At 37.0% G+C, this 62,736-nt stretch overlaps 3 protein-coding genes and 2 pseudogenes across 3 annotated transcripts; 4 read left to right on the top strand and 1 right to left on the bottom strand.

The window, feature by feature from the left end:
• The first annotated feature begins 23,856 nt into the window (after positions 1–23,856).
• LOC121242462 lies at positions 23,857–28,567 on the top strand (annotated as a pseudogene).
• Positions 28,568–28,578: 11 nt separating this feature from the next.
• On the top strand, positions 28,579–31,161 carry LOC121242488 (class V chitinase-like). The gene is made up of 2 exons (XM_041140331.1): positions 28,579–30,866; positions 31,004–31,161. Exon 1 carries the CDS (start codon positions 29,249–29,251, stop codon positions 30,347–30,349), a length of 1,101 nt encoding a protein of 366 aa, XP_040996265.1. The 5' UTR covers positions 28,579–29,248; the 3' UTR covers positions 30,350–30,866; positions 31,004–31,161.
• Positions 31,162–33,789: 2,628 nt separating this feature from the next.
• LOC121242489 (receptor-like serine/threonine-protein kinase SD1-6) lies at positions 33,790–35,352 on the top strand. Its single transcript, XM_041140333.1, has 4 exons — positions 33,790–34,045; positions 34,180–34,417; positions 34,497–34,647; positions 34,770–35,352. The coding sequence occupies exons 1-4, from the start codon at positions 33,826–33,828 to the stop codon at positions 35,079–35,081; spliced, it is 921 nt and encodes a 306-aa protein (XP_040996267.1). The 5' UTR covers positions 33,790–33,825; the 3' UTR covers positions 35,082–35,352.
• Positions 35,353–36,651: 1,299 nt separating this feature from the next.
• LOC121242464 (putative cysteine-rich receptor-like protein kinase 35) lies at positions 36,652–39,282 on the bottom strand. The gene is made up of 8 exons (XM_041140313.1): positions 38,769–39,282; positions 38,353–38,482; positions 38,072–38,153; positions 37,710–37,920; positions 37,303–37,540; positions 37,055–37,211; positions 36,889–36,961; positions 36,652–36,791 (listed from the first exon to the last, which is right to left on the bottom strand). Exons 1-8 carry the CDS (start codon positions 39,280–39,282, stop codon positions 36,652–36,654), a joined length of 1,545 nt encoding a protein of 514 aa, XP_040996247.1.
• Positions 39,283–49,860: 10,578 nt separating this feature from the next.
• On the top strand, positions 49,861–58,920 carry LOC121242465 (annotated as a pseudogene).
• Positions 58,921–62,736: the final 3,816 nt, after the last annotated feature.

A 62,736-nucleotide genomic window follows, 5' to 3' on the forward strand; every position in this document is an offset into this window, starting at 1 on the left:
GAGCGCACCCGTGATCCTCGGAAAATTATTATATAGCATTGTAAGTATTTCTCCAAAGAACTTTCGTAATTTAAATGTATTTTTGCACTAACCCATTTCACTGTATTTTTTGGCATGCCGGACTGAGTCCGAGGAGTTCGGGGGTCGGATGGATTTGTGATTGGAGTTGTTTGGTTGGTTTGGTTTATTTGGTTTGGTTGTTGATGAGTTGTTTTGATTGGATTTGTTGGGTTTGGTTCTGGATGGATGTTGGATCAGTTGGTGCATGTTCATATCATTATTCATGCATGATCATGTTTGTAAAGAAAACTGGGTTTTCGTGTATTGCATTCATGTTCATGTGTTTATGAAAACTGGGTTTTCATGTGAGAATGGATTTTGGGTGCGTGTGTAACACGACCCCAAGCCGAGATGGGGTATTATCTCAGTGGAGCTCCTCTGGTTACTCGGGAGCGGAATATACTGAGTAACGTCCCCTGGATTGTCGCCGGGCGACAATGGGATCGGACGAGATGGTCTCGTGCCGACTCCGTGGTCCTTCTGCTGGCGGGGACTAGAGGATGTCTGGCCACGTACGCGCTGGGCGCGGAACTGGGCATCGCTCGTTGCGTAGTGTGGGTGCTTGGCCATGTACGTGCTGGGCACGGAACTGAGCACCGCTACGAAGCCAGGACGTGCGGATGGTCCATAGAGGAGGCCATGGTGCATATGGAATTAATGCATGGTGCATATGGAATTAATGCACTATTTTCTGGGAAAATAGTGCGAGTTGGATTTCTGGGTAAATCATTTTCTGGGAAAATATTTTACGCATATTTTGGGCCAAAATGGGATTTTGGCATGTGTTGAAATAATTATTTTCGGGGAAAATAATGTGTTGAGTAAAATGCATATTTTTCATGTGCATGCATGTTAGTTGCATTTAATGCATTTTATATTACGTTGTTATTTGGGGTCATACTTACTTGCGATACCATTTTGTGGTAATGCAGATTTTGATGCAGATGAGGAGGAGGAGGGCGAGCCTGAGGAGACGGCTCCGCCTGAGGAGTGATCTGGGATCACTCGTTTGTTTATTTGAAAACTATTGTAATATATTTTTATGGATGACTGTATAACTGCTATTCAAATTTTTACTGATGTTTGATTGTAAATAAATTCTGGTACTTAGTTAACTATCTGCTGCGTTATTTTATTTGTACACTGTTGCATGTACACACACTGGCACTTCGTTGGGAGGTGTGACCGTGTTGTCACCATCCCGGCGTCTCGATCCCTGTGTATTTATATAAGGGGGATTGGGGGCGCCACAGGTGGTATCAGAGCAGTTCGGCTCTGGGTAAAACCACATGTCCCTTAGGATAGTACCAGAAAATTATTTTTATTATTTTAAAATCATAAAATTTTTGTTTAAGTGGTGTAAGTTAAGTTATTTATTTTATATTATGAGTTTATTGCTATTTTATTTTATGTTAATTGATGTTATTTGATTTATTTTATTTTATTGCTTTAATTAGTGTTTACCTTTGGTTGAGTATGGTTTTATTGGCTTTATTTATTTTATTGTATAATAATTCTGTTGTTTATTTATTTTATTGTATAATAATTTTGGTGTTTATTTATTTTATTGTATAATAATTTTGTTGTTTATTTATTTTATTGTATGTCATTTTAATTTAATTGTTTTATTTTATGGCGGATTATTTTATTTTTTTATTTATTTCATTGTGAACTACTTCATTGGTTTTATGCATTTTGTCGTATGTTATTTTATTTATGAAATTTTATTTTATTTTGTTCTGTTCGAAATTGAAAGGCAGGTTAAGGGTTATGTTATGACAGGAAGATGGTACGACTGAGAAGGCCATTGTTAGGCTTGAATACTTGGTGTAGTAGGCCTGAACTCTTGGTGATTGGTTTGTTTTAATATCAAGGCTTGAACATCAGGGTCTGGGTGAACTCTTTGGGTTAGGTACTCAAGTTGCTGCTAAGGAGGGGAATAGTTTTTAATTGCTTAGAATAATTGGGGTTTTAGGTTCTGTAGAATTTATGTAGTGAGTCCATGGGTAGGAGGTTGTAAGTTCAACGAATGTCAATGATAGATTTATGAGAAGTTCATCTAAGGTTTGTGGCCCATAGTTTTTAAGAAATAAGTTAATGGGATTTAAGCTGGTAGGTTCAACAAGCAATTAAGGGATTACTTAGATTAAAAGTTTTTGATCTTGCCGACCTCGATAAGCAATTTGATAACATTTGGGGTTTTAGAATTTACAAGTTTTATAAGGCGAATGTTTTAGATTTAAGTTCATCAATCTTGAGGATTTCAGGAAATGCTTTATATCTGGGTTAAGGTTTTAGAATTGCAGAGTTGAATGGCTGAATTAAAATAGGATTGATCTGAGTTAAGTTACTGATATGAGAATTTTTTAGCGGAGAATTTCTTTGGAGATGGAAGATGTTGATCTAGTTCGGTTAATAATTGTTTTAGCTTGAGGTTACAGTGTCAGGTTGATGATTTAATTTATATCAATTTTAAGGATAATAAATGGTGATGATTTAAGAAATGATTCTTATTGATTTCGAGGATATAGGTTTAGTGATGTAAATGGTAATGATGATCACTTGCACATTTGGAGCATTTTTGGTTTTGGCTTAGGGTGCATGTGATCGATGCATGGTAGTGGTGAGTGTTTATGCATATTTCGGAGAGTTCAGGTCCTAGTATCATTTTGGTTTGAAAGAAGTGGTTTTGGTAGGTGTGGAAGAGGAGTCGACACAATAGTAGTAATTTAAGAGACCTTGGCTTGGAGTTTTTGGTGAGTTGATCGAAGTGTGTAGTCGAGTGGGTTACTCAATGAAATCATGGTTGGGAATAGTTATTGTGATTATCTTCAGGAATTAATTGTGACTTGAGGTCACCTAGGAATTTAAATTTTTGAGGCTATACTTTCTTTTGGAGTTTGAGCATCTAGTTGGTTGAATGAAGGACATTGTTATTTAACTTGAAGCGAGATTGATGGGATGTCATGTATGGTGTATGAAAAGATCTTCGAAGTTGAAGCTTAGGCATCAACAATGGATAATATGATCAAGTATGTGGGGTAATAAAGCATTAGGATCCTTGGGTGCTTTGCAATGGCTTTTGGTAGATTGAAGATTTGATCAGTATGGTTTGCCCTGAGGTTTAATAGTGATGTGCTATTGAAGGAACTAGTTGTGTTAATACTAGCTTATTGGAGTAGAAATAGGTGGGCGAGTTGCCAATGAAGTTTTGATAATGTTTTGGTGTAGTCGATGGTAGTTTGTAATGAGTTTAGTCACCTCTAGATTAGATGTTGTTCAGAATGTAGGTGATGAGCTTTCAGGTTTAGGTTGTTAGGTAGAAGTCTTTAGGCACTCTTTTTGGTTTGCTAGGTTGGAATTGAGTCTTTTAAAGTATGCTTCTTATTATAGATGAGATGAATGTATTTTGGGTTGAAGTTGCTTATTTTCAATTTGAGATGTTGAGGTTGTTTGATATTGATTTTCTGTCAATGATCATGGGTATATTTTATGGAATTTGATTTTGATCAAGGCAGCAGAAATTAATTGAGGAATTTGAGTTATAACTCGTGGTTTTGGGAGGGAGTATTTTTTCTACCAAATTGTGATAAGAGTTTTGGTTAGTAGGAATGAAGCCACCTTGTACTCGATGGTGTTAGTTTCATGAGGACGTAAGTTTTATGCATGTGGCGAATATCAGAGTGCGCAGCAGAAGCGTGGTATTTTTGTTGTAGTCAGGAGTTCAAATTGTGCTGATTTGAAGAATTAATGGTGACTTGAATTTTGAGAAGATACTTGTAATTGGAGATTAATCATTTGGTTGTGCAAAATTTGTTACTGATGGTTAACATTGGAAGTGGCTATTAGGTTTCCAATAGTAGAATTCAATGAAGGTTTAGAAGTTGGAGCATAGGAGTTGATTGCAGTTGGCACATATTATTGTAAGGGCTTTTGATCATTGGAATTTATTGGATGTTGTATTAAGGTTCTCGAGGAAATGAGATTTTTGGATAGCAGTCACTCTAGGAATACTGGTCATGATGTGTCATTGGGGGACTAAAATGAGTATGTTGGATAGTGCCATGTTCATTGAGGAATGTGCCATGTGCCGTCAAGTTAAGGCTGAGCATCAAAAGACCTACTGGTAGACTTCAACCTCTCCCTATTCTAGAGTGGAAGTGGGATAATATTTCTATGGATTTTGTTGTAGGTTTGCCGATGACTCCTAGTGGGAAGAACTCAATTTGGGTGATTGTTGATCGGTTGACCATGAGTGCTCATTTCTTGCCTGTTAATAATACTGACTCTTTGGGTAAGTTGACTCGGATATATGTCAAGGAGATAGTGTGTTTGCATGGAGTACCCAAGAGCATTGTGTCGGATCGGGACCCGCAGTTCATGTCCCATTTTTTTTGGAAGAGTTTACAGGCAGCCTTAGGCACTAAGTTGATGTTTAGTACTGCATATCACCCCAAACGGACGGCCAATCAGAGCGTACTATTCAGACTCTGGAGGATATGTTGCGGTCTTGTGTCATGGAATTCCAAGGAAGTTGGGAGAATCACTTACCGCTTATTGAGTTCTCTTATAATAACAGTTTTCATTCCTCCATTCAGATGGCTCCGTATGAAGTTTTGTATGGAAGGAAGTGTAGATCGCCTTTATGTTGGGATGAAGTTGGCGAGAACAAATTGTTTGGGCCTGAGATAATTCAAGAAATGAAGGATCAAGTTCAGTTTATAAGGACTAAAATGGCGGAAGCGCAAGTCGCCAGAAGAGTTATGCAGATACAAGAAGAAGAGACTTATCCTTTGAAGTAGGTGATTGGGTATATCTTAAAGTCTCTCCTATGGAAGGCGTTAAACGCTTTGGTAAGAAAGGAAAACTTAGCCAAGATATGTTGGCCCTTTTCAGATTGTAGAGAAGGTTGGGCTTGTTGCTTATAGTGGCCTTACCGGACTATTTTGGCGGTATGTTCTTAAGTCTGCTCTTAGTTGAATCTTATTCCTGTCTTAGTCTTAATGTTGACCTTGCCAATTTCGAGGACGAAATTTTTTTTAAGGGGGAGGATGTAACACCCCGTATTTTAGTGTATTTTTATTGAAGTATTATTTTTATTTTATTCAAAAATTATTCTCTTGTTTTAAAATTATTGGATTTTAATTGGATTTTTTTAGGATTTTTTTTAATTGGTGAAAATTAATTTTTATTGCTTTCTTAATATTTATTTATTGTTGTGCATTTAAATTGTTTTTCATATTTAATTAATTACTGTGGGATTTAATTATTTCAATTTGACTTTACCATTGCGTTTGAATTATTTTATTGAACTTATGGTTTTAAAATCATCTCCGTTGGATCATTTTTGTGACCCAAGTTATGAGGATTGGACCTCATTTCTTTTCCCTCTATTTTTCTTTTCCTTTTCTTTTTCTTTTCTTTTCTTCTTTTCTTTTCTTTCTTTTCTTTTTCTCCTCCCTGGTTTCCTTCCCGCGCGCGTGACACTCTCTCTCTCTCTCTCTCTCTCGCCGTGCATTCATCTCTCCCCCAGCCCGCCGCCATGCGCCGGCAGTGGTCGACACCGCCCGGCTCCTCCGCTCCCCCTGCCGCCGGCGATCACCCCCCTCCATTTCCAGCTCCTCCATCGCCGCCGTTAACCACCACGAACCCATTGAAGCCGCGGCGTTCCATGCACCACTGCGCCGCCGTCGCGCCACCATCTTCCTACCACTTCATCCTCGACCTCTTAGCAACCCATTGGACCCAACCCCAGCTCCGATCCGCCACCGGTGAAGCTCCACCATCTACATTTCCAATTTGGGTATTTTGGTCTTCTACCGCCCATTGCGCCGCCACCCACGGCCAATCTTCACCACCACTAGCTTCACTGACCTCCCTAGGCCTTACTCTATCAAATTTGAGTCTTCGTTTGTCACCGTTGAAAAGTGGGTATCTGTGACCCACGGCCATAGTGTATTTTACACTGTTCGACAGCTATTTTTCCACTTCGAGCGCACCCGTGATCCTCGGAAAATTATTATATAGCATTGTAAGTATTTCTCCAAAGAACTTTCGTAATTTAAATGTATTTTTGCACTAACCCATTTCACTGTATTTTTTGGCATGCCGGACTGAGTCCGAGGAGTTCGGGGGTTGGATGGATTTGTGATTGGAGTTGTTTGGTTGGTTTGGTTTATTTGGTTTGGTTGTTGATGAGTTGTTTTGATTGGATTTGTTGGGTTTGGTTTTGGATGGATTTGTTGGGTTTTCGTGTATTGCATTCATGTTCATGTGTTTATGAAAACTGGGTTTTCATGTGAGAATGGATTTTGGGTGTGTGTGTGATACGACCCCAAGCTGAGATGGGGTATTATCTCGGTGGAGCTCCTCTGGTTACTCGGGAGCGGAATATACTGAGTAACGTCCCCTGGATTGTCGCCGGGCGACAATGGGATCGGACGAGATGGTCTCGTGCCGACTCCGTGGTCCTTCTGCTGGCGGGGACTAGAGGATGTCTGGCCACGTACGCGCTGGGCGCGGAACTGGGCATCGCTCGTTACGTAGTGTGGGTGCTTGGCCATGTACGTGCTGGGCGCGGAACTGAGCACTGCTACGAAGCCAGGACGTGCGGATGGTCCATAGGGGAGACCATGGTGCATATGAAATTAATGCATGGTGCATATGGAATTAATGCACTATTTTCTGGGAAAATAGTGCGAGTTGGATTTCTGGGTAAATCATTTTCTGGGAAAATGTTTTACGGATATTTTGGGCCAAAATGGGATTTTGGCGTGTGTTGAAATAATTATTTTCAGGGAAAATAATGTGTTGAGTAAAATGCATATTTTTCATGTGCATGCATGTTAGTTGCATTTAATGCATTTTATATTACGTTGTTATTTGGGGTCATACTTACTTGCGATACCATTTTGTGGTAACGCAGATTTTGATGCAGATGAGGAGGAGGAGGGCGAGCCTGAGGAGACGGCTCCGCCTGAGGAGTGATCTAGATCACTCGTTTGTTTATTTGAAAACTATTGTAATATATTTTTATGGATGACTGTATAACTGCTATTCAAATTTTTACTGATGTTTGATTGTAAATAAATTCTGGTACTTAGTTGACTATCCGCTGCGTTATTTTATTTGTACACTGTTGCATGTACACACATTGGCACTTCGTTGGGAGGTGTGACCGTGTTGTCACCATCCCGGCGTCTCGATCCCTGTGTATTTATATAAGGGGGATTGGAGGCGCCACAGCTACACCACAATCACATATCGACCCTACACCAGAACAAACTTCACCACAGCTATCATCACATATCGACTCTTCAACAGAAAATATCTCACCTTAGCAAGCCACCTCTCCCTTTCCTGTTCATATTCCCATAGAACATAATCCCACCCCTCCTCTGAACCATTATGACCTCACTGACATAAATACATCATCTCCTCCTTCTCACCCACCCAAAACCAATATCCCTTCCCGCAAATCCACAAGACAAAAAAAATCTCCTGCTTACCTCCAGGACTACTCTTGTCAACAAGTTCTTGCATCCACTACTTCCCTCTCAAGCGCAAGGATTAAAGGTAATTCACTAGCAACTCCTTTATATCCATTACATTCTGTCCTATCTCATGCTAAGTTGTCTCCTAAACATGCTACTTTTGCCATTTCTATACTCCATCACATTGAACCTTCTACTTATGCACAAGCTGTGAAAAGCTTAGACTGGCGTATTGCAATGGATAATGAAATTGCTGCCTTAGAATTGAACAAAACTTGGGATTTATCGATCTGCCTATTGGAAAAAAGACCATTGGTTCAAAATGGGTTTACAAAATTAAATACAATTCGGATGGCAAGATTGAAAGGCACAAAGCCCGCTTAGTTGCCAAGGGTTACACTCAAGAGGAGGGTTTCGATTACCATGAAACTTTTTCACCCGTAGCAAAACTTGTTACAATCAAAACCTTACTTGCCGTGGCTGCCATCAAAGGTTGGACACTCCATCAATTCGATGTTCATAACGCATTTTTACATGGAGAATTGGAGGAAGAAGTCTACATGAAAATACCCCCTGGATATTCAGTTCAAGGAAAGAATAAGGTTTGCAAATTAAACAAAAGCTTGTATGGACTCAAACAAGCCTCTTGGCAATGGTATGCAAAGTTTTCTTCCTCTCTGTTACAATTTGGATTTACTCAATCAAGAACAGATTACAGTCTATTTACTAAAAGAAGTGGTTCATCTTTCCTAGCCCTACTTGTGTATGTTGACGACATTGTTGTAGCCTCCAATGATCCTCACGGTATTTCAGCTCTCAAGGCTTTTTTAGAATCAAAATTCAAAATTAAAGATCTTGGTACACTTAAATACTTTCTTGGGTTGGAGGTGGCTCGCAATTCAACTGGAATTCAATTATGTCAAAGGAAGTATTGCCTAGACATACTTGCTGATGCTGGTTTAACAGCTTGCAAACCTAGCTCAATCCCCATGGACCCGAAACTCAAACTCACCAAGGATGAAGGGCAACTATTCTGTTAACTTACATGAGTGCCCCTTGGATTCCACATCTTCAAGCAGGATACAAGGTGCTGCACTATGTCAAGAAATCTCCTGGACAAGGGTTGTTATTTCCTGCTTCATCTCCTTGTCAATTAATCTCTTATTGTGATTCCGATTGGGCCTCATGTCCAGATACAAGAAGATCCACCACTGGCTATTGTGTGTTCCTTGGGCAGTCACTTATTTCATGGAAATGCAAAAAGCAAACCACTATTTCTCGTAGTTCAGCTGAGGCAGAGTACCGTTCTATGGTTGCTACTTCCTGTGAACTTGTCTGGTTAAAATACTTACTTGCTGATCTCATAGTTTCACATCCTCAACCAGCAGTGCTTCACTGTGACAGCAAATCTGCTCTACACATTGCCTCCAATCCAGTTTTTCATGAAAGAACCAACCATATTGAATTAGATTGTCATCTAATTCGGGATAAAATTCATGAGGGCATCATCTCAACTGCATACACACTCTCTTCTTGCCAGTTAGCCGATATCCTCGCAAAAGTACTCTATTCTCCAATGTTCTATTCATTATTGAGCAAGATGGGAGTTATTGACATACACTCTCCATCTTGTGGGGGGCTGTTAGAATTGACACAGCAAGTCACCGCAGCTCCACCTCATAGTCATCACAGCAAGCCACCTTAGTCATGCTCCAGCTCAACAAAGAAGCTTCTAGAATGAAATATGCTGTAATTCTGTTTTACACAGACTGTACAAATTAGTTAGTTTTATTATTCTTTTATTCCTTTGGACTTACTATAAATAGGTAGTGCCATACACTGTAAAAAGGCAATGCAATAGTACAAGCTACCCACCATTTTGCAACAGACTCATTCTCTGCATTTCATTACTCTGCTTCTGCATAAATGACTAAAGTTACCAAAACCAACAGATTTGTCATTTCAGAAAGAGAGAGCTCAAGTCAAAAGGTAACCTCGTTTGTACCCATTTTTTAAGTATGTAGTATTTTTGCATGGATTACTTGCTTTTGCAGTAAATATCAAAGAACCTATGTTTAGCCGGTTTGGATAGAGAGAAACTCATCTCATTATTATTCATAAATTTCAACTCACAAATCTTACTATTATTCACAAATCATTTCAATTCATCCCATCTCATCTCTCAATCCAAACGGGCCAAATGTATATCTCTTGCAAACTTGCATAGAATTGAGATCAAAATATTAGGAGATCTGATCAATCTGATACTTCTAATAATTATTACAACAGAAAATAAAAATTGATGCTTTAAACTCTCTCTTTTTTTCCCCTTGATCCTATGGATCAATATTGGTGGAGACAGCAAAGGAAGGCAGACTAAAAAATATCATTTCAGTTACTGAAAACCTCAATAGCATTAACATTCCCGCCGATCTTCAAGTCTTTAGTTATGCTGCTATTGATGCTGCTAGGGATAAATTTTCATTTGAAAATAAGCTAGGAGAGGGTGGTTTTGGTCCCGTTTACAAGGTAAACCTTTTTAGTATTTTGTACGTGTTATCTATATTAGTCTATAGTACTTAGGCATGCATGCATGGCCTACTTATAAAAAATTCGACAAGCTAGGTTTATATGTATCATGGTTAATGAGCCTTCTAAATCATATAATTTACTAATTACCACGAAAATTTATATATCATGTGGCAGGGCATACTGGCAAACAGACAGGAAATAACAGTGAAAAAACTTTCAAAAGCTTCTAAACAAGGATTTGAGGAGCTCAAGAATGAGGTTTCACTTACAGCAAAACTGCAGCATGTTAATCTTGTCAGAGTTTTGGGATATTGCATTGAAAGGGATGAAAAAATTTTGATCTACGAGTTCATGCCAAACAAAAGCTTGGACTCTTACATCTTCGGTTAGAATCGTTTCTGTTTAAGTTATTTTATTTTGTTAAGATAAGTTGTCTTCCTATTAACTTGAAAAATAACATAAAGTACATACACTATAAGAAGTGCGGGAATCTCAGGTTTTTTATAATTGTTGAGGAATAATCCCACATTGCTTGTGGACAAAATCTTTGGCATATTTATAAAGAATTAACAATTCTCTCTTGTTGAATTAGTTTTATGAGATGAGTTAGACTCATGAATTTTTTTATAGTATAAGAGCCTACCACAGAACGAATGGGGACCCACACTACTTACCCTGTGATAAGGACCAGGAACAATACTGGCCTGCACGTGAGGAAGGGTATTGAGGAATAATCTCACATTGCCTATAGACAAGGTCTTGGGCATGTTTATAAGGAATGAACAATTATCTCTTATTGAACCGGTTTTATGAGATGAGTTAGGCCCATGAATTTCTCCACTCCTGGGTACTGCTGTTTTAATTAACTTATTGTTTCAACTAGTCGGTTTCTTGCTGTAATGTAATCATTGTAATTGATGTAGACAATGCGAGAAGATTTCTTTTGGATTGGAAAAAACGTACTCATATCAACGAAGGGATTACTCAAGGGCTTCTATATCTCCAAGAATATTCAAGATTGACAATAATTCATCGAGATTTGAAAGCTGGCAACATCCTTATTGACATCGAGATGAAGCCCAAGATCTCAGACTTTAGCATTGCTAAAATTTTCTCCAAGGATATTGGACATGAAGCAAACACGGGAAGAATTGTTGGAACATAGTAAGTATGCATGCACTCATTCCAATTAATGATGTTTATTGATTTAAGAATTATTCTTAAAGTTAACGATTGGTGTATATATCATTGAAAAATGCAGTGGTTTTGTTTCTCCAGAATATGCTAGAAAAGGTTTGTACTCAACAAAGTCTGATGTTTATAGCTTTGGAGTTTTTCTCCTACAAATCATCAGTGGCAAGAAGAATACCTGTCGCTATGGTCTCCATGAAAACTTAAACCTCCTAGAATATGTAAGTTGGTTTCGTTGATTATTGCTGCTTCTTAACTATGATCATGATCAGTTGCATTGATATATATAAAGGATAACATCCAATTATTTCAGGCATATGATCTATGGGAATCAGGCGAAGGCATGCAGTTTATGGACCCAAGTTTGGATGATAGTCTTTCATCATGGAAATTGATCAGATGCCTACAAGTAGCTCTTTTATGTGTTCAAGAAAATGCAATTGATCGGCCATCCATGTTGGAGGTTTCTTCAATGCTAAAAACTGCACATATTGCTCTGAAAATTCCCAAAATTCCAGCTTTTTCTACCAAAGGAAATGGAGATGATCAGAAAATTAGGGATTTGCAGCCAGAAAGTTCTTCGGTTAATGATACGACATTCTCCCAAGTGGTAGGCCGATAATATATATGAAAGCTAGCAAGCATGATGGAGTGCTGCTTTTCCATGGATCAATCAAAAACGTGTTTATTCAAAGATTTGCATTTGTTGTATATATAGAGTATCATGAATTTCTTAAATTTATTTAAACATTGTTTTATTTTTTCAAGTTAATAGATATATAATGGCAAGTTATTGTATTTATTGTTATGAATTATGAACTTCTTTTATATATATATATATGTATATATATATATATATGAGAAATATTTTAGCCATGAAAGATTATATAAAGATAAACACACAAAATAATGTACATAGCTTGATGTGATCATCAGATTGTAAAAGTACTCGCAAGCTATAATCAAATCAACAAATTAAATATATACATGTTGTTTCTAAGAAAATTTCATGATGGATATGGCTTCATTTAAATATACATGGAAAGTCACATACGATAGAATTCTACTAATTAGGATCAAAATCAGATCAAAACAACGGACCTAAATATTGCTACTAATTAGGATCGGACATTTGACATAAAAATGTCCCATGCATGCATACAATGTTTTTTTTAAAGACTGTGAAGGTACTCTTTCTTAAAGTCCTGATCTGCAGCAGTTACTAAATTTGGGATCCTAAATCGCTCTTAACAAAAATTAATCAAAATAAACAAGATTTTCAAGGATAAAAGGAAAATTTTAAAGGATAAAATTAATCAAAATAGTTAATTAGACTTAAAAAAAATCAGTAATCTTTCTGCAAGCATTTATATCAGCTAAAGGGAATAGAAGAATAGCCTTAATCTTAATCGTTATATAGATTTACGATTATTCATTTGAGAAAAAAAAAGTCCCATATTTAGTTTAGGAAGTGCTAGACAATTTTTTATACATGCAAGTACTTAATTAAGCAAGTCGCTAAATAAACCTGGAATCTTTATAGAAGGCATGTCTCAACATGAAGGTTTTAAAGAAGCTGGTAAAGAAAAATTAGTTTGCAATCTGAAGAAATCTCTCTATGGTTTGAAGCGGTCACCTCGGCAGTGGTACAAACGTTTCGACCGCTTCATGATTGACTTGAAATATACTCGTTGCCATTACGATCACTGTGCGTATTTCGAACAACTTGCATATGGATCTTTCATATCTTTGCTTTTACATGTAGATGACATGTTGATTGCATGTAAAAGCAAGGTGGAGATAGATCGATTGAAAGCTCAACTGAGTCAAGAGTTTGAAATGAAAGATCTAGGAGAAGCACAAAGAATATTGGAGATGGAGATTAACAAAGATAGGGTGAAAAGCACAGTTCACCTCACTCAGAAACAGTAACTGGAGAGAGTACTACAACGTTTCAACATGAACTCGAAGATGAAGCTAGTAAGTACTCCAATGGCCCCATATTTCAAGTTCAGTGCATTGCAGTCTCCTAAAAGTGATGATGTAACGTCCCGTACCCAGAAGGGTCGGATAATTACTACATGTCACTTACAAACCTGTCTCTCCAAGCATTTAAAACTCCAACCATTTCATAAATAGTACACAATCTCATATTTTCCAAATAACCATAATACAAACTCCATAAGTTATCATTACAAAATAACATAAACCAAAGGGGGGTCCACAATCTCCCAAATATCTCAATGAAATAAAACGATACATCTTTAGGTCTCAATAAGTCCAAAAAAACATAAAGTACTTCAAATACTCAAGTTAAATCCTTCTACTAACAATGATACTCTTAGGTACTCGACCTTCCATCCATATCTAGCCAAACTCCAATTTCTATTCCTGACCCACAGCTGGATAATCAATATCATCTGAAAATATATGAAGATAAAGGGTGAGTTATCCACACCTCAGTAAGCAGAGAACATATACTAGTATGTAAACATGAGTCATTTTTAGAAAGAATGGTATGCAGAAATAAAACATTTCATTTTCATATGCACATCTCGAAACATGTTATCAGAAAAATCAGAGAGACTTTTCAATCTTTTCATATTCATAAACTATTTTCATATTCAAAAACCGATTTGGCATAACATAACTGCACATCAAAAATCATTCCTAAAGTCTGCAAATTTTATGACCTCGAATACCTATAATATTCTACCTTATGGTCCGCTTCACTATAACCTCAAATCTGAAAAATGATTTCTCAAAGTCTATCTATACTCCAAAATTTCACACACTATAGTCTGCAGAACCTCAAACTTGACTTTCGGTCAAACTTATGTAAACATAAAATCTAGACCTCCAAGTCATGTCCCACAACCTTCAAAATAAGCCTATCAAATCTGAAACCTTAAATTCCCAAAACCTCAATCCATAAAGTTTACAGAATCTCAAACCTGGCTCTGATACCAACTGTAACACACCGTACCCGGAACGGTCGGAGAATTACTACATGTCACTTACAAACCTGTTTCTCCAATCATTTAAAACTCCAAGGACTTCATAAATAGCACACAATCTCATATTTTCCAAAAAACCTTAATACAAACTCCATAAGTCATCATTACAAAATAACATAAACCAAAGGGGGTCCACAATCTCCCAATAATCTCAACGAAATAAAATGATATATCTTTAGATCTCAATATGTCCAAACAACATAAAGTACTTCAAATACTCAAGTTAAATCCTTCTACTAACAATGGTACTCTTAGGTACTCAACCTTCCATCCATATCTAACCAAGCTCCAATTTCTATTCCTGACCCCCAACTGGGTAATCAATGTCATCTGAAAATATATGAAGATAAGGGATGAGTTATCCACAACTCAGTAAGCAGAGAACATATACTAGTATGTAAACATGTGCCATTTTTAGACAGTTTGGTATCCAGAAAGAAAACATTTCATTTTCATACGCACATCTCGAAATGTGTTATCAGAAAAATCAGAGGGACTTTTCAATCTTTTCATATTCATAAACCATTTTCATATTCAAAAACCGCTTTGGCATAACATAATTGTACATCTTCATCTTATTATGTCATATCGTATCGTATCATGTCATATACCATGTTCAAACCCTGTCGTAGGGTTGTGCTATCCCCGGTGGCCAAACCAGGCAGTATCATGTTGTGAAACTTTCCCTTTTTTCAATCTTGGAGCCCCGAGTGTGCACACAGGAAAGAACACATATAAGACCACTTTGTTTCTAAAGTGGGTGCACTCATATCATATCATGTTGGTACCAAACATATCACGTGAACCAGTATCATCATATCAGAACCATATTCAGAATCAGAATAAAAACAGATAAGTATGCCAAAGGTTTTTCATATCCATATCATATCAAACCACGTGCTGAACATATTTATATCATTTCCATTTAATCATAAACAAACCAAATCATTTTTATATCGTATGTACAAAAATTTACAAATATCGTATTCGCTCTTTTGCACTTTTCAGAAACATGTCAGATATTGCTCATGTCTACACAATTCATGTCAAAAGCATTTCTTTTCTCTTTCATACGTATCTCATGAGTGAATGCAAAACATATACTGAGAATGTTTTTCACCTTTCCTTTTTAAAATAACGTGCACATTTTTACAAACCAACCTCAATTCATTTCTTTTTATGCAAATCTAGTATAGGAACCCCGCTTACCTGGACTTCTTAGCTTTTCAAAAATTTTCTCAAAAGTGCCGAACAAATATTAATCTTCACCTATAAGATAATCACATAAATTTCTATAAATTTCCAATCAATCTCGTATTTCGATATTCAAGCCTAAAACTTCTAAAATAATCCATTTTTAATTCCTCAAACCCAAATTCTCATTATTCTTGAAATACCAACATCACTTTCTAAACTCATCAATATCCAACATAATAACTCCGACTAAAACATTAAATTCTAACTTATTTACGATTGAGATCTTACTATAATTTATAAAACTAAAATAACATAACTATATTGAAATCATTATAAATAGATAATAATACTTTTGTTTAAATAAAAAAAAAATTCTTTTAAAAGGATTTAAAATAAGATTTTGTACTTACCAATCACTTCAAAAATTTATCAGTATTTATATAATAAATATTTTAAATTATCAGTCTCTTACAAAAACCAACTTAACAATATAAAACCACACGTCTACGCCAAATAAAAACATACTCTGCAACCCACGTAATATACTCATGATTTCAAACCCAAAGTACATAATATAAACTCATTAAACTAAACACCCGAAACAACAAATCTAGAGGCATACTTTAAGCGATAAAAAAAGTAATAGCACTTGTTCTATTAGGTTAACATAATTACATATATATATATATATAACTTATAAGAACATGGAAGCCAGACAAACACATACACGGAGGTAAAAACATATATGCGGCGGCAGGGGCTTACCCAAGATAAACCGAGGCACGCGTGGAGGGGTAATGATGGGAACCAAGGTGGGCCTAGTCTTAAAGATATTTTGCAAGTTTCAGATAGACCAATTAGAAGATCAAGGGCCAAGAAGATCAAGGAGGAGGCAATGCAAGCATTGATGCAATCCACTTGGAACGTGTTTAGCAAGAGCCCAACATTCAAGATGGGCTAAAGGATGAAGATTCAGTTTTGATTCATTTGATAAGCTATGGAAGAGGGCAACGACAAGACTTAAAGGCTTTGAGCTCTTGAAGGGTTTCAAGTTGTTTATTTCATTAAACGGGCTTATTTTATTAGTTATACGAATTAGTCTAGAATAATTGGGTTTGAGGATGCTTGGCCCACACATATGTCTTATTTCTTATGAACTAGGGTTTTTGGGAAGTTCTTGTATTTTGGCCATGGGCTTATTTGGAAAGTTATTTTTTAGGAACTAGGGTTTCAAGAGGTTATTGTAGCCGAGTTACTGTAGCGTCGTACTATAGTCGTGGCATTGTTCACGCAGGGGTATTTTTGGAAGATGGGGCATTATTTTAGCTAGGGTTTTAAATAGGTTTTAGTTTAAATACTCTTTGTAGCCTCATTTGAATTAGTTTATGAAATTTAATGAGTTTATTCTTGTTCTTGATTGAACTTTTGAACTTATCAAATGTAAATCACAACCTTTGTGGCGTTCCTCTTTGTAATCTGGGTTCTTGAGATGGGTTCTTCAACGGGTCTAGAGTTTAATATAATCTAGGTTCTTGAAACGAGTTCTCATCGGGTCTAGATTTTCCATCCATTGGCTTGATTTTGGCTTTCTTGGGGAGGTTTCAAGGGATTCCATTCCCGCGGGTTCATATCATTTGGTATTCAGAGCAAGGTTTCCAATCAGGTCTGATTCTATCTTTTAATTCTTGCATCTTTAAATTTAATTCTAGGACTTCATTGTTCTAGGGTTGCAAAAAAAAAATAGAAACAAAAAGTAGGCTGCCGAAATTCTTAAGCTTTTGGGTTTGGCTGAAATTTGCATCACCTAGGGTTTCAAAATTCTAGGGTTTCTTGCATCTCTAAGTTTGTCAATTGCTTGGAGTGCCGTTCCATTGTTTCTGTTCTACTTCATTGTCAATTATTGTGTGCTTGAATTCAATTGCTTGATTTTCACAATTGAATATTGCTGTTTGTGATTGAATTAGAGAAAAGAAGAGAAAAAAAAAAGAAAGGAAAAGAAAAGAAAAGAAAATTCGAAAAAAAAAAAAAAGAAGAAGAAAAGAAAAAGTGGCATATTCAAAGGTTGTTGCATAGTTACAACAAAGAGAAAGAAATACATTTATTGATCGAGCTTTATCATCAATGTGGCTGAAAACATCTTTCTAGTTGGTATCTTGGTTTATAATTACTATTTCCCTCGTATAAATTCCTTGGTCTCGTATCATTTTATTCCTTCCTTGTTTCTCTTGTTCTTGTTTCTTAGACCTAATTACTAGTTGGCATAAAACAAGGTTGCTTTGTTTTGATTGAGTTCAATTAGTTTTTAAAGAACTTGAGTGGGAAAAACTCTTGAGGTAAAAGGCAAGAGCGTGTGAGACTATTATCAAGAAAAAGCCAATTAAGAGTGAAACACGAGTAGAGTGCCATTATTCAAGTGTAAACACGTAAGGGAGTGTATGAGGTTTTCCATTAACATTCTTTTGTGCAGCATTTTACAATGTTTCACCGGAGTGGAAGGGAATGGAAGATAACTCATCCTTTGTGTTGCAAGCCATGCAACAACAGTTTGAGTGGTTGAACTTGGTATTGGGTGAAGTAAGGGATAGTATGGATAGTCAAGAAGCAGTGATTAGAAATCTGCAAGGTGAGAGAGATAGGAGGTGACGTGAGCCTAGAATTGAGAATGGGTATGACAATGGAGAGTATGGTGAGGATGAGGAAGACCTAACATCTGAAGTTGGATTGAGTAGACATAGAGGAGTTAGGCGTGGAAGAGAACTTAGGGCAAACCCAGGGGGTCGAGATAGAGTAGATAAGAACCTTGGGAGCATCAAAATGAAAATACCATCATTCCAAGGTAGAACTGACCCTAAAGTTTATTTAGAGTGAGAGAAAGAATAGAGTTGGTGTTTGATTGTCATAATTACTCTGAGGAGAAGAATATGAAGTTGGCTGTAATTGAGTTCACTGATTATGCGATCATTTGGTGGGATCAATTAGTGACCAATAGGAGGAGGAATCTTGAGAGGCCTGTAGAAACATGGAGAGAGTTGAAAGCTATCATGAGGCGAAAATTTTTACCTAGCCACTACTATAGAGACTTCTATCAAAAATTACAAAATTTTACACAGGGGTCTAGGAGTGTAGAGGATTACCATAAGGAAATGGAGGTGGCTATGATTCGGGCTAATGTAGTGGAGGATCGAGAGGCCACAATGACAAGATTTTTGAGTGGGTTGAATATGGAGATAGCCAATGTAGTTGAGTTGCAACATTATGTGGAGGTAGAGGATATGGTGTACATGGCTATGAAGGTGGAGAGGCGACTAAAAGGAAAGGGTACATCAAAGTATACTTCGATTTCTAGTACACCTTGGAAACCAAAGTGAGACAAAAATGATCAAGCTGTAACAAAGGGGAAGACCGAACCACCTAAGGGAAAAGATTTGGGTGAGGCTGAAACCTCAAAAAAAAGAAAGAATGAGTTGAAAAATAATTGTGAGGCCGAGAGGTCAAAAAAAGAGGAGAGTGGAAGAAAAAAAAAGAGTGTGAAAAGAACAAAGAGAGTGAAAGGAAAAAAGAGAATGAGGCCGAAACATCAAAAGAAAGATAGAGTGAAAAAGAAAATAGAGAGGTGGTTGAGAGTCAAGAAAAAAGAGTGGAGCCACAAGAGGAAAAAGAAAAAGAGATTGCAGAGAGAAACAGAAAGACAAAAGTGAGTTTTTATGCTAATGCAAGCTTTTGTCGTAACGAATTTAACGACTCTTTGCCTAGTGTTGTTATTTTTTTGTTGCAGGAATATGAGGTCATGATTCCTAGCGGTATATGTAGTGGATTGCCACCTATTAGGGAGATAGAGCACTACGTTGATTTTGTGCTAGGTGCGACAATCCCTACCCGACCTTTCTTTAAAGAACATGAGTCCGTGATACACTTGAAGGGACAAGGTAAGTTGTTGACTAGAATGCATGCTAAGTGGGAGGGCTGTATTGAAACTTGTCCTCATGTATTCAAATACACACAAGGTATGGAAAATTTTGTGGTTGATGCTTTAGCAAGAAGGTATGTCATTGTCTTCATTTTAGATGCAAGATTGTTGAGACTTGAATATGATAAGAAATTGCATGCTAATGATGATGACTTTGCTAGTGTGTATGGAACATGTGAGAAAGTTTCGTTTGGTAAGTTCTATAAACTAGATTGGTACTTGTTTAGAGAGAATAGATTTTGTATGTCTACTAGTTTATGCGTAAGTTGCTTGTGTGTGATAGACATGGTGGTTTGTTGGGTAACCTTGGTGTAAGGAAGACTTTTGTTGTGTTGCATGAACGTTTGTGGGAATATCATTTGCCATTCAATGACGTGTTGCATGAATGTTTGTGGAAGTATCATTTGTTATTCATTGATGTATTGCATGAACGTTTGTGGGAGTATCATTTGTCATTCATTGAAGTTTTGCATGAACGTTTGTGGAAGTATCATTTGTCATTGATTAACGTGTTGCATGAACGTTTGTGAGAGTATTACTTGCCATTCATTGAGTTTGCATTTAATTGGAGTGGTCATTTTGGTGTAAAGAAAGCTTTAAGTGTGTTTCATGAACGTTTGTGTGAGTATCATTTTCCATATACTGAGTTGTTGCGTGAACATTTGCGAGAGTATCATTTGCCTTTCATTGAGTTTGCATATAATTGGAGCGGTCATTTTTGTGTGAGGAAAGCTTTAGATATGTTTCATCAACATTTGTGGGAGTATTATTTGCCATTCATTGAGTTTACATATAATTGGAGTGTTCATGCTACTAGTCAATTTTCACCTTTTGAAATTATTTATAGACTTAATCCATTTACTCCTTTAGATTTAACACGTTTACCTGTTGATGACAGGAGTAGCTTGGATGGATTTTTCCAAATTCTTGAACAAATTATTGATAATGCATATCTAATGAATCTTTCAGGTAAGTATCCTGTTTCTGCTATTTTCAATGTTATTAACCATTTTCCCTTTGATCCAGGTGGAGATTCGAGGTCGAATCCTTTTGAGGAGTGGGGGAATGATGGGAACCAAGGTGGGCCTAGTCTTAAAGATATTTTATAAGTTCCAGATGGACCAATTAGAAGTTCAAGGGCCAAGAAGATCAAGGAGAAGGCAATGCAAGCATTGATGCAATCCACTTGGAACGTGTTTAGCAAGAGCCCAACATTCAAGATGGGCTTAAAGGATGAAGATTCAGTTTTGATTCATTTGATAAGCTATGGAAGAGGGCAACGACAAGACTTAAAGGCTTTGAGCTCTTGAAGGGTTTCAACTTGTTTATTTCATTAAACGGGCCTATTTTATTAGTTATACGAATTAGTCTAGAATAATTGGGTTTGAGGATGCTTGGCCCACACATATGTCTTATTTCTTATAAACTAGGATTTTTGGGAAGGCCTTGTATTTTGGCCATGGGCTTATTTGGAAAGTTATTTTTAGGAACTAGGGTTTCAAGAGGTTACTATAGCCGAGTTACTGTAGCGTCGTACTATAGCCGCGGCACTGTTCACGCAAGGGTATTTTTGGAAGATGGGGCATTATTTTGGTTAGAGTTTTAAATAGGTTTTAGTTTAAATACTCTTTGTAGCCTCTTTTTAATTAGTTTATGAAATTTGATGAATTTATTCATTGTGAGTTGAGTTTTACTCCTCTTGTTCTTGATTGAACTTTTGAACTTATCAAAGGTAAATCACAACCTTTGTGGCGTTCCTCCTTGTAATCTGGGTTCTTGAGATGGGTTCTTCAACGGGTCTAGATTTTAATATAATCTAGGTTATTGGAACGAGTTCTCATCGGGTCTAGATTTTTCATCCATTGGCTTGATTTTGGCTTTTTTGGGGAGTTTTCAAATTGATTGTGGGTTCAAGGGATTCCATTCCCGCGGGTTCATATCAAATAAGGCATGACGGGGCTGCCCAAGTTGCTGGCAGAAGAGCTAACGGGGCTCTCACTGGTGGTGGACGATGTACACACATCCTTTGCCTCGATAGTTGATCATCTTTCATTCGCGCGAAACTGATAGCCTCATTTAATATCTGAGGCTTAAACATTTGTATACCATCCGAGATGTCAGTTTTTAAGCCACCCATAAATGTTCCCACAAGAGCTCTTTGTGTCCAGCCTCGTACCCGATTGCCCAAGCGCTCGAATTCCCGCTGGTAATCATGCAGAGAACCATCTTGCCTTATCCTTGAAAGAGTTTCATCAAAATCTTCGCACTCCAAAGACCCAAAGAGAGCCCAGAGTTTGTCTTCAAAATTTTCCCATGGTAGAGCGTGTCCTTCTTCTTGGAATGTCCTGTGTATCCACTGCCACCACTGGTTGGCCTCTCCTTCCAAGTGGTAGGAGGCCAAAGAAACTTTCTGGGCTTCGGACGTATTCTGGAACTCAAAAAATTGGTTTACACGATTGAACCACTCTGTTGGATCATCTCCTGAGAGTCGAGGAAATTCAAGTTTCGCTGTTTTGGAGGATACAACATGCCGTCCCCCGTCGTGGCCTTCATGATATTGGTTACCATGGTTTGGAGGCTCCTGGTTTCCGAGCAATACATCAGAGAGACAAGTAAGAGTTTCTTCCAAATGACGCAGCCTGTCAGCCATGCCGAGCTCCATCCGGTGTTGTGATATCTCGTATTTTAGTGTATTTTAACTAAGGGATTATTTCAATTAATTTAAATATTGGTTCTGTTGTTTTAAAATTTATTGAGTTTCTCGTTGGTTTATTTCATGATTTTTAAGTTGTGAAATCTATTTTGGTGTGCTTTCTTAATATTAAATATTGCTTTGCCTTTAAATTGTTCTTTAATTTAAATTAGCTATTTGTGGGTTTTAAAAATTATTGTGTTGGATTTAATTATTTTATTTAAATTTATTGTTTTGAAATAATTTTCGTTGGATCATATTGTGACCCAAGTTGTGAGGATTGGACCTCATTTCTTTCCCTCCATTTTTTCTTTTCCTCTTTTTCTTTTCTTCTTTTCTTTTTCTCCACATTTCTTTTTCTCCTCTCTCTCTCTCTCTTCTCTCCCGCGCGCGAGCCCCTCCCTTTCTCCCAGTCCGCCCGCCGTCCACCACAGCGCCGCCGTGCGCCACCCATTGCCGTCACTACCCCTCTCGTTTTCTTCCCTTCCGGCCAGCAACCTCATCCTCTAGTTTCTAGCTCCTCTCGCACTGCCATGAGCCCCCATGCACGGCTTCAAGCCGCAGCACCTCTTGTGTTCGCGCGCCGCCGTCACACCGTCATTGGCCACCATTTTTTCACCACACCACCGGCTACCCCCCAGCTATCTAACCCACCCATCCTCAGCTCCGATCCGCCACCGGTGAAGTCCATCCAACTCCATTTCCATTTTGGGCTTTTTGGATTTCAACCGTCCTCTACGCCGCCACCCATGGCCAACCACCACCACTATTAGATTCACCGACATCCCTAATCCCTTCCCTAGTAATTTCGAGTCTTAGTTTGTCTCTGTTCAAAAGTGGGTTTTTGGACCCACGGCCTAGTGCATTTTGCACTGTTATGTTGCTGTGTAGCCACCTCTTGCACCTCTGTGATCCTTCGAAAATTATAATATAGCGCTGTAAGTATTTTTCCAAATAACTTTTGAGATTTAAATGTATTTTTGCTCTAACACATATTTACTGTGATTTGATTGGTTGTGCCGGATTGAGTCCGAGAAGTAAAGGGGTCGGTTGGATTGGAGGATGGAGTTGTGTGATTGGATTATGTTGGGATTTGTTGGCTGTTGAATATTTGTGTTATGTCATATACAACGCAGTTGCACACATGTTCATGTTTGTAAATGAAAATTGGGTTTTCGTGTAATTGCATTCATGTTCATGTGTATATTTGAAAATTGGATTTTCATGTGGGAGAAAGGAAAGAGGCTGTAAGGATGGTGGTAAGCAGGGATGGTGGTAGAGTCCCGCCTGTGATTCCTGCCTACGGTGCACGCGGTATGGATGGTGGTATAGTCCCACCTGTGATTCCCGCCTATAATGCTCTGATAGGTACTCATTGTGTAGAAAGGAACTGTAGGGATGGTGGTAAGCCGGGATGGTGGTATAGTCTCGCCTACAGTGTCTGATAAATGGTTGGATTTTGTGTGAATCATTTTCTGAGAAAATGACGGATTATATTTTTGGGCCAAAATGAGATTTTTGCGTGCGTTGGAAAATAATCATTTTCGGGAAAAATGATATTTTGGGTCTGATGCATATTTCATCATATGCATGCATGTTGGTTGCATTAATGCACTTTTATCTCGTGGGTTGTTTGGATTATTACTTACCTGCTGTATCCTTTTTTTATACCATAGATTTTGATGCAGATGAGAACGAAGAGCCTTCATGGTATTGGTTCCCATAAATAACCTTGCTCTGATGCTAATGGTAGGTCTCAACAAAGATATTCAAATAATAAGTGAATTATTTCTCTTCGGGTGAGAAAGTACCGCATGGTTTGGATAACAAATGCTTTTCTTTTCGATGCCTTCGTTGATAATTCTTTGGCTGCTTAAATAAGCAAGGCCACGTACAAGAATGCCGAAATAAATGACAACATGCAACTGCTAGGAGCTAGTAACCGAAACCCATCACAAACACAAAGACACGTAACAATAGAAAATAGATCACACGAAAATAACATGCAGAAAACAGAGTACACGACGGAATAAATATCCCGAAAACAACTAACTGCTAATGACCAGTCTTCACGCTGCACCACGTTGCCTGCATGCAGTATACGTCTTCCACGTCCAACCTCATCCCATTAAGTGGCCTAGCATATAGGCGCACCTGCTACAGGTCCAGCAATTCCAGATGATGGATCCATGAGCTATAAGGACATCAAGGGCTACATTCAGAAACATGGAGCTGTTGTAATGTATAATGCTACATACGTAGTGAAATACTGCATAGTTGGATCGACCTGGATTGGCTTTGATTATGTTGAAGTTGTCAAAATTAAGGTTTCTTATGCCAAGGAGAAGAAGCTACTTGGTTACTTTGTGTGGCAAGTCCCATATGATGACAATTGGGAGCTTTCTCGAGCAGGTACGAGATGCTGCCCTCACTTTATCTATTTGATTCTTCCTCTGCATAATACTAGTGGGACGTTAATCTATTTGCCTGCATTTTAAACAAATTCAGAATTCAGAATTCAGAATATGAATTGATTTATCATCTTGGCTAAAAGAATTTAAAAAGCCAAAAATTCTCAGGAAGAAAGATTGAAATGGCCTCCTCTGTTCAACTGTATAAAAATATTTGTTTAATTTTTTATTCTATTGTTGTTGGTTGGTTCGTTTGTTCCTTTTTTTTTTTTCTTTTTTTGTCCTGACTTGTACGGTCCTCAACAAATTGATTTTTCGTGGATTAATGTGGTTGTCTAAGAAAGAGATAAGATTTCAATAATTGGAAGTTACCCCACAGAGAGAGACAGTATAAGGATGCCAGATAATCTAAAATATATGAACATCCAATTATTTGTGCATCAAAAGTATCATTAGATAGCAAAATCTGAATTACACTTTTTTTAAGATCTTTGTTGATATATTGCTCTCTCATTAACTTAATGAATCACATGATCAGCTCAAGAGGAAGAAAACAACGACCGTCCAAGAGGCGATTATTAGTGATCATTTTGACAACAACTGCTAGCATTGTTCTACTAGTCCTTGTAGTCTGTTACTTAATGATAAGAATGCGCAGATCAAAAGGTAATTTTTCTTTTGCCACATGTAATCACCATCTAGAAGTATAAGGATTAATTATTAATTAACCACCATTTTCCTGTTTTCCGTTTTCTTTTTTAAATATAGGAATGGTTATTACATCTAAAGATACAGGGTCCAAAGTCAATCATAGAGAAGCTGCAGGAGACTTCAACAGCAATGTTCCTAATCTGCAAGTCTTTAGTTTAAGAGACATTGAGGCAGCTACTGGCCAACTTTCAATTGAAAATAAACTTGGAGAGGGAGGTTATGGTCCCGTTTACAAGGTAAACTTTGTCAGTGTTCAGATTGTGGTTAAGCAACAAAAAAAAAAACAAAACAAATAATAGAGTTCGTGTCGTAGCATTTTTCCAGCAACATCATTAGAGGAGCTTCGACTTTTACACTAGAGTAAATTAGGAGAAAGATGAGTCTATCTAAATCATTCCCATTGAATAATATTTTTCAGCAGGAGTAGCATTGATGTTGTGGCATTGCTCCACCACTATCAATAAGATATTTAAGAAGTATTTTATCGAGTGACAGGTACTATGATGGGTATCCTTTTATTTTGTCAGGGTGTATTACCAAATGGGCAAGAAATAGCAGTTAAAAAACTTTCAAAGACATCTACTCAAGGGTTTGAGGAGTTCAGGAATGAGGTTATATACTCACAGCAAAACTACAGCATGTAAATCTGGTGTGAGTTTTGGGATTTTGCATTGAAAGAGATGAACAAATGCTGATCTACGAGTACATGCCAAACAAAAGCTTGGACTTCTACCTTTTTGGTTTGATATCTTACCTGACTTCAATGAGAGCAACTAGAAAATGTTAAATGCATCATATGAGATTTTGCATCATTGCATGGAAGGCTGCAAGTCTATAATCCATAGCGATGACACTAGTGCCAAACACCTTTAAGCTTAAAGGGAACAAAGGCAATTTCAGCTTAAGCTCCTTGGAGCAGTGGCACATGGTGTCTTTGCAAATTTGTATTTTTTTAGCATGTTAATCCTCATTAGCCCCATGATAATTGTATTACTGACTGTTCCTAATTGCCTTCAGCATAGACCAGATCAGACGGTATCAATTGGATTGGAACAAGCGCATTGACATTATTGAAGGGATTACTCAAGGGCTTCTATATCTCCAAGAATACTCAAGAATAACAATTATTCACCGAGACTTGAAAGCTAGCAACATTTTACTGGATGAAGAGATGAAGCCCAAGATATCAGATTTTGGTATGGCTCGAATATTCACGAAAGATGAACATGAAGCAAACACAGGCCGAATTGTTGGAACATAGTATGTATTCTACCTGATCAAGATTTATAACCAAACCTTTCTTGTTTATGTACTCTACCTGATCAAGATTTATAACCAAACCTTTCTTGTTAAATAACTAACCTTGATTTTAAAATATCCAATGCAGCGGTTATGTTCCTCCTGAATATGTTAGAAAGGGCATATACTCCACTAAATCGGATGTATATAGCTTTGGAGTTCTACTTCTACAAATCATTAGTGGGAAGAGAACTGCTTGTTATTACGGTTCTGATGAGGACCTAAACCTCCTAGAATATGTAAGTAACTTTAGTAGTGTTGCTAAGACTTACTAGGATCAAAATCTTACATTTATTCAACAAACTGACAAGTGTTTGATAACTTCAGGCATATGAGCTGTGGAAAGGGGGTGAAGGCATGGAGTTTATGGATCCATCTCAGGATGACACACTTTCATCATGTAAATCAGTTAGATGCCTGCAAGTAGCTGTTTTATGCGTCCAGGAAAATGCAAATGATAGGCCATCTATGTTGGAAGTTTCCTCAATGCTAAAAACTGAAACGGGAGCTCTAACAATTCCCAAAAAGCCAGCTTTTTCAAAGAAAAGTGATGAAGATGAGGAGAAAAAGTCCACATTGCAGCTTGAAATTTGTTCAGTCAATGACGCAACGGTCTCCAAGATTGTGGCAAGATGAGATGGAGTCTTGGTGAAAAAAACATCCTTTTCTTCATCCTTTTGTTCTCTTATACATGGTATATGTGTTCATTCACACTCATTCAATTAATTTATTGACTCTAGACTCGTGCATTCATAAATTACTTGTACTATACTTCTTCAAGATTCCAGAAGACGTCCTATGCTCAAAAGTACCCAACCAAAGCCCATCTTTTGGACACGTGCCTCAGTCACAAATCCCATGACTTGCATAAATTAGCATTACAATATCCCAATGGCAATTCACAGACTAGTCCCGACGAAACCAAAAAGAGAAATCATAACGAATAATACATGTTAAGGCAGCAGATTTCCCTGCCTCAGAACAACATAGTCAAAAGGAAGTTTCTTGAAGATTGGAGAATACCCAGGAAGAATAATTTGTAATGTTCTAGAAGGGTACCTTGTAACAGAATAGCTAGGTATCACAATGTGATTGGAGGATGGAATTCTGTTATGAAATTGTATCTATATATTGGCCAGCGGATGTACTAAAGAAAGTGGAGAAAATGAAAAACTGAAAGGTGATTGAGGCCTTTTCACAAACAGTTTATCCTCACTCTATCTTTACATAATTCATTAATACATATCTCAAAACACCAAACAAAACATTTAGATCATATTTATAATTGAAGAACAGCAAAATTTTCTGCTTACATTTTATTCAGATAAACTTTCATGGTTTGAAAATGATTAACACTCTGATATATTCGAAAAAAAAAATCCATTTCTTAAAATCCTAACACAGTAACAGAAAATTAAGACAATATCATATATAAAAAAACAAAACACACAATCCAACCATTCCACAAACTAAAATCTTCAATTATAAATTCAAGCAGAACCCAGAAAGCCCGATTCAGTAAAGCTGCAAGCAAATAATATACCTGCTTGATACAGTCCTCCAGACCCATTGCAGCCTCCATAGTCTGCTGTCTAAGTGCTTCCCTATTCCTCTCGTTTCTATGCTCAGTTAAGCCCATTCCCTGTCCTTGAACAGTTGAAGTGTTGAACCACAGGGCAGAAGAGGTTGTTTTTCTGGCATTGGTGTCCAAGAACAAAGCTTTGGACCAAAGAATTAACATCGCTGCAGTCTCCCACGGATTCACAGAACTGTGAGATTCTGTCACCCCCGCGCGCTCTCTCTCTCTCTCTCTCTAAACCTTTTGCGCCGTTTTAGTATTTTTAGCAGCGACAGTTAAAGTTCAGAAAGCGACACCTTTCTGACTCATAGCAACGAATAAATATCGTTACTAGAGAGTAGAGACTGGCGTTTGAAAGACTTCGACTATGTTTCTAAGATGTCGTCATCGACTCAATACGCCAACACTTATCTTCCCTCTCAAACATACAAAAATAAAAACATCTAAACTCAAAAAGTTTTTCACTTCTCTACGAAACATTCTTTTCACTTCTTTAATTGAAATAACATTAAGAATAAAAAATTTATATTACACAAAAAAAATAAAAAATTCGTAGCCATGAGGGTCTATGAATTAAGTATTACAACTGGTCTTGCCGTCCGGCTACTTTGAATTTTTGCCTAGGGAATGCCTACAAAATGATAGTCTTGTCCTTAAACAAGTTGATTAAGTTGTGTTAATTAAGGTTATTGTCCATCCTTGGTCGGAACATTACTCAGCAACCTTATAATTGGCCTGCCAAATGGGTTATTAGAGAACAACGCACGGAGAATGTTTCCTTGACCAATTGTCAAACAGATTCAGTTAGTGGTTGGCATAATCCTTGTAGACATTTGTAGTCTTTTTTTATTGCATAAAAGAAAAAAAAAATGGTCCTGCCGTCCTGCTAGTTCATACAGATCCATTATTCTCGTCTGTCTATGAGATGGATATTCTTGAAAATAGGCAATATTTTGGACTCATTCCGTATGAGGTTGGATTGAAACCAATTACTTGTCAGGAAATGTTACATGTGCAGGTGTATATTCACAAGTTGTTGATGTTCTTGCTTCTCTAGCAGCATATAATCTTTGCAACTTCTTGATCCCTTCAATCCACAATGTTGTCTAAACTTTTTATGATTCTCTTTTATATTTTCCCATCTCTAATATTTCACCCTGCAGAAGCACAGAGTTGGGTGAGACCCGGTTACTGGCTTTCCGGACGAGATATTTCTGAGATAAACTCAACACTCTTTACTCACCTTATTTGTGGTCGTGCCGATATCAACACTTCGAACTATGAGATAAAAATCTCCGATGATGATGAGCACTGCTTCTCCGGTTTCATGACCACTGTCAAACAAAAAAACCCATCAATCACTACCCTTCTGTCCATTGGAGGTGGAAACCAAGACAGCATGGTTCTTTCACTGATGGCCAATAGTTCTGTTGGCAGAAAGTCATTCATTGACTCCTCAATAAAAATGGCCAGAAGCTATAGCTTTCAGGGGCTAGATCTGAGCTGGGTTTTCCCTAACACAAGCTCTGATATGAACAACATGGCCTTACTCCTTGAAGAGTGGCGAGTGTCGGCAGAGTCCGAGGCTAAAGGCTCTAGCCAGCCACAACTGATCTTGACTGCTGTAGCTGGCTTCTCACCAGTTATAAAAAATGTCTCCTATCCTGTGGATTCAATGCAGAAGAACTTGAATTGGATAAACATTGTGGCTCAGAACTATTATGACCCTTCTTGGGTAAACATTACGGGCCCTCGTGCAGCTTTGCATGATCCAGCGAGCCATATTAATACTGCTGATGGCATTAGGGCCTGGATTTATAGGGGACTATCTGCAAATAAATTGGTTTTGGGGTTGCCTTTCTTTGGCTCTGGATGGACACTTCAGAATTCCCAGAACAATGGTATAGGTGCACCCGTCACTGGTCCTGCAACTGGTCGATTGTTTACAGAAAAAGGAAACATCCCCTACAAGTTTATCAAGCAACTTTTCATTCAGAGATATCGGGCTGCTGTAAAGTACAATTCTATTTATGTAATGAATTACTGCGTCAATGGATCAACTTGGATTGGTTTTGATGGTGTTGAGGCTGTCGAAACTAAGGTGTCCTACGCCAAGGAGATGGGGTTGCTCGGTTACTATGTCCTAGAAGTCACGGATGATGACAATTGGGAGCTCTCTCTTTCTGCTGGTAGAAATTAGTGTCTCCTTAGAGTCTATTCTAGATTGTGTGTCCCACCATTTGAAATTTTATCTTGCAATCGACAGAGGAAAGCTAGAGTAGCCATTAACTTGCTGGCACTGAATTATATCAGAAGTTGGCATGATCTCAATGGCCTCTCCTATCTAATTCTGTCTTTTTCATTTCTCCTAGAATCAAAACATAATTAAGCAGCAAGAATTAAATTTGATTAGGTTAGAATGGAGCATGTTGGTATTTTTTTTTTTTTTCTTGCTCTTAGCATTCTATTATATTCCCAGTAGTACAGCAAGTTTGTCAAAACTACTAGACAATGTAGTAACATCTCTACTGATATATTTCTCTCTGATTGAAAAATTATTTTCGCATCATCTCAAGGGGATAAGTCTCACAACAGGGTTGACAGTAATCAGAACCTAAAGTGGAGATTATTAATTATCATTTTGGTTCCAACTGCTTTGTTTATTCTCCTAGTCTCGGTGATGTGCTATTTAAGGAAGAGAAAGCTAAAATCAAAAGGTGATATCTTTTGCTTCAGTTGTAAGTAGGATGTCGATTATTTACTGCTTTTTAAAACAAATGAAAAGAAAAATTGACGTTTATGAATATTTTTCCCGTGTTTGCTTACCCCTTGGTGATACGAATGGTGGATGCAGCTAAAGAACCAGAAGCACTAGTCAACAACATAGTAGCTGCTGGGAACTTAAATAGCAATGTTCCTGATCTTCAGATCTTCAGTTATGCTGATATTGAGATGGCTACTAGTGCATTTTCATTTGAAAATAAGCTAGGAGAGGGTGGATATGGTCCTGTTTACAAGGTAAACATTTTTAGTATAAGTCGTATATAATAAGGAATTGTTCTGAAATAAAAATTGTGGCTGCTAGCTGCTGTATATATCTTGTCAAGGTATATTATTGGCGTATTTTATAAGAAAGTTTTGTAATATGTAACGCCCCGGTCCCGCACGGGTCGGAGAGTTACTTCCTAACACTTAAACTCACATTTCAACAATATTAAAAAAAAACTCCAAATTCCCAATATCATAAAGAAAAATTTGATTCAAACCACTATACTTAAATCATCTCACCCAAAGCCTCAAAATCTTGATCATCAGCTGAACCATCAAAATATCTGAAAAATATTGTGGAGATAAGGGGTGAGTTATCAACAACTCAGTAAGCAGAGAGCATATACTAGCATGTAAACATGAGCATTTATAACATTTGATAAGCAGAACAAAACATTTATTTTCAGAATGCAGAAACAAAACTTTGTACAAAAACATTAGAGCGAAATTTCCAGAAAAGATAAACTTATTCCAAAAAGAAAATCCGTTGGCATTTCCAAACGGAAACATTATAATTAAATCATCTCTTAACATCACATCGGAACAATACCATGTTTAACCCCCGTGGTAGGGTTATAAACCACCATTATACCCGTGGCTGGGCCGTATACCATGTTTCACCCCCGTGGTAGGGTTATAAACCACCATTATACCCGTGGCTGGGCCTTAACAGAAACAGAACAGATTTCATCGAAAATCCGATTACAATCTTATACAGAATCAGAACTTCATGCCAAGGTTTTCAGATGACACATCATTTCAAAACAAAATACTGAAAAGCTTCAGATCATTTCACATGTTCGAGATAAACATAAACCAAAATATTCTCATTTGTTCATAACAAAACTTCTAGATTTTCATATTCGCTCTTTTACATAGTTCAGAAATAAAGTGCACAAAACTAGCTCATGTCCACACTAGTCATGACAGAAAACACTTTCTCTTATATTGGATTTATGCATATGCAGAATAAACATCTGAGGTTGTTTTCAGATCAAATCTTTTCAAAACAAACATGCTTATTTTTCAAGGTCAACCTCATTTTATTTCTTTTATGCAAAACTAGTATATGATTCCCGCTTACCTGGACTTCCTAGCTTTTCCGGAATTTCCTCAAAATGCCGAACAATTATTAATCGTCACCTATAAAATAATCACGTAATTCTCGTAAATTTCCAATTAATCACACATTTCGATATTTAATCCTAGGCTTTTAAAATAACCTGTTTTAATCCTTCAATACCTAACAAATCCTTATAACCTAAAAAAAAAATACCATCATTTTCTAAGATCATCAATATCCACTTACTCGAATTCGTACTGAAGAATAAAATTTATCTAATAAGTATTATGATAATTATAGGACTCAATAAAAATTAATATACAAAATATCTAAAATACCAACAATATTTTATAAATAAAAAGAATACATTGGTTATTAAAAATTTCCATAAAGTAAGTCACCAAAAAAACAATTCATCTCTTAAGAAAACTAGGCTTACTTCCTTTAACTAACAATATTATCAAAACACAATAATAATTATTGAAACTTAAAGCAAAATTCCCATTTAAATAAACCCAAAAAATAAAAAAATAAAGACTACTCACCCGAAAAACATTAGGTTAAAACTGAGAACCTTCCATATATATACATACATATATATATATATATATATATATATATATATATATTAGGTTAAAAACTAGAAAGTACCCGTTAAAACTTTCCATATAAATATATATATATATACACGTACATATATATATGTAAATAAAAATACACCTAAAGAAGAAAAACTAGAGATGAACATACACATGAATAAAAGAAAACAACGGTGACAGGAACTCACTGAGAAGGAAGGGAACATGCGCCAGCGCTCGGAGATAGCTGAGGTCGGCGGTGGAGGTGCGGCGCTTGAGCAGTTGAAAAAAAATGATAGAGAGGGAGAGAGAGATGAACGAGAGAAACACACGGTGAGAGAGTGAGAGAGACGCCAGAGAGATGAAACACGGTGAGAGGGATCCATGCGAGATGCTCACCGAGACAGCAAGAGACAGCGACAAGGTGGTTGGGGCGGCAGCATATCGCGGAGTCGTTGGGCGTCAACGCCGCTGGACTTCCCCTGCCGTGGCTAGCGTCACCGAAAGAGTTGAGTGGTGCTCTGTTTTGAGATGCAAAAACAGGGGTGTTGCATTGGTCATGCGTGGAGGAGTCGAGGCTTACGAGGTGGTTGGATGGTGGTGTCCGTTGGAGGTTGCTGGGTAACTCGGGTTCACGCAGGTAGTAACTGGTTTGTGGTGGATTCTAGGTGCCTTCCGACTTGGTGCAGAGAAGATAGAAGAAAAAAAATAAAATAAAGGTAGAGAGCATCGATCTACAAGGTGAAGTTTATTGAGAAACCAAAACGCACGGGAAAAAAAGGGTGGTTACACGCATGGGGCAGCGGTTACATGCAGTTGCCGTGCTTGATGCGGGGAACTTCTTGTACGTGGGCATGAGGAACGGATGAGTGAGAGTTGGGAGTAAATAAAAAATAATATATATGTATATTGACTGCGAGCTCTATGCTAGATCCGGGTGTCACATAATAAGCCTTATCAAGCCAAACATAGTAACCACAAGTGTCCATGTCGCAGGGTATACTTGAAAACGGACAGGAAATAGTAGTGAAAAAACTTTCAAAAACTTCCACACAGGGCTTTGAGGAGTTCAAGAATGAGGTTACACTCACAGCAAAACTGCAACATGTTAATCTTGTGAGAGTTTTGGGATTTTGCATCGAAAGGGATGAACAAATGCTGATCTACGAATACATGCCTAACAAAAGCTTGGACTTCTACCTATTTGGTGGGAATCCTTTCTTCTTATAGTTGATACTCTGCCTTCTAGTTTTTTAGTACAAAAGGAATGCCATGGCAAATACTTACATGTTACTTTGACGGAGTATGGCACATTGGTTTGTATAATGTGATTTGATGCAGATCCGGCAAGAAGATTTCTTTTGGATTGGAGTAAACGCGTTCAAGTCATTGAAGGGATTACTCAAGGACTTCTATATCTCCAAGAATACTCAAGATTGAGAGTAATTCATCGAGATCTGAAAGCCAGCAATATTTTACTTGACAACGAGATGAAGCCTAAGATATCAGACTTCGGTATGGCAAAGATTTTCGCGAAAGATGAACATGAAGCAAACACCGACCGGATTGTTGGAACATAGTAAGTACTCTATTGATTATAGTGTAACAAGAATTAAGCATGCTTGACAGATGATGATGTGTATTATCAACCAATGCAGTGGCTACATTCCTCCTGAATATGCTAGACAAGGTTTATATTCAACCAAATATGACGTTTACAGCTTTGGAGTTTTGCTGCTGCAAATCATAAGTGGCAAGAAGAATGCCTACTGCTATGGATTGGAGGAAGATTTAAACCTCCTAGACTATGTAATTTGGTTTAATCCTACTTTGTCTCTCAGATTTTTTTAAAAAAAAGACTTGAATTCTGCTTATGATCAGCTGCACAAGAGTTGTATCATTGGTAATTTTTTTGTTCCCAATGATTTCAGGCATATGAACTGTGGAAATCAGGAAAAGGCGTGGAGCTAATGGACCCATCGCTGGATGATTCATTTTCATCATGCAAATTAATCACATGCCTGCAAACAGCTCTTTTGTGTGTTCAGGAAAATGCAAGTGATAGGCCATCCATGTCGAAGGTGTTTTCAATGCTAAGAGGTGAAACTGCTGCTCTCACAGTCCCAAAAAGGCCAGCTTTTTCTACAAAAAGAAATGAAGATCATGAGGGCAATAAATCTGAATTACAACAAGAAAACTGCTCCATCAACGATACGACAATCTCCCAAATGGTAGCCCGATAATTAATTATGGACATCTTTCCGGAGGGAGAGGTTCATAATGGGTGGAAGATTTACTTTATTATTACTACACTAAGAAAGTTTATTTTATTATTACTTTTTTATTGCTACGAATAAGTAATAATCATACGGTTGTGTAAAAATCTAAAAATCTGGCTCTGGTAATGACTAGCACCGTTTGAGTCGGAGTTGGAGTTCTTTTTTGCTTTTCTAGTCGGAGTCGGATTTGTAGCCTAACGGACTCCGCCTCTGACTTTAACCTCCACCTCCGATTCCGACTCCGACTCCAACTTATACCTCTGAATCATATATTAATATATATATATCACTACAAAAAAAACAAGGATTGCCGGCATTCCATAAGCGCCGGCACTTTAACAAAAAAACGCCGCAAAATGATTAGTGGCGGTTTTTTGCCGGCGTAACCATCCGCCGGTAGTGGATGGTCGCTATTTTCACATACCGGCGTTTTGTCAAACGCCGGTATGTGAAAATCTTAGTAGCGGCATAAATTTGATCACTTTTCGGCTTTTTTTTAACGCCGCCAAAACTATATTTTATTACCGGTGTAATAATATAAACGTCGGGAAAAAACTAATTTACCAGCGTAAAATTGATATATTTTCGGCATTTTTGTAAACGCCGCCAAAGCTAGATATTATTACCGGCGTAACAATATAAACGCCGGAAAAATCAATTATTTAACGGCGTAAACAATAAGCGCCGGCAATAATATATTTTTACCGGCGCATAAACAACCGCCGATAATATAAACGCCGGTAATTCTTACTTCTTTTGTAGTGTATGTATATATAGATTATAAAAATATATATTATTTATATATTGATCATATGTACTCATAAAAAATCTAGAACTTCTATAGTTAAATTCGATACGATATTAGTATAGTATGTGTTAATTATTATAAAATATTAATAGACTAATAGTCTAATATATGTAAATATCATAGTATTACTATCATACATAGTCAAGTATATAGAATACTTGACTAACTAATAGTGAGTACTCTAGCATAATAACAAATAATTATAAAAAAAAAAAAAAAAAAACTGGATAGTAGTATACTATAATAACATGTAATAGTCTAGTTAGTTTAAGTTATTTTATTTCTTTTGTAGAAATATTTCACTGTCAATTTTAGAGATAATTTTCATTCTGATTTGGGCTAGATTTTTGCTAAGATTATTATTTTATTAGGTATTTTATTTTATTAAATAATTGAGATTTTGTCTTTTCGGATAAAATTCTCATAAACTCGAATCAGCAATTTAGCATGACTAAATTCTATTTATTTTTTTAGCACGGACTCATTCTTGAAGCTTTTGCATGACTAAGATTCTATTTATTGCTAAATCCTCTTCCTGGCAGAAATCAACGGCCTCTATCTGCTCCAGTCCTTATTTATCCTTAACCATCTACATGCACTAATCATCTTGTCCAAGACTTCTTCTAACATTATTATTATAATCTAAATAGAGGTTGGCAAAGGATTAAAATCTATTACAATGACAATAATACATGCCCAAGACATCAGAAAGGCCGGCCAAATGCTTTATGATCGAGCTAGCATTTCAGAGATTGTTATATCATTGATGGAACAATATTCTTGCTGCCATTCAGATTTCTTTTCCTCATCTTCATTTCCTTTTGAATATGCTGGCTTTTTTGGGATTGCAAGAGCAGCAATTTCGCCTTTCAGCATTGAAGAAACATCCAACATGGATGGTCTATCAATTGCATTTTCTTGAACGCATAAAAGAGCTATTTGCATGCATGTGATTAATTTTACATGATGAATGTGTATCATCCAAAGACGGGTCCATGAACTCCATGCCTTTTCCAGATTTCCACAGGTCATATGCCTGAAAGATTTGAAGATTACCGATCTATGCTCAGCCTAAAGAGAAAGACAGGGGGGGAGAGAGATGAAAGCAGTACGTGTTAAACCAACTTACATATTCTAGAAGGGTTAAATTTTCAGTCAGATCATTATTACAACTGGCCGCATTCTTCTGGCCACTTATGATCTGTAGTAGCAGAACTCCAAAGCTGTAGACATCGGATTTAACAGAGTACAAGCCTCGTCTAATATATTCAGGAGGAATGTAACCACTGCATGCATGGGTTGATTCTACATCAAACACTATTTGAAAAGAATACTTAAAAAATTGAATTAAACTTTGGCCATGATTAGAATACTTACTACGTTCCAACAACCCGACCCGTGTTTGCTTCATGTTCATCTTTTGTGAAAATTTTAGCCATGCCAAAATCTGATATCTTAGGCTTCATCTTGTTGTCAAGTAAAATGTTGCTAGCTTTTGAGTCTCGATGGATAATAGTGAATCTTGAGTATTCTTGGAGATACAGAAGTCCATCAGTAATCCCTCCAATGATATGAACACGTTCATTCCAATCCAAAAGCAATCGTCTGGTAAGGTCTGCAACATCAATTTGAGCATAAAAAGACAGGTTAGGAGATTTGAGTTGATGTCAAGTTACGACTCATGGAGCAAAATGCTAAGGTCTACTAGTTTTTACGCTCAATATTTGCCTATTCTCTACTAATTGTCGTACTTAACTCAAATATGCAGAAAAAAAAATTCCTACCAAAGAGGTACAAGTCCAAGCTTTTGTTAGGCATGTACTCATAAATCAGCATTTGTTCATCCCTTTCGACGCAAAATCCCAAAACCCTCACAAGATTAACATGCTGCAGTTTTGCTGTCAGTATAACTTCATTCTTGAACTCCTCAAATCCCTGTTTAGAGCCTTTGGAAAGTAATTTCACTGTTATTTCCTGTCCATTTGCTAATACACCCTGGAACATAAACACTCTAGCATGCTTAGTATATATATTCGACCAGCTGGCTCATAATTCCAAGATAGAGTTTCCCACTTCGAAAATTACAAATCATTACCTATAATTATATACTAATTATAGATATGACCCAAATACCAGAAACGTTTACCTTGTAAATAGGACCAAAACCACCCTCTCCTAGCTTATTTTCAATTGAAAATCCTTTTGTAGCCTTCTCAATATCTGTATAACTAAACACCTAAAGACCAGGAACGTTGATATTAACCTCAACAACAGCTGCTATACTTTTGTTGACTTTGGCTTCTTGTTCTTTAGCTGCTTCTGCCATCCGTAAGTATGACCGAGTCGGGAATCAAAGAGAGAAGAAAATCTTAAAATGTCAATCATTAAGGCATGGGGCCTACTTATAACTGCTGCAAGAGAAGTTACCTTTTGATTTCAGCCTTCTCTTCCTTAAATAACACGTTGAGAAGACTACGAGGAGAATAAATATAGTAGCTGTTGGAACCAAAATGCTCAACCTTAGGATCCTCGTTAATATCAACCGTTTGAGCTGAATCTGAATTCATAGTCATATAGTTTTGTCAAACCTCGATCCGGTACATATTGGGAAAAAGTAGATCAGAAAATGGTTTTTAGATTATTGAATAGATATATAATAGAGTACTGTTGATCTTATAGGTACTGATTTACATGTCGACCAAGTATCTTTGCAGTTAATTCTATATATGAAGACAAGTCAATGAAATTAAGGACAAAACATCAGAAAGGTAATAAAACTATATTCTCCAAATCCGTGGTGAGGAATAGATAAATATGACTGATGAGGAGACATGGATTCCTACCTGCAGTTAGAGAAAGCACCCAATCGACATCGTTGGCGACATGCATGGCATAGTAACCTAGCAGCCCCATCTCCTTGGCATAGGAAACCTTATTTTTTATAGCCTCAACATCATCAAAACTAATAAAAGTTGATCCAACTAAGCAATAATTCATCACATATGTAGCATCATACATGAAAGCAACCCCATATCTCTGGATATAAAGTTGTTTGATATCTTTGTAGGCCACGATTCCTTGAGTGGAAATCGCAGGGCCAGTGGCTGGAAAAGTGGCCAGTGCGCCTATAGCATTGTCCTGGGGATTCTTAAGCGCCCACGCATAGCCAAAGAAAGGCAACCCCGTGACCAACTTTTTAGCAGATAGTCCCCTAGCAATCCATGCCCTCATGCCAAAATCGGTATTAATCTCGCTCGTAGGATGATACAAAGCTGCACGAGGTTGCGTAATGTTTGCCTGAGAGCGCGCATTGTAGTTATAAGCATAAATATTCAGCCAATTCAAGTTTCTCTGCATTGACTCAATGGGGAAAGAAACAGAACTTAAAACTGGGAGTAATGAGCTATAGCAGTCAATATCAGTTGGGGTTGGCTAGAGTTTTTAGCCTCAGACTCTAGAGCCACTCGCCACTCTTCAAAGAGGGTGGCCATGTTGGCTTCATCAGAGCTTGTGTTCGACCAAATCCAGCTGAGGTCGAGGCCCTGAAAGCCATAGTGTCTTGTTGTTTTTATTGAAGAGTCAATGAAAGACTTTCTACCCACATAAGTATTGGCCATCTGTGAACAGCTCGAAGTGTATTCGTTTCCACCTCCAATGGAGAGAAGGGTGGTGATTGAAGGGTTCTTTTGTTTGACAGAGAAGTAGTGCTCATCTGTGGACGAAAGGGATAGCTGGAAGGTTGAAGTGTTAATTTTCGCATAAGCACAAATAAGATGAGTAAAAAGCTTTGAATTGATGTCAGAAATGGGCAAAGTTGTGCTGGTAATCCAGTAACCGGCTTTAATCCAAGTTTGTACATGATTCTGAGGGCTGAAATATTAGAGATAGGAAAGTCATCATATAAAAGGGGATCATAAAAAGTTTAGATGGCATTGTGGAATGCAATTAGGAGACAAATCAAAATTGCAGAGATTGATGGATGGAGGTGCTAAAACTAAGCGGTAATGAAGTCTTTAAATATATAGTTTGGTTGAGTTGATTGATCAATGATTAACGTTTTCGTCTTCCTTTTGAGCCGCCATTAATAATTAGACTCGAGTCCCGCTTGGACCAGTTCAAATCAAGCGGTTGAAATTATATGTAGAAGAAGAACAAGATCAGTTAGCACCTATATATATATATACATGGATCATTTGATTAAACAAACGACGTAGCAGATCTAATATGGTCCATTAAATTAATTATCAGTACCCGTAATTAGACTTAGATTATCTTTATTCATTTCCTGACGTATTGTTGATTTAAGAGGTTTTATTTTAATGTGGCGTAAGAAATTAAGGGTCTTAGTCAATTTAATTAGTTGATCATTTTGGTATATTACATATAATATAATTGGGTTTTAAGAAATATTAATGTTATTGATGATGAGATCAGGAGATCAAATTAATCTAAGAGGAATCTATATGTCCTCGTATGCATGTACGTATGCATGTATCCTTGTCAGACTCTCTTTGCTTTTAATTCAGACCGTCCGATTCTTTGGTCATCAATTTTTAATCTAAAGTTATAGTTCAAAAAAATAAATAAATAAATAAAATAAAAAATTCAGACCGTCCGAACTGATCATAACTTAAAGGAATTTAAATTTTAAAGCAAAGGTTGGCCGACATCCATCTTTGCCCGCCGTATGCAGCACTACTGCAGTTAGAAGAAATCAACGGTTAATTTCAGGCACCTTGTCACTGTCATAATAATCTGACGAATTAATGGCTGTCTTTAAAAACAACAATTATCCAACATAAGCAAAATATTAAAAAATAAATATACTTTTTTTTCTTTTTGAGTATATGATCTGTTTTAATTTAATTGAATGATTATTTTTATTAATTTAAAAAAATTGATTCTCTTGTTTTAAGTTTATCAGATTTTTAATAGGTTTATTTTTATGATTTTTAATTTGTGAAAATTAAATTGATATGTTTCCTTAGTATTAATTATGGTTATGCATTTAAATTACTCTTCATTTTAAATTAATTTATTGTTGGATTTAATTATTTTATTTTCATTTAATCAGTATATTTAAATTATTTTATTTAGCTAATTGTTTTGAAATCTTTTTCATTCGATCATTTTTGTGATCTAAGATGTGAGGATTGAACCTCATTTATTTCCCTCACATTTTTCTTTCTCCCTTTTTATTTTCTTCTCCTTTTCTTTTTTCCCCCCATTTCTTTTTCTTCTCTCCCGCGCGGTTTCCTTCTCTTCCTCCCGTCCGTGCGTCGTCCTCCAGCCACCACCACTGCGCGCCGCCATGTGCCTCACCACCCCTCCCATTCTCTTCCTCTCCGGCCAGCGACCACCCCCTTCATTCTCAGCCCCTCTCGTGCCACTGTTAACCTCCATGCACGGCTTAAAACCGCGACCACCATTTGCTCCAGTGCCACCGTCGCGCCACCTCCGGCCACCATCTCTTCACCATATCTTTCTTGACCTCCCAACAACCTAAACCACTCATCCTCAGTTCCGATCCGGCACAGGTGAAACTCCACCATCCACATTTTCGTTTTGGGCTTTTTAGCCTTCAACCGCCCTCTACACTGCCAACCACGGCCAACCACCACCTCCATTAGTTTCACCGACATTCCTAAGTCCTTCCTTAGTAATCTTGGGTCTTGGTTTGTCCCTGTTCAAAAGTGGGTTTTTAAGACCTACGTCCACAGTGCATTTTGCACTATTCTGTTGCTGTGCTGCCACTCTTGCACCTCCGTAGTCCTTCGAAAATTATAATAAAATGCTGTAAGTATTTTCCCAAAGAACTTTCATGATTTAAATATATTTTTGCACTAACTCATTTTATTGTGATCTGGTTGGTTGTGCCAGACTGAGTCCGAGGAGTAAAGGGATCGGATGGATTGGAGAATGGAGTTGTTGTGTGTTGTGATTTGTTGGTTGTTGGATAATGCGTCGTTTCATGTACATGGCATATTTGCACGCATGTTCATGTTTGTAAATGAAAATTGGATTTTCATGTAATTGCATTCATGTTCATGTGTATTTTATGAAAATGGATTTTGGGTGCGTGTGTATCACGACCCCAAGCCGAGATGAGGCATTATCTCGATAGAGCTCCTCTGGTCACTCGGGAGCAGAATATACTGAGTGACGTCCCCTGAGTTGTCGCTGGGCGACAACGGGATAGGACGGGATGGTAACGCTCTCGTGCCGACTCCATGGCCCCTCTGCTAGCAGGGCTAGAGGATGCTTGGCCACATACGCGCTGGGCGCGAAACTGGGAATCGCTCGTTACGAAGTCACATGCACGGTCGTTACTCGTGGTGTGGTAAAGGGAGCCAGGGTGTACGGATTGTCCCTAGAGGAGATCATGGTGCATACAGTAAAATTGGTTAATGCGCCATTTTCTGTGAAAATGGCGAGTTTGGATAAATGGATATTTGGGCTATTTTTTGGAAAAATAGCGTGTGTTAGATAAAACGATTTTGTGTGGGTCATTTTCTGGCAAAATGATAGATTACTGTTTTGGGCCATTTTCTGGGAAAATGGCGGGAAAATGTTTTATGGATATGTTTGGGCCAAAATGGGATTTTGGCGTGCGTTGGAAATTATTCATTTTCGGGGAAAATGATGTTTTAGGTATAATATATATTTCATCATATGCATGCATAGATTTTGGTTGCATTAATGCATTTTTATTCTCGATTGGATTATACTTACCTGCGGTACCGTTAATGGTAACGCAGATTTTGATACAGATGAAGTTGAAGGTGAGTCTGAGGATTCAGCTCCGCCCGAGGAGTGATTTGAGATCACTCGTATTTGTATTTGGTTTTGTATTATATTTTTATCTTGGGATAACTATATAACTTTTTTTAAATGTTTTACTTATGTTAATTTGTATTAAAAGTTCTTGTACTTATGTTAATTTGTATTAAAAATGCTGAACGTATTCACATCATTTCTATTTGATCATAAATAAACCCAAATCATTTTCATATCATATGTACAAAAATTCACAGATATTGTATTCGCTCTTTTGCACATTTCAGAAACATGTCAAATATTACCCATGTCTACACATTTCATGTTAAAAATATTTATTTGTTTCTTTCATACGTATCTCATGAGTGAATGCAAAATATATACTGAAGTTGTTTTTCACCTTTTCTTTTTAAAATAGCATGCACATTTTTACAAACCAACCTCAGTTCATTTCTTTTTATGCAAATCTAGCATAGGAACCCCGCTTACTTGGAGTTCTTAGCTTTTCGAAAATTTTCCTCAACAATGCCGAACAAAATTAATCTTCACCTATAAGATAATCACGTAAATTTCCATAAATTTCCGTTCAATCTTGTATTTCGATATTCAACCCTAAACTTATAAAATAATCTATTTTTAATTCCTCAAATTCCGAAATTCTCATTATTCCTAAAATTACCAACATCACTTTCTAATTCATCAATATCTAACTTACTAACTCCGACAAAAACATTAAATTCTAACTTATTTACGGTTGAGATCTTACTATAATTTATAATAACTAAAATAACATAACTATATTGAATTGATCATAAGTAAAAAAAATCATACTTTTATCTAAATCAAAAATATTCTTTTAAAAGGATTCAAAATACGATTTTACACTTTGCGGTCACTTCAAAAATTCATCAGTATTTACAAAATAAATATTCCGTTAACATATCATTCTCTTATAAAACCAACTTAACAATATAAATCCACATGCGCCAAAGTCCAAATAAATAAAAATCACATGCAGCCCACTTTCACACACAAAATACACAACCAGTTGATGTATTCAGACAAAAAGAGGGCAAAATGGCAATAACACCCTTCATCTACTAGGTTACCCTTGACACAACATTTTCCTTTTTAAGTAATTACCAACAACACAAAAAAATGAAAACCAGCAGAGGCCAAAACGTGAGCGACGGACACACGAAAAATCGAAGCAGGCATGGAGGGGTAACGCGCGACGGGACTGGATGGAGGGATCGTGGTGGCTATAGAGCAGGGGTGCGGCGGAGATGTCGTCGAGCTGGGCTGAGCACGAGAGAAAGAAAGGGAGAGGTGAGCGAGAGAGAGACACACAAGGTGAGAGAATGAGGGACAGACTGAGAGAAAAATAGAGAAACCCACCAGAAATGGCGTGAGTTTTGCTGGGGACTTGAGGCGGCGTGCGACAGACTGAGTGACAGGAAGTCTTTGCCGGCAGTTTATGTGGGGTCACAACGTGGTGGAGCTCTTGGTGGATGGTGATTTCAGCGGCTCAAGGTGGCTGAACAATGCTCTATTGTTTGGAAACTAAAACAGAAGAGTCTGAGGCTTGCAATAGAGGCTACGGGGGCGTTGGGTAGCAGCTTTGTTTGGCTGGGCACGGTGGTGAGGTCTGGACTGAGGTTCACAGAAGAGAGTGGATGCTCAAAAGAGTTTGGATGGCTGAGGCGAAGAGAGGGCAGCTGCAATATATCTAGGGTTGAGAAATGCTTAACATATATATAGGCTATAAATAGAAAATAGAACAAACCTAAAACAAAGGGAAAGGGAACTTGCATGAAAAAGGAAAGATGGCGTGAACCCGTGCGACGGATGGCGTGAACCCTTGCAATGGATGGCGTGAACCCGTGCGACGGATTCTGGAAACGTTTTCCACGTGAATATGTTTGGTTGTGCGCTGGATCTTACACCAAACTTTCTAAAAATGGCTCATGTTTACATACTAGTATATGTTCTATGCTTACTGAGTTGTGGATAACTCACCCCTTATCTTCATATATTTTTAGATGACATTGATTACCCAGTTGGGGGTCAGGATTTGAAATTGGAGCTTGGCTAGATATGGATGAAAGGTCGAGTACCTAAGAGTACCATTGTTAGTAGAAGGATTTAACTCGAGTATTTGAAGTACTTTATGTTGTTTGGACCTATTGAGACCTAAAGATGTATTGTTTTATTTCATTGAGATTGTTGGGAGATTGTGGACCCCCCCTTGGGTTATGTTATTTTGTAATAATGACTTATGAAATTTGTATTATGGTTATTTGGAAAATATGAGATTGTGTACTATTTATGAAGTCATTGGAGTTTTAGATGCTTGGAGAGACAGATTTGTAAGTGACAGGTAGTAATTCTCCGACCAATCCGGGTACGGGGTGTTTCAGTTGGTATAAGAGCCAGGTTTGGATTCTGCAGACTTTATGGATTGAGGTTTTAGGAATTTAAGGTCTCAGATTTGATTGGCTTACTTTGAAGGTTGTAGGACATGACATGGAGGTCTAGATTTTGATGTTTACATAAGTTTGACCGAAAGCCAGGTTTAAGGTTCTGCAGACTATAGTGTGTGAGATTTTGGAGTACAGATAGGCTTTAGGAAATCGTTTTCAGATTTGACGTGATAGTGGAGCGGACTATAAGGTAGAATGTTATAGCTATTCGGGGGCTTAAAATTTGCAGACCATAGAAATGATTTTGATGTGTAGGATTTTACGGGTCTATGAACTGAATTCACGTTGTTTGTGGTGGTTTGGTTTGCTTCCAGAGACTTTTTAAATAGATTTGATGGAGTTTAGTTTTTAGACTTTGGAGATTAATTATTTCTATTGTTATGCGTACTTCTTTCCTTTTTATTGTGGGTACCTTTATAACTTTGAGGTATTATATATATGTTTTGTTTTTACGGTTACCACTAATTATTTATGTTTATATGAACGCTAAAAATTTTGAAACGAACATTAAAAATCCAAGTTATTTTGTAAGGATGCCACCTCATCGACGAGAACGAAGGATGTCGAACCTGAACGTAAATGAGAACGAAGGGGAAGCAAATCGAGTGCTTCCGAAGTACTGCGAGCAGCAGCTCATTAATTAATAGATGATCTCGCACAGAACCCCTTGGGTCGCCAACGCAACTGTAATGAAGGAGGTTGTACCATAGAACAGTTCAATCGGATGCACCCCCTTCATTTGATGGGAAAGGCGAACCAACCCTAGCAGAAGATTGGGTTCAAGATATTGAGGAGATATTGTGGGTGCTAACCTGCACAGATGAACAAAAGGTAGCATATGCTACATTCAAACTGACCGGTTAGGCATAAAGATGGTGGATCTCATAAAGAACTATCCGAGAAGTAGGAGGACAGAAATAGCCAGTTGGCTGCATTTTAAGCAGATTTTTCTTGAGCGCTTTTTTCCAAGCTCGGCCCGAGAGGATAAGGCAATGGAATTTAACACTTTGGTGCAGGGAACCATGACAGTGCACCAGTATGCAGCTAGATTCATTGAATTATCCCATTTTGCTGCGTATCTGATTCTTGTTGAAGAAAAGAAGGCGCGTAAGTTCGAACAAGGGTTGAATGAAAAACTTTATGAACGAGTAGTGGGCTTCCAGATTCAGAACTTCTTAGAGTTGGTAGATAAGGCCACAGTTTTTGAACGAAGCCTTCAAATGAGCGTTGCATTACACGATCAAAGGAAGAGGACTATTTCATCGGGGCCTCATTCTAGTATGGACCAAGGATCGTGGAAAAAGAGAAATGAAGGTAGTAGCTCGAGTAAAAGGCTAGTTCAGGGCACCTAACAAGCATATCAATATAGGACTTGAAACCGAGTACATGCTGGAGTATGCAGGAAGGAAGCGGGACTTTGCTATCGTTGTGGCAAATCGGGTCACTATCTTAGGGACTACCCTTTGCGATTGGATAGCAACAAGCCATCACCACCACCTAGGGCAGAAGGGACAGCGCGAGGCAACATCCAGCATACTACTGTGCCTGCAAGGGTTTTTGCTCTAACACCTGGAGAGGCTGAGGATAGAAATGATGTGATCACGGGTATAACTTCTTTGTTATGTTTTAAGATATTAATTTGTGGATTTAGGTTAAGACTTGGAGATTTTAGTTCATGAATGATGTTGATTGTGACCACAAGTACTCTTTCTCTGTTTTCTAATAATGCCACTGTGTTATTTGATTCGGGAGTGACACATTCATTTGTTTTCATGACTTATGCTCGATTTTGTACCTTAGAAACCGAAAAGTTAAAGTCCAAGTTAGTAGTCGCGACCCCCATAAGAAATTCGGTAGTCTGTGACGAGGTTCTACCAAGGTGTCCTTTATCAATTGAGGGAAGATTAATGCCAGTAGATTTAATAGTGTTTAACAAGATTGGGTTTGATGTAATTTTGGGTATGGATTGGCTGGCTTGCTACCACGCTGGTATAGATTGTTTTAAAAAGGAAGTGGTTTTTAGGCCCCCAAAAGAAAGTGAATTTCGGTTCACAGGTTCGAAAGTGAGGTTGCATCCACCCATCATATCTGCTATTCAAGTTGGAAAATTGTTATGTGATGGTTGTCAGGGATTCTTAACCTCCGTGGTAGAAGCACCGAAAGAGGAGTTGAAGTTAGAGCAGATACCTGTGGTGGGGGAATATCCAGAGGTTTTCCCAGAAGATTTTCTTGGACTCCCGCCTGAGCGGGAGGTAAAGTTTACTATCGAACTAGTCCCAGGCACAACACCCCTTTCGAAAGCACCTTACCGGATGGCACCGTCTGAAATAATGGAATTCAAGGAGCAGTTGCAAGATTTGTTGGACAAGGGTTTCATCAGGCCCAGTGTATCACCTTGGGGTGCTCCAGTTCTCTTTGTGAAGAAGAAGGATGGATCAATGAGAATGTGTATTGACTACAGGAAACTTAATCGGGTGACCATAAAGAATAAGTACCCGTTATCCCATATAGAGGATTTGTTTGATCAGCTCCAGGGTGCTCAAGTATTTTCAAAGATTGATCTTCGATCGGGTTACCATCAATTGAAGATTAGGGCAGAAGACGTAACTAAGACGGCTTTCAGGACCCGATATGGCCATTATGAGTTCTTGGTCATGTCTTTTGGCCTAACTAACGCCCCCATAGTATTCATGGATTTGATGAACAGGGTGTTCCATGAATTTTCGGATAAGTTTGTAGTTGTTTTTATTGATGATATGCTGTTGTACTCCAAAAACAAGGCTGAACATGAGGAACATTTGAGGCTAGTACTTGGGACATTCAAAGATAAAAAGTTGTTTGCTAAATTGAATAAGTGTGAATTTTGACTTGATTCAATCGCATTTCTGGGGCATGTAGTTTCGAAAGATGGCATTTTAGTGGACCCGGGAAAAGTGGAAGCAGTGGTTAATTGGTCGACACTGAAGAATATTCATGAGGTTAGATGTTTCTTGGGATTGGCGGGTTATTACCGTCGATTCATTGATGGCTTCTCTAGGATAGCAGTTCCCCTCGCAGCATCACTAGGAAAAATAATAAGTTTGAATGGACAACAAAGTGTGAAGAAAGCTTAAACGGAGATTAGTGACAGCTCCGGTGTTAACAGTTCCAACTGCTAGAGGTGGATTTGTAGTTTATAGCGATGCATCAGGCTTGGATTGGGGTTCGTACTGATGCAACATGGGAAGGTTATCCCACACATGATCGAGAATTTGTGGCAGTAGAATTATCCCACACATGATCTAGAACTTACGCCAATCCTTTTTGCACTTAAGATTTGGAGACACTATCTGTATGGGGAAAACTGCAAAATTTATATGGATCACAAGAGTTTGAAATATTTCTTCACCCAAAAGAAATTAAACATGAGGTACTGGAGATGGCTTGAGTTAATCAAAGATTATGATTGCACCATCAATTATCACCCGGGAAAAAGCTAATGTTGTAGCTGATGCCTTAAGTAGGAAGTCAATGGGACTGACAGTTGCAGCCCTTACCACTCAACATAGGTTGCTAATGGACCTAGAAAGAGCCGACATTGAGGTTATCACTAGTGATACAAGTACTTTCTTGGCCAGTTTAATGGTTCAACCAGCCTTAATAGATAGAATAAAAGCTCCTCAGAAAGTGGATTTAGGGTTGGTGAAGCTAGTGGAAGAAGTCGGGAACGGGGGCAAATCTAACTTTAGCATTTTCGAGAATGGAGTTTTAAGGTTTAGAGGTAGATTGTGCGTCCCAGCTAATGAATAACTGAAAATGGAAATTCTTGAAGAAGCACATCGTTCCTTATACACAATTCACAAAAGGAGTACCAAAATGTATTGGGACTTGAGAGAGTCTTTTTGGTGGGAGGGTATGAAAAGAGAAATTGCTAAATTTTTGGAACAATGCCTAACTTGCCAACAGGTGAAGGCGGAGCATCAGAGACCAGTATGATTATTACAACCACTCCAGATTCCAGAGTGGAAGTGGGAGCATATCTCCATGGATTTTATGACAGGCCTACCAAGGACATTGAGCGGACAAGATGCTATATGAGTGATCGTGGATCGCTTGACAAAAACTGCTCGTTTTGTGCCCATTAAAGTTTCTTATAAACTGGACAAACTAGCTGAGTTGTATGTGCGGGAGATAGTGAGGTTGCATAGGGTACCAGTATCCATTGTGTCGGATAGAGACCCTCGTTTCACTTCCAAATTCTGGCGAAACTTACAAGAAGCAATGGGTACTAAGTTAACTTTCAGTACTGCATTTCACCCTCAGACAGATGGTTAGTCAGAACGAACTATTCAAATCTTGGAAGATATGTTAAGGGCATGTGTGATAGATTTTAAGGGAATTTGGATGCGACATTTACCATTGGTCGAGTTTGCTTATAATAATAGTTTCCAGGCTAGTATTGGAATGGCACCCTACGAGGTTTTGTATGGTAGAAGGTGTAGATCTCCATTATATTGGGATGAAGTAGGTGAAAGGAAACTTTTGGGATCAGAGATTATTCAGCAGACCACAGAGAAGATAGATATCATTCGGGCTAGATATCATTCGGGCTAGAATGAAAGCAGCTCATCACTGCCAATTAGAGTTTGAGGTTGGAGATAAAGTATTTTTTGGAATAGCACCAATGAAAGGAGTTATGAGATTTGGAAAGAATAGCAAGTTGAGCCTAAGATATATTGGGCCATTTGAGATTCTTGACCACATTGGACCAGTGGCTTATAGAGTAGCACTTCCACCGGCACTTGTGGAAGTGCATAATGTATTTCATATTTCCATGTTGAGGAAATATATTCCTGACCTGACGCACATTATTGACTATGAACCACTTCAGATTCAGGAAGATATGACTTATGTGGAAGAACCAGTTCGGATTTTGGAAAAGAAAGAACAAGTGTTACGGACTCGAACTATCCCTTTGGTTAAAGTATTGTGGAAGAATCATGCTACTAATGAAGCTTCTTGGGAGTTGGAGAAAGAAATGCAAGATAAGTACCCACGACTTTTCTATAGGAGTTTTGACAATTTATAACAAATTTCGAGGACGGAATTTTTGTAGGGGGAGGATGTGAGACCCAGCCCGCTGCCAGGCCCAGGCCCGTGGAAAATGCTTCCAGAATTCATGTTGCTCGGGTTCACGCCATCTTTCCTTTTTCATGCATGTGCGTCCCTTCCTCTTCTTTAGGTTTTATCTGTTTTCCACTTATAGCTCATATATATGTTAAGTTTTTCTCAATCCTAGATTCATTGCTACTGTGTTATCTTCACGCCTCAGCCACCCAAACTGTTTTTGTCATCCACTCTCCACTGTGAGTCTCTGGCCAGACCTCACCACCGTGCTCAGCCACAAGAAGCTGCCGCCCAACGCCCCGTAGCCTCTACTGCAAGCCTCGAAATCCCTTATTTTAGTTGTCCAAAACAGAGCAACATTCAAGCCGCTGAAACCTCCCTCCATCGAGAGCTCCACCATGCTGTGACCCCACATAAACTGCCGGCGAGACGTCCCTTCACCCCACTTCGCCGCACGCCACCTCAAGCCCCCGGTAAGCTCACGCCATTTTCTGGTTGGTGGTTCTCCTCTCTCGGTCTCTCCCTCATTCTCTCACCGTGTGTCTCTCTCGCTCTCGCCACCCAGCATAGGTAGCCTTGCTGTCGAACGCCCTCCGTTGCACACCAGTCGTGCCACCGTAGCTCCTCCAGTCAGCCCGTCGCGCCTTGCCCCTCCACGCATACTCTCGGTTTAGTCGTAAGTCATCGCCGCTGCACTTCATTTCCCTTATTTTTCATGTTGTTGACTTAAAGATTTGTACATACATACATATATATATATATAGGTAAGTCTGTAACCAAATAGAATAGGAGTAATAACTGTTATGCCCTCTGATCACATTTTCAAATGATGAAGAATTTCAAAAGTTATTGCTTAGTCGGTCTAATAAATAAATAAAATTACATTATTACCTTTGAGTTACAAGTTGCATTATTGTGTTTTAAACCTTTATTGTCCAGTGAAGGTGTGAGTTTTCCATATTTACAGAAATGATTTTGGTAAGTTAAATTTATTTTAAGTAAAGCTTCTTTCAAAAGTAAGTGATAACGGTGTAATTTTATTATAACCTAGTTTGTTAAATAGTCTATGTATAACCTAAAAAGAAATTTGGTATAATTATGTTACATAGTATTAATTCTGATAGTTTGATTTTCAATAGTAAATAAGTTAGAGTTTAATACTTTAGTCAGAGATTTAGTTGGAATTTGAGAGGTATTAACATTTTAGGATTTCGTGAATTTAGGTTGCTGAAGAATTTAAAGTAAGTTATTTTGGCATCTTAGGTTTAAATATTGGAATACGTGTTCGATTGGAGATTTATAAAAATTACGTGATTGTGTTAGAGGTGAAGATTAATATTTGTTCGGCATTTTTGAGAAATTTTTTGAAAGGCTAAGAAGTCTAGGTAAGTGGGGTTCCTATGCTAGATTTGCATAAAAAAAATGAACTGAAGTTGGTTTGTAAAAATGTGTATGTTATTTTAAAAAGAAAAGGTGAAAAACAACCTCGGTATATGTTTTGCATTCACTCATGAGATTAGTATGAAAGAGAAAAAAAAAAGTTTAACATAAAATGTGTAGACATGAGCAATATTTGACATGTTTCTGAAATGTGCAAAAGAGCGAATACGATATCTGTGAATTTTTGTACATATGATATGAAATGATTTGGGTTTGTTTATGATCAAATGGAAATGATATGAATATGTTCAGCACGTGGTTTGTTATGATATGGATATGAAAAACTATTGGCATATTATCTGTTATAATTCTGATTCTGAATATGGTTATGATATGATGATACTGGTTCACGTGATATGGTTGGTACCAACATGATATGATATGATATGAGTGCATCCACTTTGGAAACAAAGTGGTCTTTTACATGTTCTTTCATGTGTGCACACTCGGGGCTCTTAGATTGAAAAATGAAAAGTTTCACAACATGATACTGTCTGGTTTGGCTACCAGGGATAGTACAACCCTACCACGGGGGTTAAACATGGTATATGATATGATACGATACGATATGACATAATAATATGAAGATGTGCAGTTATGTTATGCCAAAGCGGTTTTTGAATATGAAAATGGTTTATGAATATGAAAAGATTGAAAAGTCGCTCTGATTTTTCTGATAACACGTTTCGAGATGTGCATATGAAAATGAAATGTTTTATTTCTGCATACCAAACTTTCTAAAAATGGCTCATGTTTATATACTAGTATATGTTCTCTGCTTATTGAGTTGTGGATAACTTACCCCTTATCTTCATATATTTTCAAATGACATTGATTACCCAGTTGGAGGTCAGGAATAGAGATTGGAGTTTGGCTAGATATGGATGGAAGGTCGAGTACCTAAGAGTACCATTGTTAGTAGAAGGATTTAACTCGAGCATTTGAAGTACTTTATGTTGTTTAGACCTATTGAGACCTAAAGATGTATCATTTTATTTCGTTGAGATTGTTGGGAGATTGTGGACCCCCCCTTTGGGTTATGTTATTTTGTAATGATGACTTATGAAGTTTGTATTATGGTTATTTGGAAAATATGAGATTGTGTACTATTTATGAAGTCCTTGGAGTTTTAGATGCTTGGAGAGACAGATTTGCAAGTGACAGGTAGTAATTCTCCGACCCTTCCGGGTACGAGGCGTTTCACTGATCTCCAGAACTTCAGTTATGCTGATATTGAGATGGCTACTGGTGCATTTTCATTCGAAAATAAGCTAGGAGATGGTGGTTATGGTCCTGTTTACAAGGTAAACATTTTTAGTATTTAGGCATATATAATAAGGAATTGTTCTGAAATAAAAATTGTGGCTTCTAGCTGCTGTATATATCTTGACAGGGTATATTATTGGCGCATTTTAAAGAAAAGTCTTGTAATGAGCCTTATCAAGCCAAACAAACTAACCACAAGTGTTTATGTCATAGGGTATACTTGAAAATGGACAGGAAATAGTAGTGAAAAAAACTTTCAAAAACTTCCACACAGGGCTTTGAGGAGTTCAAGAATGAGGTTACACTCACGGCAATACTGCAGCATGTTAATCTTGTGAGAGTTTTGGGATTTTGCATCGAAAGGGATGAACAAATGCTGATCTACGAATACATGCCTAACAAAAGCTTGGACTTTTACCTATTTGGTGGGAATCCTTTCTTCTTATAGTTGATACTTTGACTTCTAGTTTTTTAGTACAAAAGGAATGCCATGGCAAGTACTTATATGTTGCTTTGACGGAGTATGGCACATTTGTTTGTATAATGTGATTTGATGCAGATCCAGCAAGACGATTTCTTTTGGATTGGAGTAAACGCGTTTAAGTCATTGAGGGGATTACTCAAGGACTTCTATATCTCCAAGAATACTCAAGATTGAGAGTAATTCATCAAGATCTGAAAGCCAGCAATATTTTACTTGACAACGAGATGAAGCCAAAGATATCAAACTTCGATATGGCAAAGATTTTCGCGAAAGATGAACACCGACCGGATTGTTGGAACATAGTAAGTACTCTATTGGTTATAGTGTAACAACAAGTAAGCATTCTTGTCAGATGATGATGTGTATCATCAACCAATGTAGTGGCTACATTCCTCCAGAATATGCTAGACAAGGTTTACATTCGACCAAATATGACGTTTACAGCTTTGGAGTTTCACTGCTGCAAATCATAAGTGGCAAGAAGAATGCCTGCTGCTATGGACAGGAGGAAGACTTAAACCTCCTAGACTATGTAATTTGGTTTAATCCTACTTTGTCTCCCTGCTTTTAAACAAAAAAAGGCTTGAATTCTGCCTTTTCAGCTACACATGAGTTGTATCATTGGTAGTTCATAGTAATGCGAATTATGTAGCTCATAGTATTGCGAATAATCATATAGCATAAATTATTATATGATGTTATTTATGTACCTCCTAGAATAATTATATGATGTTATATATCATATAACAAAAAACGATATTATATGATGTTACTTATGTAGCTTACAGTAATGTGAATTATGCTCAGCCTAGAGAGAAAAACAGATGGAGAGAGAGATGAAAGCAGTACGTGTTAAACCAACTTAAATATTCTAGAAGGGTTAAAATTTCAGTCAGATCATTACAAGTGGCATTCTTCTGGCCACTTATGATCTGTAGTTGCAGAACTCCAAAGCTGTAGATATCGGATTTAACAAAGTACAAGCCTCGTCTAATATATTAAGGAGGAATGTAACCACTGCATGCATGGGTTGATTCTACATCACACTTTTTGACAAGAACACTTAGAAATTTGAATTAAACTTTGGCCATTAGAATACTCACTACATTCCAACAACCCGACCCGTGTTTGCTTTACACTGACAAACATCAGATCATCCCTTTCTATTCTTTCGTTTTCCATACCTCGGTTTCTTCTTTCTCTCCTTCCTTCCCCACAACGGCGTGTGACACACAGGGCAAAGGAGGTTCAAAGAAACTGAGTGTGAATTCTGGCATTGGTGTCAAAGAAAACAGCTTTGGATCAAAGAATTATCATCGCTGTAGTCTCCCACAGATTCGCAGAACTTTAAAATTCTGTCCCTTGCGTGCGCGCTCTCTCTCTCTCTCTAAAGTCTGCTCCGCTTAGGTAGAGAGTGCTTACTATTCAATATTTTATCATTATTTTTTACTTATTTATTATTATTATTCACTACTGTTTAATATTTTATCATTAAATCTTATACATAAAGTCGCCGCAAATGATTTTTTCGGCAAAAATTATCCCGTTGGAAATACATTATTGTGACAATAATTGAAATCGTTGGAAAAAATAAGGACTATTTTCGACGATTTTAAAACTTTTTGCGACAATATATATCTCCACAATTTACTTTTAGTAAACGAAAATGTTGTTTCCGTCAATTTTTAGAACAATTACGACGAAAAAAAAAATCGCCACAAATAGTTAATATTTTTGACGATTTTTGCTTATCGCTAAAATTGATCAAGAGTGGCTCGTTAATTGCAGCGAACATGCAGCGATTGAAAAATCGCCAGAAATAATCAATTGCATCGATTTTAGGAGGTTTTTGTGATGATTTTGAGCTCTGAAAAGACCTTATTTCTTGTAGTGTTAATAAACAATTTAATTTTTTAAAATCTCAATTTAATTTTTTTTAAATTCAAAAAATAATAATATTATTAAAAAATAATATTTTAAAAATATTTTATTTAACTTTCAACTTTCATTTAAAACCATCTCATATCGTCTCACTATCAAAACAAGCCCTAAGAGTAGAGACCGGCATTTAAAAGACTTTGTACTCGTTTGGTTATATAAACAATCTTATTTTATTTAATAATTACAATTTTCTCAAACTCCCTCATAAAATATAATAAATAATTCAAAAATTTTAAATTTTAAAATAAAATTTTTATTATAATAATATTTTATTTAACTTTTATCTTATCTCATTCTAAGTTATCTGTATAACTGAATTTGTTTTAAGATGGTGGTCGTCGACGCAATACGCCAAACACTTATCTTCCCTCTCAAACATATAAAACACAAACATCTGAACTCAAAAAAGTTTTCACTTGTCTTCGAAACATTCTTTTCACTTCTTTTGTTGAGAAATAACATTACGGCCTGTTTGGAATTGCATTAGGCTATATTTTGATGTTAAATTAAGTTGAGTTGAGTTGAATTGAGTTGAGATGATAAAATATTATTAGAATATTATTTTTTAATATTATTTTTATTTTAAGATTTAAAAAAGTTAAATTATTTATTATATGTTATGTTAAAATTTAAAAAAATTGTAATGATAAGTTGAGATGAATTTAAGCACCAAACGAAACTGAGTCTTAAAAGTACTCAAAAGTCTTAAAAGCATTTTAATAAAAAAAATTAAGTGTTACATGTTAAAGTATTTTTTAATATCACATAAGCTAAAAAGAATGTTTGAGGAAAAATATTGTGCTTTTTTGGATAATCTAGAATGCAGTTTAAATTTTAAAAAGATTGTCAATAGGTAAAAGTACACATATATGAACTTTCAAATAATTACAACTTTTAAACTTTTAAAGATATGATCATAATATTTGAAAAATCAAATGATCGTCATTTCTAGCTCAGAAAATATTTTTTTTTAATTTGTTCCAAAAAAATGTAATATGTTTGAAAGTACTTTAAACATATGGTTACTAAGGGCTTGTTTGGGGTTGCGATAGGAGTATTAAAAAGTGTTTAAGTAGCCTTAAAAGCTCTTTAATGAAAAAATTAGATTGTTTGAGTGTTACATATTAAAACACTTTTAATCTCAAATAAGCTAAAAAGTACGTTTGAAGAAAAACATTAAAATGACTGTTAATGGACGAAAATATTTATACAACTTTAAGATAATTATAACTTTTAAACTTTTAAGGATATGATCATAATATTTAAAAATTTAAATAATTGTCATTTCTACATCAGAAATCATTTTTTTTAATTTAATTCTAAACAAACAACAGAAAATAACTTTTTAATAATAAAACTTATTATTTAAATTATAAATTATAAGCTCTAAAGCTATAAATTATACTTTCCACCGTAATATCAAACATGCACTAAAAATAAAATCATAGTCACGATCGAGGGTCTAATATGAATTAAGTAATTAAGTCATTACAACTGGTTTTGCCGTCCGGCTACTTTGAATTTTTGCCTATGGAATGGTGCAAGATGATAGTCTTGTCCTTAAACAAGTTGTGTTAATTAAGGTTATTGTCCATATATCCTTGTCGGAATTAATATTACTCATCAACCTTATAATTTGCCTGCCAAATGGATTATTAGAGAATGTTTCATTGACCAATTGTCAAACAGATCCAATTATAGGTAGTGGTTGGCATAATCCTTAAAGACATTTGTAATCTATTTTTATTGCATGAAAGAAAAAGACGAGGTTCAATTAATTGGTCCTGCCGTCCTGCTTCTTCCTACTTTTGACCCTGCCATTTGTTAGGTTTCGTTTGTTTTATAAATTTATCTTAATTTATTTTAATTTATTATTATAATTTTTTTAAATTTTAATATATAATATAATAAATAAATAATTTTTTTAAAAATTTTAAATTATAATAATATTAAAAATAATATTTTAATAATATTTTATTATCTCAATTCAATTTAATTTGATTAAATTTAACATCCAAACGAAATCTTAAACCAGCTCCTATGTAATTCGGTTTAATCCTAGTTTTGTCTCTCAGCTTTTAAACGAAAAATACTTTGAATTTGGCCTAGAGTTTATCGTCCCACAGGTTGTTCCGTTTTCTTATAAATAATAGTCTCTAATAGTGGTTTGCCACGTAGACATCACGTTTCCTCAATCTTGCACCGCACTGCAATGGAAGAAAAAAACCCCTCCCGTGCCTCTCTCTCTCTCCCTCCTCTCCCTCCCTGCCTCCTCCATGGGAACCCCACAGAGCAGTTCTTCGCATGGCAAAACTTGTATAATAAGATCTTCCCTTCCCTCATCTATGCCCGAGTAATTTCGTTTTTCCACCCGCCGCTGCCAGATGCCGACGCAACCAGAAACTGTCGTTGAGTCCGTCTTGAAATGGTTTTTTTTTTTTCTTATCCTCGTCGTTGATTTGTGGAAAATATATCAGATTTGAGAATATCTTCTAACCTTGATTTCATGGCCAGGATTTTTGGTGATTGATAATCTACTCATTTGGCCTTTTTAAAAAATGATTTCCAAAAAGCCATTATAGTGAAAACATAAGCTTTTAAGCTATATTTCTTAAAAAGTAATCATTAATCAGATTTAAGAATGTCTTCTAACCCCAATTTAATGCCCAAAATCCTTAGTTGCTTCTAAACTATTGGTTTGCATGTATGTGGTGGCCGACATCTTCACCAGGGGAAGGAGGAGTCAACTAGTCGATTCAAATAAAAAAGAGCTCTCCTTTTCTATCCCATTTGTAAAATCTGGGAGTGGTTATGTCGTTTCATGAAGAAAAATAAGATCAAATTAGAGATGCAGGTTCGGGTATGGTAAAAAATGAGAGACTGTTATCAGTTATTTGCATACCAGAGACGTCCATGTAAATTGCAGATGAGGTGCTTTGTTTTTGCTATCCTGTGATAAGGTGCAACAATTTACTATGAAGACTCCTGATGTGTCAGTTTTCTATTAGGTGCCGATAAGCTCACAAAATTGGAGCTACCTGTTCAAAGAGGAACTGTTCTGCTTATGATCACTACACATGGTGAGTTGTATCATTGGTAGTGTTTTTTGTTCCCAATAATTTCAGGCATATGAACTGTGGAAATCTACTTATAATCTCACATACTACACATCTTACTTTTTTTTTTTTTTGAATTTATTTTTTTTAAACTAATTAAATTCTTCTACTCATTATCCATATATCAAATATTTGATAAAAAGAAAAAATAAAAAAAAAGTGTGATGTGTGGACTTATGTTTGAAATTTTTCAAAAATTAATCAGGGAAAGGCGCGGAGCTAATGCAAATTAATCACATGCCTGCAAACAGCTCTTTTGTGTGTTCAGGAAAATGAAAGCGGTAGGCCATCCATATCGAAGGTGTTTTCAATGCCAAGATCAGGTGAAACTGCTGCTCACACAGTCCCCGAAAAGGCCAGCGTTTTCTACAAAAAGAAATGATGGTCATGAGGGCAATAAATCTGAACTGCAACAAGAAAATTCTTCATATATTTTCTTTCTTTTTTTTTAATTAGAATTGGAGACGGAGGTGTCGCCGAACAGACTTTGACTTGACTTCGATATTTTATATATGTTATAAAAATATATATTATTTATATATTGATCATATATATTAATATAGAACTTATATAGTTAAATTTAATAATATAATACTATGAGCTAATTATTATAAAATAATATGCTTATACTAAAATATAAATAGACTAATAATTTAATATATGTCAACATAATAGTCACTATAAGAAAACTGCTTATTTGTGGTCAGTTAATTCTAGCGAAATGACTATGTACAGCTAAAATGAGTCTGTTTTGGTCACAAATGGTCTTTTCATCACAATTAAATGGTCACAAAAGTCCGTTTTTCTTATAGTGAGTATTATTACCATACATAATATAATAACATGAAATTAGACATTAGAAATAAGTCTAATATAAAATTAAGTTAGAAATAAGTTAGATACTTGTATAACATGTAATTAGAAACTATAGTATAAGTCTAGTATAGAAATAAGTAAATTAGATTAAATTAATAACACATAATACTAATTTACTAAAGTATAAATACATATAATTAGACACTACAAATAACTATAGTAGAAATAACTTAGAGACTAGTATAATATAATAATATTTAATACTATAGGACTATAACAACATGTAATTAGACATTATAGTATAAGTCTAGTATAAAAATAAATTAGATCATGTTATTATATAAATAAGTTTAGTATAATAATTTAATAACACAATACTAAGTAATTAAATTATTACAAGTGGTTTTGCCGTCCGGCTACTTTGAATTTTTGCCTATGGACTGCGTACATGATGATAGAGATGATCTTGTCCTTAAACAAGTTGATTAAGTTTGTGTTAATTAAGGTTATTGACTCAATCCTTAGTCGGAACATCATCCATCAGGCTGCCAAATAGATTAATATTAGAGAATGTTTCATTGACCAATTCTCAAACAGATCCAATTTTGGGTAGTGGTTGGCATGATTCTTCCTGCCGTCCTGCTGCCCATAGTTCATACTCTTGAACCTTGCATTGTTTAAGCAAGTGTGAACGACTTCATTATTCTCGTCTGTCTATGAGATAGATATTCTCGAAGATAAGCAATACTTTTTACTTCACTTGATCCATAAATATTAATTAATGAGTTTTAATCCAATTATCAAATTCGATAAAATCTCATAATCCATCAAAATAAATTTTGGGTCGGGATCTTTTCATAATTATCCAAATTGTTAAAAGATATTGTTCTAATTATGACTTATTTTTGTTAAAAGATATTGTTCTAATTATGACTTATTTATTTTTTTATATACAAGAAATTCGTAATTTTTATTCTAATTATAAATTAGAATAATTTTGATTAGTGTAATAGAAACTTATATGTATTAAAAGTGCATTCCTGGCCCAGCCCATGCGTCTGAGCCCATAAGCTCATCATGAAGGGAAAAAAAAAAACCCATCATTTCGGCGTTGTTTGTGAAAGGCCCAGTGTGTCTGAGCCCATAGCCATTTTGGTGTTGTGTGTGAAATTCAAGCCCAGTCCGTGTGTATGAGCTCATATCCTGATGATAAAATCAAACCCAGCCCCTTTTATTTTAAACGACATCGTTTCTTGATGGGAATCTCCTCATTCCCCTCTTGCACCTCTCCCTCTCTCTCTCATTGCCATTTTACCTCTCCACCGTTCTCTCTCTCTCTCCCCGTCTCCCCATAGCTTGCTTAAAGTGGTTCACTCCACATTAGCCCAAACCCATGCCGACGGTAGCCCACACCCAAGCCCACGCTGCGATTCTGTGACGACGTCTTTCCAGCCATGACGCCGTCGCGTAGAGCAGATCTTTGATCTCTCTCTCTCTCTCTCTTTCTCTCTCTCTCTCCCCCCAGTTTTTCCTTTTCTCCCTCTGTGCCGCCGTAGCCCATGAATCGATCTTACTTGAACGAAGGTGTTCTGGGTTTATGATTCTCAGTTGGGTTGGGTTTCTAGATGGGAGTTGAACGAAGGTGGGTTCCTGAGGGGGAGTTGAACGGAGGTGTTATGGGTTTGTGATTCTCAGTTGGGTTGGGTTTAATTTGGTTGGTTTTGTGAGTGATTTCTGCGTTGGGTGAGTGATTTCTGGGTGACTGTAGCGACGGAAGTTGAACGAAGGTGGCTGAATTTCTGGGTGATTTCTGCTTGGGTGAGTGATTTGGGTGGGAGTTGAACAAACACAACAACCAAAACCAAAAAAATAAAATCCTACTTGACTCTCGCATTCACAGCATGTTGATGAGAGAAACAGCAACAGAATGCAAAGTAAAAATACAGCAAACAGGAAGGACGAGAAATAGATTTCGAAAGGAAAGGAAAAATATCCGAAACGAACGTACCCACAGCACAATCGAACCCACAACAAAGAACAGCAACCGACGCTGCTGCAAATGCAAACTCCTCTTCGTCCCTCGCCTCCCAAGCAAGGGAATTGTAACAAGGTGGAAAATATGACACAAAAAGAAATTCAGTGTGTCGAAGCTGATCCAAGCAGGGAACTACTGAAGCAGACTCTAATAGGAGAGGAGGCAGAAGAGAGTATTGTAGGTAACCTTCAAATTATTGAAATACCTGTGCTTCATAGGGAGGTAAAATCTAAAGCAATAGTAACACTGCAAAAGATTTACTGGATCAGTCAGTAACACAATGTAGTCAGCCTGCTCAATTAGAAATAATGCAGGATCAGAAATATGTGGGTGAAGTACAAAAAATTCCTAAAGTATGTGCAAACAGATAGAAGAGAATGGTGAGGGGACAGCAAACCAATGAATTTGTTAAGAGATAAAGGAGACGTGTTTGAATAATTCTGTATATTATCTTTTGTATTCTACTTTACAAAATATATAAGAGTATAATGAAACTAATTATAGAAATTTACATATAAGGGAAAGATCCTATTGTAACACATGCCTAAAAATAAGGAATTCCTGATTTTGTGCAATCTAAAAATATGGGAAGAGATGATTCTGTCAATACTTCCCTTCAAGTTGGCGCATGAAGGTCCGTAATGTCCAACTTGCATGAGAAATGATGAAAAAGGTCCTGGCCTAAAGCTTTGGTAAAGATATCTGCAATTTGCTCATGTGAAGAAGTGTGAATCGCTTTGAGGAGGTTGGAGGGAATTTTTTCGCGAATGATGTGACAATCGATCTCAATGTGTTTAGTACGTTCATGGAAAACTGGATTGTGTGCAATGTGAAGTGCAGACTGATTATCACAATAGAGGTGGAAAGGCTCGGGATGAGGGATGCCAAGATCAGTGAGGCGCGATATTGAGCTTCAGCAGAAGAACGAGCAATGGTAGTCTTTTTTTTGTGCACCACGAGATCGGACCGGTACCGAGCTGGATGAAGTAGCCTGTGGTGGAGCTTCGGGTGGTGGGACAGCTAGCCCAATCAAAATCAGTATAAGCATAACCTGAGTGGTGCTAGAAGAGGAGAAAAAAATGCATTGGTCGGGGCTCCCTTTGATGTAACGGAGAACACGCGTCGCAACAGTCATATGAGGAACACGAGGGGCATGCATAAACTGACTAAGAATGTTGACGGCATAAACAATGTCAGGATCAGGAAGTAGAGGTTCATCTTCATTGGAAAGCTTCAAATGTTGTTCCGTCGGAAAAGAGGCGGTCCAAGCACCAAGTTGGCCGCTGTCAGAAAGTATATCGAGAGCATATTTCCGCTGATTCAGGAAAATACCTGCAAAAGAACGTG

This window comes from Juglans microcarpa x Juglans regia, chromosome 8D, assembly GCF_004785595.1.
Source record: "Juglans microcarpa x Juglans regia isolate MS1-56 chromosome 8D, Jm3101_v1.0, whole genome shotgun sequence".
Lineage (NCBI taxonomy): Eukaryota > Viridiplantae > Streptophyta > Magnoliopsida > Fagales > Juglandaceae > Juglans > Juglans microcarpa x Juglans regia.

What these genes read in the sequence shown, in the direction of transcription:
- LOC121242488 (XM_041140331.1), top strand. Translation starts at nt 29,249, where the DNA reads ATGTTGTCTAAACTTTTTATGATTCTCTTTTATATTTTCCCATCTCTA.
- LOC121242489 (XM_041140333.1), top strand. Translation starts at nt 33,826, where the DNA reads ATGTCGCAGGGTATACTTGAAAACGGACAGGAAATAGTAGTGAAAAAA. An exon ending in GACCGGATTGTTGGAACATA is followed by an intron (nt 34,418 to 34,496) that starts GTAAGTACTCTA and finishes CAACCAATGCAG; the next exon opens with TGGCTACATTCCTCCTGAAT. An exon ending in ATTTAAACCTCCTAGACTAT is followed by an intron (nt 34,648 to 34,769) that starts GTAATTTGGTTT and finishes CAATGATTTCAG; the next exon opens with GCATATGAACTGTGGAAATC.
- LOC121242464 (XM_041140313.1), bottom strand. Translation starts at nt 39,282, where the DNA reads ATGCAGAGAAACTTGAATTGGCTGAATATTTATGCTTATAACTACAAT. An exon ending in GTTTTGGTCCTATTTACAAG is followed by an intron (nt 37,921 to 38,071) that starts GTAAACGTTTCT and finishes TTTATGTTCCAG; the next exon opens with GGTGTATTAGCAAATGGACA. An exon ending in GGATGATACACATTCATCAT is followed by an intron (nt 36,792 to 36,888) that starts GTAAAATTAATC and finishes CAATGCTGAAAG; the next exon opens with GCGAAATTGCTGCTCTTGCA.